The sequence below is a fragment of the Thalia democratica genome, chromosome 8, assembly GCF_965202585.1.
Source record: "Thalia democratica chromosome 8, ktThaDemo2.hap1.1, whole genome shotgun sequence".
NCBI classification, from domain to species: domain Eukaryota; kingdom Metazoa; phylum Chordata; class Thaliacea; order Salpida; family Salpidae; genus Thalia; species Thalia democratica.
In genome coordinates, this window is record NC_139172.1 from 14800844 (window position 1) to 14872932 (window position 72089).

At 24.7% G+C, this 72089-nt stretch overlaps 3 protein-coding genes across 4 annotated transcripts; 1 reads left to right on the forward strand and 2 right to left on the reverse strand.

Moving 5' to 3' along the window:
• Positions 1-7067: 7067 nt before the first annotated feature.
• Positions 7068-15078, reverse strand: LOC145841889 (GDP-fucose protein O-fucosyltransferase 2-like). The gene is made up of 7 exons (XM_082949185.1): positions 14898-15078; positions 13988-14189; positions 10426-10529; positions 9900-10113; positions 9300-9540; positions 8679-8844; positions 7068-8153 (listed from the first exon to the last, which is right to left on the reverse strand). The coding sequence occupies exons 1-7, from the start codon at positions 15076-15078 to the stop codon at positions 7972-7974; spliced, it is 1290 nt and encodes a 429-aa protein (XP_082805311.1). The 3' UTR covers positions 7068-7971.
• Positions 15079-28998: 13920 nt separating this feature from the next.
• LOC145842100 (NIPA-like protein 2) lies at positions 28999-38200 on the forward strand. Its single transcript, XM_082949482.1, has 11 exons — positions 28999-29127; positions 30105-30205; positions 30408-30460; positions 31048-31208; positions 31701-31909; positions 32388-32538; positions 33009-33079; positions 34270-34380; positions 34536-34620; positions 35584-35672; positions 37133-38200. The coding sequence occupies exons 1-11, from the start codon at positions 29076-29078 to the stop codon at positions 37202-37204; spliced, it is 1155 nt and encodes a 384-aa protein (XP_082805608.1). The 5' UTR covers positions 28999-29075; the 3' UTR covers positions 37205-38200.
• Positions 38201-48749: 10549 nt separating this feature from the next.
• On the reverse strand, positions 48750-59861 carry LOC145843397 (arginine and glutamate-rich protein 1-A-like). 2 transcript variants are annotated; one of them, XM_082950873.1, is made up of 6 exons: positions 59696-59861; positions 58162-58474; positions 57240-57360; positions 53083-53187; positions 51353-51436; positions 48750-49253 (listed from the first exon to the last, which is right to left on the reverse strand). In XM_082950873.1, exons 2-6 carry the CDS (start codon positions 58449-58451, stop codon positions 49095-49097), a joined length of 759 nt encoding a protein of 252 aa, XP_082806999.1. In that variant the 5' UTR covers positions 58452-58474; positions 59696-59861; the 3' UTR covers positions 48750-49094. The 2 variants fall into 2 exon arrangements, with proteins under 2 accessions (XP_082806999.1, XP_082806997.1); XM_082950871.1 differs by lacking the exon at positions 59696-59861 and having other exon boundaries at positions 58162-58528.
• Between the last annotated feature and the right edge of the window lie 12228 nt (positions 59862-72089).

Here is a 72089-nt window from a genome sequence, read left to right on the forward strand (position 1 = left end):
AATGTTATGGACCGGGGCTTCTCTTCCTGGCTGAAGTAGAGTAGTTACTTCCGCAAGGAGGTTTTGAGTATGTGCAGTTGGCATTTCTTTTGTCAATCCAACAAAAATTATACAAGCATGTTTTTTTAAGAAGTTAAAACAAACAAGTGCTTAAAAAGCATTTATGGTCAGATGCCATAGCATTTTGGAAACCTTGATCTGTAGTGTAGAGAAAGCAATTATCTATATCCTCCGTGGCTAAATTACTCCTATTTCGTCTTTTATCATTTGGTGAGAAGTTTCTTTCACCACCAGAAAATAGGGTCTACAATTACTTGCCATGAACTATTTTTTGATCAATGACATATCTTCAAAAATTCTGATTTGTCAAATTTGGATTGGTGCTCCGGTTTGTTAACCTGCTTCTACACTGCAACATATAAATTAGTCTGAATCTTTTCTTGTTAACTTTCTTTTCTCGAATTATAAACTAGCTGCAATTTTTGGTTTAAAAAGGTCGCTCTTTGGTTGACCATTATGTTTGCTACCAAAATGCAGTGTTTAAAGGAATTTTTTAGCAGTACTTCCACTAAAACTTTTCATTTCTGCCTGCTTTTCTTTTAAGCTTCTTTTACGCGTCTTCTTAAGTATGAGGCTGCAATACATAGAACACGTTCAAGACATCTTGTCCGGCGGATCCGGTCTTTTAAGGTATGAAATGACGTCTTTGCGCTTGTTTATATCCAAATGGTATTTTCCGTCCATAATGTTGCTGACCTGTTCCTTTCCTATACTTATCGTTTTCTGCTAATCTCTTTTTTTCGTAAGTTCTGCGCTATCTTGCAAAACTTTAAACGTAAACCTAACAGTTTATGGTTTTTTTTTTTGCAAGGTTAACACGTAAGACAAGATGAAAAACTTTTTGCTTTCTACTTCCTACAACATATCCAGTGTTGATGTGAACAAAGTTAGGACTAATGTTGGGAACGTAAATTTATTTCTCTAACAACCTGCAGTAATCCATTACTTCGAAGTTTAGAAGATACTGATCTTCTATAAACTATTCCGTATTGAACATTTGATCTTCTTATAGACTTTCATATTAGACATTAATTTTCCACGTTGATTTCCGTATCTTCCTCGTTGACCATAGAATCTTCCATATTTATCATAGAATTATTTTCTTATCAGCTATTACATCTTCAAAATTGCTTATAGATCTTATTCGTCGACCATTGGATCTTCCACGTTGATCGTTAGACCTTCCGTTTCGACCACTAAGTCTTCCACATAAATCATTGGATCTTTTATTACAGCCACTGATTTCATCATTTCAGCTACCCAGTTTTCTTGTCAACGATTGATATTCAGTTGCAAGCATAAGACCACCTAGCTTTTCTTATGCACATAGGAATAGCTGAACTCTTGAGTGCCAAATGCTTATATTTGACCTTTAAATGCCTCTCACTTTCCGATAAACGCTAGCTTTTTCTTTGACTTATCTTCTGGTCAACTTTTGGTCGAATTAGCGATGTAGCACCTTATAGATTGGAAGAAATGATTGATAATTATGCACATTTATATATTCACATGTTGTAAAAAAGAATAATTTGTTAAGTTTATTTAGTTTTAAATGACTACCGGTCTGTAAAAAAAAGAAATATATAATAAATCACTATTTAATGAGTTACATAGTTCTACAAAGAATTTATTTAGCTGTAATGCTATATAGTCTTTTACTGTCAAATAATATTTAAGCAAAAATATTATTTAGAAACTTAAAGACACAAAAATTTAAAGTTAAAATTTTTTTTTTTTATTAGTATGTTTTTTTTTATTGAGTTATATATTTTTTTTATGAAGTTGATTTACAATCACTATAAATTTCAAGTAGTTAAAAAATAACGGAGTCAGAGAATTTAATATTTTCAAAACTTGTTACGTTTAAAAATAAATGTCATAACGTTGATCATTTTTGATTATTATTAAAATGGTGCTGTGTATGTATAATGGATATCTTTAAAACTAAGAAACAAATTAAAACTAGTTATTAAGTAAATAAAACGTGCTAGTTTAAAAGTTAAAAAATAATTCATTTTAAATTAATCTATAAACTTTTTTTTATGAAATAACTACAAACTTATACTTGAAAAACTTGTAAACTAAATATGCTTAATTTTTAGCTAAGTATTACACAATTCATTAAGACTTTAAGATTTTATACAACACTATAAAAGTAAGGAGTGTTTAAAATCAAGAATTATAATCAAGAATCAGAGGAAATTTTACTCTTTATTTTATAAAACGTTTACCTGAATACTCTCAAAAACATTACTTTTCTTAAGATAATAATAACTTTTGTTTTTTCAAACTTTTCTAAGGAGAGTTGTACTGTTTTTGGATTAACACGATTTCTTTCAATTTTTTTACAACAACTTTTAAGATTTGGTAAAGTAACAAGTTTTTTATATAAAAATATTCGAAAAATCGTAGCTTAAATATAAATTATATTTAACTGAAACTGTTATAACTTTACTTTGATAAAATAAGTACAAATTTTACTTTTATATCTTTTTTTATTAACAATTTTTTTTTATAAAAACATGAATAAACAAAATGCATTTTTTTATAGAAAGTTTCTTAGTTCATCACTAGCAAAAAACCCAATTAAATTGTTTGGTTGAGTTTTTTTTTAAACAACTAAATTATTATTATTATAAAAAATTATATCAATTAAGTTGTGTTACAAAGTTCACTTTAAATGTTTTGATTCGTGAAAACATTAAAGATATGTATATTTTAGTAATAATACCCGTTAATTGATTGAAAGTGATCATGTAATCGTGTTTAATTGTTTATTTAAACAAAAGTATTACATAACTTTGAAAAATTTATTTCAATTGACACATTGTTTCACCTACACTATTTTCACCAATATATTTACACCTGTGTAACAGAAAATAAAAAGTCATGAATCGGTTTTTAGAGATCTTTTTTTATTTTACCTTATTTTACAACTTGCATTAAATGAGGCACTCCAGGCACACGTTGATCTGTCAGACAAAACTGTTGGTGTAATAAACCTATTCCTTTTTTACTATTGTCACTGCCTTATTGTTAAAGACAATTTTGGGTATTTTGACATTGACCCGTTCATTAAGATATCCAAAGTGATTAAAATCTGGGAATTCAAGTTTTTTAAATATAGCTTTCACTGCGTGTCACTCCTACAAATGATCAGTCTATAACGAAAAATTTTTGGAACCATGCCATCAAATGTGTGGGTGCCTCTATGTTGTTGGAACTACTATAAGTTCCTGGTGTTTTCTTACCAAGCAAGCAGCCAAAAGTCATAAAAAAGAAAACGAAAATGATAAAAAAACATAAAGGTGAAAAAAGCCGAAAATTTTAGCAACTTTGCTGCTGATAATATGTCTAGACTTCGACAGTGATGCCAATTTTTTTTTTTAATTTAACTTTAATAAAAGCTAGCACATATTTAAAAATAGTTCTAGTGGGGACAGGTCAAATATGCATAAAGCCTTTTTTTATGAAGGGTCATTTTTGCACAAAGAAATTTTTGCACGAGAATAAAAAATATACATATATATATAAACAAAATTACCGACCAAGGGTAAGGGTCAGGGGTTACAGTGATAGTAAAAAAGTTTAAAAAAAAAGTAATAAACTAACAACAGAATAGAATTACCGACCCTAGGTAAGGATTAGGGGTAACAGCGGTAGTAAAAAAGAAAAAAAAAACAAAAAAATATTAATAGGGAAAAAAAACAGACCAAGGGTAAGGGTTAGGGGAAACAGTTAAAGAAAAATAAACTAAAAAAAAACAGTTATAAGAAGAAGACGAAGAACAAAAAGTTACCGGCAAAGTGTCAGGGGTAACAGTGACATTAAAAAATAAAAACATAAAAAAATTATAACAATGAATTAAAAAAATAAGTTTCAACCCGCACAAAATTGACCTCTCGTGCAAAACTGTCTTCGTGCAAAAGCGACTCTTCGTGCAAAAATATCCCTAAAGGTGCATTTTGACACCTACTTTTATTGAATAGATAGTTTATGCAACAGATCAACCCGAAAAATTGTTTCGTGTAGGAAATAGAGAATTTTCGCTTGAAATTTTGAGAGTTTAACCTAGGTGAAATAACTGTTAGTATAATTTCATAGAAAGAAAAAAAATGTTTTTAAGTTAAAAAAATCCTGATAACTAAAGTTTATCTCTTTTTTACTGCTTAACGTAAATATTCCTAACTTTTACAGAACCCCTTTATCTTAAAAGTAATTTATAAATTTATCAATTTTGACATTTTTATTAGTTTAATACTTAAAGCTTCTAAATTTAGTGATTTTTTTTACTACAACTATATTCTACTAATTATTGTAGAAATTGCTTTAACTGAAGTTACTATGTTTTTTACTCACATGTCATTAAAATTGTTTTTATTTATAAAATGTAAAGCTTTTTATAAAGTAGGTTTTCCTCATAATTTAACTTGCTGTATTTATTTTCAAGTGCAAAGTAACTTATGCTTTATAAAACTATTTTTTATAAATTGTACATTTACATTTATATTTTATTTGTGTAGTTTTGTCTTTTTATCCTTCATGTGTATTCTGTTTAAGATGCCTTGGTCCAACGTTGCACAACAATAAATCACAATAGTAATACTCAACCCTTTAGAATTTTGATTTGCATATGTTGGACTCTCTTACACTTAAAATTGGTCTAATTTCCTTATAAATATTGAAGTTTTACGCAGTTTTTTAAAAACCTAATTGCTATTTTATTAGTTTAAAACTTTAAAGTCAGATTAGTTTAACAAATGATAATAGATTCAATTTAGGAATTTTAGTTAAGTTTCAAAACGTTTTTTATATATAATCGTCGAAAATAACGTTTTTAAAATATAGTTTTAAAACTTATATATACTTCAGAAAAAGGAATTCCACAGTCAACTAAGTATATCTTCTTTTTTGACCATGTTAATTGTACTTTAACTTAATTATTTCAAACTAAACAAGTTTTTGTTTATTGTGTTTTAGTCAATTTAGAAACACATAGCAAAAATGTACTTGGTTTTAGAAATACCGTTAAAACTTTTTACGTAAAAGTAAAACAAAAGGCTAGTTTATAAATTTATAAAGGTGTTATAAATTGAAGTGGTTGGTATTGTGAAAAAACAAAAAGTAGAATTTTGTGTAAACAATAATAAAACTTTTTGTTTCCAATATTTTATGTACAACGTTGATCAAAATAATTTGAGAAAATAGTCTTAACTTAATTTTTTTATAACTAGTTTAACTTATGAAAAATAAGAGTGAAAGCGCTAATTTAAAAAAAACACTTCTTCAACTATTTAGCTAAGGTAGTTAGTTTAGCTGCATAAGTTGTTTGTATAAACCAACGTTTTAAAATAACAAAATCATTCTTAATTATAACTTATTTAGATTACCAATGAAGTATATTAAACTTGAAACTTTTTTTATGTTTAGTTTTTTAATAAGAATCATGTATCCGACAAGCCATGCAGAAGAGCTTAAAAGTACTAAAAAAATAATTTATTTTTAACAAATAAAAGTAGAATACAGGAAGTTTTTATAATTTATATTCAAAAAAAAACTTTTTTTGAATGCTACCTATGTATATTTTTCAAAAAACTATTTGCTTAACTCTATTTTAAAGTTAAACTTTTAATACCTAGATTTTATCTGAATGATTTATTAGTCTTTAAAAGGTGCTAATAAAACAATACTTTACACTAGATTAATATTAATCTTCTCAATAAAAGCTTTTTTTTAAAGTTACCTTTCCAAAAATAATTCTAAGAGTTGTGCGCATAAGTTTAACCCTTCGTAGCATAAAGCTAATATCTTAAAACGCTTTCAGATTTGTAAAGTCAGTCAAAAATAACTTATAAAGTGTTATCACATTGTGGTGAATTTTTTTCTAATATGTGTTTTTTATCACGACAGGAAACAACGTTTTACAAATTACGTAGCAAATCGTTTATTTCTATTTGGATATTAGGTCTTACAGTTAGAAACTCTTCTAATATAATCAATTCTACTTGACTACTACTCAATAATAACTTGATAATCATTAAACTGCATCGTATGACCAACAACAACAATCCACATAATATTCTGCGACTAGGTTTCGTCTTTATTAGAATTCATCAATTTGTAAAAGACTTAGTTACGTCAGTTTTTTGATAATAATGGTTCACCGTGACCATGTCTGTTTGGTAAGTCCTAATAAAGACTAAACAAGGTTGTATATTGACGCATTGATGGTCGTATGGTGCAGTCTAGTACTTATTGAATGATGGCAAAAAAATCAGTTTTCATGAAGATAGCCGAATTATTGCTATTTGTTAATATTAGTTAAGTAATTGTTTTATTAACAATAAATCCTTTTTTTACATCAATAAAAAATAAGTTCTCTACCGAGAAAAAGTATTTTTAAGAAACTCTAACTTTAAAAACAAATTATTAAAACATTAGGTTTGATTTATATACAAATGACTGAATTAAATAATATTTAATTATTTTTTAATTAAGTTGACGCATTGATTTATTCACACGTTTTTGTAAGAAATTAAAAACACAGGTTGCTAACTATCAAAGTTAAGTAAAAACTACGAGCTATAGTTAAAAATAAATAAATTTCATTTGGTACATATTTGATGCTTACGATCTACCTGTGTTCAATATTTTAAAACAACTAACAGTAATGAGAGAAAGCTGTAGTAGTATGTTTTAACTAATTCAAAAATCGTAAATCAAACTTAACTGTTGTTGTGTTAGAAGAGATGTAAACAATTTTAGTTTTGTTTCAATTTACTTATTTTATTACAGTTTTTATAAATATATTTTATAACAATAGTTTAAGTTTGTTTAATCTTTTATAAACGTTTTTTTTTTTTGTTAAACTAAACAGAAACTGTTTTTTTAAAGTAATCATGTACCATATAAAAAATCTAGCCTAATAGTTATTTTATTATTTCAACGACTTATTTAATATACAAACGATATGATTTAAATAATATTTTTCAAAATAAGTGAACGTTAATAAATGAGCAAAGTATAGTTAGTAAAAGTAATACTGGATATGAAAACTGTGTGTATTATGTTTAATATTTTTTACTGCAAAACCATTACACAAAACTAATGCTTGAAAGATAATAAAAGTTTGATAAGTTTCAATTGTGGCAAAAAGTTTAGGTCTAACTCAAGTTTAAACTTTACATGTTATAGCTACATTTTTCTAAATATTAAAACAGGATATTAAACAAAATGTTAAATGAAATTTTCTATGGCTGCAATGTTCATCGAATAATCTAAAATAAAAATTCAAAATTGTGAATAAAAAAGATTTTTGTTGACTATTATAAACTCAGAAGAAGTTTTATAAGCTTAAATCGATGCTTCTTGTTCAGAATCACTATTGATTACTTGGCTTTTATTGAATAAAAAAGTTTTATGTAATCACTTTTCAAGCGGTCAATTTTTTTGTAGTATTACTTTAAAGAAGATGAACAATTTTTGTGCACAACATAAAAAGCACTGATTTAGTTAGTACAAAGTAGTGTAAAATTTTTATAATCTTTTATAAAAGTAGTATAAAATAACTCTTATTAAACTAATATCTCAGTTCAATTGGAAGGCTTTTACTTGATGTGGTGGCTGTTCACGTTAAAAAAAGTTATTTTAAAAACTCACAGATTAGTATAATACCTATGCAATTAATTTCACTAACAAGGCTAACAAAAACATAGAAAAATAATTATTTAAGAAAGTTTCTTTTTTTAGTAAAGTTATTACTTTTAGTGCAAGTTAGTAAGTTGTAGGATAAAAATAAAGATATTACTGCTAAAAGTAAACCATTAATACTTTACTAACAAAAATTTATACGCTTGATGCTAGCAAATCAACTTTGTAAAAATAACTCTGTATGCCCAGCCCAATATATTGTTACAACTCATCTTTTTCCCACATTTCTTGGTCATTTTTCCACACAATTTTCCACTTGGTCGGTTGATCACAATTTTTAGGTTCACCATCAGCACAAACTCTATTGAATGTGAGATGTTTCGGGAAGCACATGATCTCTCTTTCCTCTTGGATGCGGAAAGAAAACGTGGATTCTTTTGTACCTTTAAACATTCATTGAATATAAGTAATTATAAAACTAGCATACAAGACTTTAGAAAACAACTTTAGTACTTAAATGAACTTAACTAATTTAAAAAAATAAAATTAAATTTAATAAAAAACTATTATTTTTTTATACTTTTTACAACATTTACATTATAAATGTGCTATCAATTTAAAGGCTACTTTGTTTTTTTACAAAAACTATTCTTTTACTGTTTAATGTAAAAAGGGGCTGTTTTGAAAGATCGTGATAATTTCAATAGCTTTAAAATCAGTAAAATATCTTAACATTTTTTTGTAAAAGTTTTAATATCAAGCTTCTCATGATAAATTTTAAACCTAGCTATACTACTTAATAAATATATACAAACAAATAACTAATCAGTAAGGAAGAGTCATCTATTATATTTTATTTTCTGTGTTTTGAAATAAATAAGAAAGGCCTTGATAATATCAAAATTGACTTTTTAGTATAAACAAACTTCTGCTATATCTTTTTTTTAAGAAAAAACATGCACTTATACCTGTGAAATATCTAGCATGTGAACAGATTATTTGATCAATAATCGCCAGTCCTCCCATTTTGTATTTTTGTTTTTGCTGTTTGCTTGCTTTAAACATTTGCATTTCTGGAAGAAGCTTTTTCAGTTTTTTCATTTCTTCTTGAGTACCATCAGATGCAATGAATACCTATAAATAATATTTAAAATGAACTTTTTGTTTTAAAGTTGAACTATTTGTTGAACATATGTTGCAATTGCTACTCTAATTATTCTATTTTATAAGTTAATGAATTTCTGCAAAATGCACATCCTAGCAAATAAATACCATCAAATTTTTTTCTCTCATAAATATCAATTTATTTTAATACTATACAAGGTTTAAATAATTAAATTATTCATTTTTAATTCGATGCTTATAATAAAGAACTTAATCATATTTACAAAAATATTAGTTTGAGTATATTGAAACACTAGATAAAATTGTCAAAACCATATTATGACAACTTAATTAGTTTCAAATAAATTTCTATTAACTGGTAACTCCGTAAAAGTCAGAAAAATCTATAAGGCAGTCTAAAATAAAGTATGTTTTTCATATATACATGTAACTAAATTATCACATGCTAATTAACAATTACAAACTTTTTCAACACCATGCTCCTTCATTTTTGCTTTTAAATCTTTTGCAAGTTTTTCAAGTGATGGAATAAATTCTTTTCTAGCTCTTAAAAAATCCTTTCTTCTCACATGAGCTGCGATATATGGTCCACCTACAGCTTTCTTACCCTTGCAACTATGCTTTGTCCAGTCTTCAGCAACTTTTGTCTGGTCTTTGCCATCGAATGAGTCCAAGTTATCTTTGCGAAACTTAGCAGCTATTTGTCTGTTAAAATCGATAACTATATTAAGTTTGATAACAAAAACTTTAAATAGTACTTTTTTTTGTTAAACTAACACATGTTTCTGTACGGAGCTCAGTAAAAAATAAATATTGTAAGGAAAGAATGGAAACTAAAGTAATTCTTTACTTACAGTATTTATTTTTACAGAGCTTTGTTGAAGTGTTTTAACTTGTCAACGCACAGAAAAATGTGTTAGCTTTATAAAGAAAGAGTACTGCTTAAATTTACTATTACTATATATTAGCAAACGATTAACTTTAAAATTTGAATAGTTATATAAATTTTAGAACTTTTTCAAACAAATAATAAAACAGTTTGTGAAGAAATATAATCAACTAACCTAAGAGACTTTGAAAAAACCATGCTTCTTCTACTTTTCCAGTAGTTGACTCCTCCGAATACGTCATGTAGAACGTTTTCCGCTCTATCAAGAAATACTGATTTAGCGGTTGTGTTTTTTCCACAGAGTGGCTCAACCAAAATTTTTGACATTCCTTGAACAGAAACACATTTGAACTTATCAGCTCTTGTTTCTTCAAAGCCCCAAAACCAACCTTGTTTTAATAAAAAAAAATTATTTAACATTCTCTTAGTAGTAAATTCTTAGGCCATTAAATAAATGTGAGATGTTTTCCTATCATTGCAATTAGCACTAACTGAACCGAACTGTATTTTATATTAAGAAAAACTTATATCTAGCATCAACTTAAGTTTAGTATCAAATATATTTTTTATTAAAAGTTTACCATTATAAAAAATTAGTATAAAAACCAAAATACTCATTAATTATATTATTTAACTTATTCTGTTTTAGTCTAATTTATTTTGAAATAAAATATTTGTTTTTTTATAGAAAAATAGTCTACCTCTATACTTTTTATTATCATCCAAGAAGTATCTTTGTTGTTCTAAGCAATCTCTTTCATGGATTTTTTCTTCCCATTTTCCACTAGTCCAACCTTCTGAATACCTTGATAAAGCAAAGTTTTATTATTGTATTATTAATAAAACACCCTAAAGTTATCAAATTCAAGCATTTGAAATAATTTTAATTCAATCAAATTTTAATTATCAGTGATAAAAATACCATTAAACACCTAAAATTTAATAACCGCAAGATTTTTTTTTCTTCTTATAAAAGATTTAACAAAGTAATACTGTTTTTTTTTAATAAATATTTTTTTTACAAACTAGTTTTTTTATAATTGAATAAAGCCTACTAAAACAAAAAAGAAATTTTTTAAAGAAAAAATCAAATAAAAACACATCACCAAAAACTAAACTGAGACAGCATGATTTTATGACTATCTGCCAAAAACTAACCTTTAAACATTTTTTTATTGTTGTATTTAGGTTAATGAATAACAATTAAGGCTCAAAACAATAATAAATCTAATATTGTTAATTTTATATTAAAAATAAATTTCTATTGCAGTAAGGTAAGTAAATTCTATAAAAAGATACTATTCAGTTAAAAAATTTTGAAAAGTTTTTATAACATTATTGATTAAAAATTTTACACACATTTAAAATCTATTTATTATTATTATTATTATTATTATTATTAAAGTTTATTGTCAAACGAAGGACCTAGGCATTAAAACCCAAGCCACTTAAACTGAAAGACACTAACATAAAAAGAAAAAAAACAAATTACAATGATTAAATAAACATAAACATAAAACTTATACAAGGCACAAACTGAATAAACTAAAACTTTCACAACCAAAATATTCAACAATTCCAAAGTCACTAATCTCCAATTGTACATTCCAAAGCAACAAATACCTGAAACAAGCATATCCTACCAAAATTCTTCAGAACCTAGCTCGAAACTCTAGGAACCATCTTGAAGACCACTTTTCATCAAACACGAACTTTCAAAACAGCATTTATTTTCAACTTTGGACAGAATTCTTCATCTTGCAGAACATTGAAACAACTCTTCGTCATTCGTCATATTTTCAAAGTTTCACCACGGCAAATTCAGTCAAAAATCACTTCAAACATGTGGCTGCAACAATTCACAAATCTAGCTTAGGAATCAACGGAGTATCCAATAATTTCAAAATCTAAAGCCGCGAGCACATTGACAATAAACCGTCCAAAAAAATCAAAATTGAAAAGTACTTAAGATCTATAAGGGGAAGGTGTAGCTTACAGACTAAACTACCAATAAACTACATACCACACACCAAATTAATGGTTAAAGAGATGAACAAAACTAATTACTTACAAATTTTACAGGTAAATATTTTATTTCAATCAAATCTTTTTAAGTTTAATCGAAAATGTTCAAGATTTTTGCACGATACTAGTTCATTTGGAAGTTCGTTCCACATTTTTACCAAAAATAGAAAAAAGATTTTTGCCAACCAACATTGTTGAAATGATATTTGCATGTATATTTTATATTATTACCTCTGAGTGAGTAATTATTTTTATAAGGTTTAAAGAAAGTTTGAGAATCAATAGTAGTTTCATTGTTAATCAGTTTAAAAAAGTAATAAGATCAAATTCAAGTCTTCTGTACTCTAGAGTTTTTATATTAAGCTTTGTTAGTCTGTCTATGTAAGACATATATAAAAATGTTGCACCGGTTAAAGATTGATCTGGTAAATTTTCTTTGATTAGATTCTAATTGGTTGATGTCTTTTATAGAACATGGAGACCATAAAGGTGTGTTGTATTCCATCTTAGGACGGATGTAAACTAGGTACAATTTTTTAAGAATTACCAAATCTGTAGATATCACAGATGTTCTTGTGCTAAAACTTTATTTCAACTAACGGCGTTTCACTGCTCTCAAATAAATTTAAGAACAGATCTACGGAGTCTATAAAATGTTAACACACATTAGAAAAAAAGCAGAAAAAAGCATGTATAATTATGTATAGTATTTATCTAGGTAGTAACTATAAATGGACTTTATGGTTTAAAAACAAAGTTTGGGATAAAAGCATAAAATTATAAAATTGTCTACAAAAAAAACAAATTTAATAAAAGTAGGCACTAACCTCAAAAAGCTCTAAGAATAGGCCAGTTTTAAAAATGAAAATTAAATTGAGTTGTGCAGAAATGTTACGTCATAATAACTTTAACAAATTGTTCAATAATTTATACAGCTTAAAAACATGAAGTATTAAACTTGCAAGTATATGTGAGTTTTGTGAAATAAATTAGCTTTTTAGAATTTGAAAACATAAAATTGTTGCAGTACGGTAAATATAGTTAATGTGATGGTTCCATTTTTAATTATATGAAATAAAAATTCCAAGGTCTTTAAGTACTTCAGTTTTAGGTAAGATTACATTGTTTATTTTAAAGTCAAACATTGGAATAGTTGTACTTCTGTGAATATTCAAAACTTGACATTTGCTGGGATTTAGGTTTAATATCCTTTCTTTTAACCAATGGTAGATTTTATCTAAAGATTTTTGTAAAACTAAGTTAGATTTGCTAAATATTTTTGTGTCGTCTGCAAAAAGTTTAATGTTGCTATTAGAATCAACTTCTGTGGCTATATCATTTATATATATTATAAATAAAAGTTGGCCAATAACCCCTCCTTGCGGAACTCCACTAAAAATTGGTAAGGATTCTGTGAACGTGTTACCGATAACTACTCTTTGTGTTCTTTCCTGAAGAAATTCTTTAAACCATTCAACTAGATTTCTATTAATTTTGTATTGAGATAAGGATATAACTTATGTTTTCAAATTTTATCTTCAAGGGTACAAATTTTTTGATTGTAAGATTAATAATGTTAACAAATTTATCATAAAACTCCTGAAAATTATCTGATTTATTATAAATAAATTTCCAATCTATACTTGACAAATATTCGTTAATACACTTAAAATCCGCTCTGGAAAAATCTGGGTAAAGTGTCACAGTAGCTGATTTCATGCTCTTATATTAATGCCAAAACATATAAGGGAATGGTCATTAGTATTAGTTAAAAGTAAATCCACTGAATGAAATTTAATTCTATCCAACCCCATGCAATTACAAAGCACTAAATCAAGAATACCACCGTCTTTATGTGTAGGTAAATAAATAATTTAAGTTAAATTATTTTCTGAACAAAACTTAATAAAACTTTTATTACATTCATTGAAAGTTGAGCTTGGAATACTCTAATCAATATTAAGGTCACCAATAATATAGAAAGAAACATTTTTTGGTGTGAAATGTTTGATAAGGTCAATCATGTTTGATACAATTTTTATAGATTTAGAAAGATTTGGAGGGATATAAATGCATAGAAATCTTAACTTAATCCGTTGAGAATTAAATCAAAGCATATAAATTCAAAACCGTCAAAAGCAATTATACAAGACTGTTATACTATTTTTTAGAAAGTATATTGATCACATACTAACTGTAGTTTTACATACTAATACCTAATTATGACAAACAAACTACCTTTGCAAATACCAGACTTCATCAATTTTTGCCTCACCAATTTCTTTTATGTAGTCTTCATACTCCATTACAGGAATAAATTTGTTTAAACTAGACACCTCGAAAAATTTGGACCACTTGATCTTACTTTGTTCCATATTTTGCTCTTTCCAATGGTATCCAATTCTACCCCATGGAGGTAGAACTAAAACCCACTTGAAATCTATGAAAATAAGAAACTTAAGATGACAAATTAAAATGTTTATCTAGTTTATCTAATATTTAATAAAGCCTTATGTATGAATAATTTAAACAGTAATTTTGTTGGCAATAAAAGTTAGCTTTGTATTATGTTTATATTTCAAAAAATATTTTCTTTAACTCAGCTATTTTGATTTGATTTTTTAGTTCTATTTCAAAATAAATCAACAGATCATCTAGAGCTTAAAACCTTTTTATTTAAAGCTGATTACAGCACATCATTGTTTCAAAAAAAACTGTGCACAGTAGATTTAATTAAATACTTATATATATTATACAAAAACTACTGTCATTATGCTTTATTTGTTTTTATTGTTTTGCATGTGCTTAAATTTTTTTTGAACTATAATAGAACAAAACTTTTAAATTAAAAAACAAATCTGACTGTAATATATTTGTATAATTTAACAACTTTTAAATATATTTACTCTTAAACTTAGTAACATAGGCGCACTACACACTAATCAAGCTAGAAAACAATAGGACATTCTTTAATGTTGATTTGCATAAAAATCTAGTGTGCAATTTTTATTATTTATAGTTTTATTTATTTATACCAAAAATTTGAAAATTTATGGATTATTTTTTTACTTAAATTGCTTGTTTAAATAAAAGTTGTAAGGAACTGTTTATATTTTATGTATAGTATTTAAAAAAATAGCCTTTATACCTTTACAAACATCAGCCTCATTTAGTTGTCTAACTAAATTTGTTATCCTTATATATACATCTCTCCTCAAATTAAAGCCTTCGCCAGGGTTACAATCGTACAATAAGTATCTCTTTGGTTTTTCACTTAGTGTACAGTGTGATAAAATTACAATAGTATGTAGCAGTAGTATTAGTTTCATCTGTTACATTAGTTTTTTAGAAGTAACAAAAGCTTTAAAGAGACATATAAATATATAAAAATAAGTCAAACTTCTACATATAATTTAAAGTGAAGCAACTTTTTTTGTTTGATAATACAATGGACATAATAATTTGCTTGCTTATAAGAGAATATACAAAGAAGTTTCTGTTAACACTATATCAAATAAGAAATATTCATAAAATTATTTTCAAATAATTTTAGATTTATTGATAAAACACATTTATCTGTAAGTTATTATCATGTTAGCGAAAATTGGTCATAAAAAATATGGTGGTGTACAGTAAAAGGCTTTAAAGTTAGTACAACTTGAAAATAGTAAAAAAATTATATTTCTTTAAGAGTTTTTGTTTATTTTTTTATAATAAGAGTCTAATTATATTGGTCTCAATTTTTCTAATCTTTACTTTTTCATTCAGGGTTGCCACTCTTTGAGCCAAAAAATCTTCCCTGAGTGACCAAAAATTTCCCTAAGTAACCTTAAATTTCCCTGAGTTTCCCTGAGTATTTTTCAAATCTTAAAAAATATTTTTTCTCTTCTAACACAAATTATTAATACCTCATTCTCATTTTTCTTCTTTAATAATAAAAGGAAGGTTGTATGTATATGCTTCTGCATTAAATTTATGAAAAAAACTGCTTTCAAAAACTCAATCTTAAAAGGTTTAAACCAATTAAAAATTAAAAACTAAATTTTTGCACAACTTTGTGTAAACTTGTTAGTTAACTTTCTACATAAAAGAATAAAGTTTAATTTGTTTGACATTTTAATTGACAAAATTTAATTATACTATAATAATAATTTCACATGAAGAACTCACTTAAATGCATACATAATAACTTCATTATGATTTGTATATCTTTCCTAGCAACTGTTCTGAATGCAGTAAATAAAACTTAAAAGCTTAACATTATTGTAAAAAAACCTGCAAAAAGAAAGTTTAAAGAAATAGCTAAAGAAATATCTCATATTAAAGTACAACTTAATACCTAACAACTGATACAAATAATCTAAAATTATTTTTTTTTTATGTCTTTTAGATGTTCAGACACAATCTATTTTAAATAACTGAAAACATAATTTTGATTTTAAAACAATTTCACATTACCTAATAAAAAAATCTTAATACTGTTTTTTTAAGTATGCAATTTCTAAATCTATAGTTTTAATTTTATTTTCAAGTTTATTTGCGTTGTCCTTAGCAGCTATTCCTCTTGCTAATAATTCTTTCATTGCTTCTAAATCAGACTGTTTGTTGGCATCTGCAGTATATTTATCATAGTCTTCATTCAAACATTTGAGTTGCTTTGTAAGTTTACTTTTTTGTTCTCCTAACTTGCTGAAAGCATCACTTTTATTTGGAACATTTTTAGCAAAGCGCTGTTGCTCAAGATATGCCAAATATTGAGCCCTAGAAGATTTTACAAATTTTAACAATTCAGAACTTAGTTCAACTGTGCTTGGTTCTAGACTGTTTGCATATAGATGATCTTTGATCATTCTTCGGGACCTTATTGGTATATCTCCCATATTAGTTGATATTACTTCCTTATTTAAGCTAAAGCCCCGTTCAACACTTGCCTGGCCATTGTGAAGCACAAAAACAGCCTCAAGGACTCTTGTTAAATCTTTATACTTGCTTGGGATATTATTATAAAATTGGGATATTATATTAAAACATTCACACTAAAAAATTAATTACCATTACTGCTACTACTTTTGAAATTATTATTTATAAACAAAAGTTTAACCTCTATTTTTTTAACAAAAGTAATACAACACTATTCTGTATTCATTTTAATTTTTTTTACTGAAAACAAGTAGTTGTAAACAAATAACAAATAACTTTATTATTTAAAAAATAAGAACTAATAGTACAACATAGTTTTTTTTAAACTACATAAGTAACTAAAAATAAAAAATTCTTTAATACTTCAAACATTATCAGCTAATTCATATTTAATACAAAAACAAATAAATAAAACACTCTCTCAAGTTTTTCTGTGATAGTTTATACGTATTACACTACTTTTCGTCAGAACTTAACAGTAGAACAATTCTGAAACTATTTAAAAACTTATTCATAGTTTCAGAATTGTTCTACTGTTAAGTTCTGACGAAAAGTAGTGTAATACGTATAAACTATCACAGAAAAACTTGAGAGAGTGTTTTATTTATTTGTTTTTGCATTAAAAATAAAAAGTTTATTAGAACTTTTCAATGAATAGTTAACAACAACTTTCATTTCTCTAAACTGTTTCATTTTACTTAAGTAAATATAAATTTAAAACTTAAAAAAAACTACAATGTTAATACTAAGAATATTGAAGAACTAGCCGCAAGGCTAAAAAAATTCTAAATAACCACTTAAATAATAAAAATTACTACTTTTGAACAAAATATTGAAACTGGATTAACTAAACCTCATTCTAGATCTAGAAAAAAAATTTCCCTGAGATTTTCAAAAACTTCCCTGAAATTTAGAGAAAAAATCAAAACTTCCCTGAGTTTCCCTGAGTTAAAAGAAAAATGCCAAAATTCCCTGAGTTTCCCTGAGATTCCATGAGTTTCCCTGAGATTTTCTACAGTTTGAAAATTCCCTGAGATTCCCTGAATTCCCTGAGTGTGTGGCAACCCTGTTCATTTTCTACAATTAAACGCTGATATTAACTAACACCTTATTTTATTTCTAAAACTTGTATGCTTATACTATCTAAAAGTTTGATTAGAAAGTTTTTTTGTATATACAGGGTGACCAAACTTTTTAGAAATTTATTTCAGGATTTTGAAGATAGTTCTCATACCATTTTAGTATAATAGCAAAAAACTTTTATAAATAATATGAACTTGAAATAAAAATGTAGTACTACTTTAAATGTGCTTCATCAATAATAAAAATCATAATGTTTCAAAAAAAGTTATTGTATACAACAGATGATATGTATCTAACTTAAATTTAGTTTTTTTATATGTAAAAATTGTTCAAAATTCAAGTACTTTTAATAATTTTTGTTCAAAAATTGTTGTTTTTAAATATCAAATTTCATGTTTTTTTTTCCAAAATTTTTAAATTTAAGGCTTAATGGTGACCCAATTTATATGAAAACTAATAGTATCTAATACTACAATGATCAACTGCCACAGTTTTCAATTTCATCATTAGGACCCTTTGTGCTTAGTTTGTAATAATAAAACTAAGAAAGAGTTTGAAATTTATCATATAATTTTACAATTACTCTTTGGTCACAAAACCTTTATTCAAAAAAACACTTTTGTAATTGAAAAGTTTAGGATGAGACTATAAAGATATATATATATATATATATAATCCTATAGGTATTTTGTTCCAGGTTTTTATAATTGGTTGGTTTTAATCTTAATCTGTGCACATGGTTTTACATATATAATATTAATTTAAATTTGCTTATCAGTTTGATTATTCTTGGTTGACTAAATGTCTTTTCTCAACGGATATGTTTAATTAAAAAAATGAAGTATACTTTATAAGCCTATATATAATATATATTGTTGCAGAAGGAAAACTAAGCTACTAAAACTCTTTAACATAAAAAAAGTAATATAAAAGTTTTAAAGATTGATTTAGTAGTCTAATCATAGTCTTAAAATTTTAAAGTCTTCACTTTGTAGAATTTCATTTAATTATTTATTTTTATTATGTAAGATTTAAGCTTTTCATTATAAACAAATGATCAATCTTAAACTTTTACAAATGCTTAATTAAAAAAATAATATCATTCAATATTTTATTCACTAGATAACTAAAATATAGTTTGTTAATTACTCTTTAATAGTTTTATTTCTAGTAGCCTTAAACTTTTTTTACAATATTTTTTTCAGTTTTCATTAGTTTTATACTTATTGTATTTTGCCATGTGTTTAAATATAGTTTGTAAACTTAAGCCAAGCCTTAATGTTTCTATAAATTTTTACTTTCATTTAACATAACTGAGGATCTCATTAACCTTACTAATTAAATGAAAAATTGTTTATAAATAAATTTTATAATCAATAAATTTCTAAGTTCTGAACTTTAATTATGTTTATTGAATGGCTAATTTCTATTAGCTATACAACTTTTAATCTTAGATCAAAACCTATTCAAAATATTTAATTATAAAAAACTAATTAATTTTTTTTAGGACTTTATTTTTGAGTATTTGTTTTTTATGGTTTGTTTGCATATAACTATCACATTTTGAATAAGTTTATTATATATTCAGATCACCTAAATCATTAACTATTAAAAAATACAGTTGTAAATTTACTTAAGTTTTTTACACTGTTTACAAAACTTTGTAGCTATATTAGTAATTTTAGTTTTAAAATAAACTATAGATTATACATTTAGCTTTTAGATTTTTTCAATTTATTTTTGTTTAGACCAAATACCCAGTAACAATATCTTTGTTTTTAATAATTTTGTATCAAACCTTAGTTACAAACATTATTTTGTTTTTATTTGATATTGTTTTTTTTTATTCACTACTCCAAAAACCACATTTTGCTTCTTAAAAATGAACAAAGCAACTGCTTTGAGTCGGGTGTAGAAATATTTTAAACTTAAAATGCATGTTTTCAGTGAAACGTGGCTTTTTTTATTTTTTCCTGCCTAAGGCAATGCTAATATACATCAAATTGATGCACAAACATTAATAAACTTAGAGTTACATTAATAAAATAATTTATAACTTTGTTTTATTAACACCTATAACTAACATATACCTACAGCTTGTGTTTTTCTGAATGTTTGTTAATAATAAATAATAATAAAATTAGTGTTTAATTAAACAGTTAATTGTTTTTTATTTACAGAATAAGACTTAGAAGCTAAAGTCTTAAACTTCTAGTTAGGATATGAAAATTATGTGTCTCTTTTCTCACTTTAATACAGAGTTAAATTTACAACAATACGATTATAAATAATTAAGGTATAAAATATGTAGTTAATTATTTCATTTTGTCTTAAAAGTTTATACCTTGTATCAAATTAAAGTCAATGTTTAGTAATAATAACACATAATTGAAATAACAATAAATTTCAGTTTTAGGATTAATTAAATCAAAAAATACGTATAAAACTGTTACAAAAAATGCGCAACATAAATTTATTGATAAAGATAAAGAAATCGATTTAACATGATGGTCAAAGAAAGAGATATACTAAAAAAAAACATATTGGTTGCCAAGCTATAAATTTATTCTTATTTGGACTCAAATTAATGTTTATAATGTTATTTTTGTTTAAAGCTTAGTAGTTAAAAAAATTTATATAAACAAACATAGATTATTATTTACAAAAATGTTCTGTAAGCAATATTATTTGTTAAGTATTTAAAATTTATTTTTTAAGCAAGCTTAAATACTTTTTATTGAAAGCTTCTTAAACATAAAAACAAAAAGTTTTAAATTCCGAATATACTTAAAACAAGTGTGCACATAATAGACTAATGTTAAAAATATTATATAATCATATATAAACGTTCTTTTTTTCTTTTGAGCTACTAAATCATGAAATCGCAGACTACAATTCAGTTAGTCAATATTTTGTTATTTCACATAACCCATTAAATTAGAATTGTAAAATAGTATAATGAGTTTAAAATTTTATGTATTTAGTTAGTCTTTAATTATCTTAATGTTCACAAAGGGACACTTTTGCACGAAGGGTCATTTTTGCAGGAGAGTAAAATATAAAAAATAAATACTAAATAAAAATATTGATTTTAACTAATCACAGTCTTAAAATTTTTAACTTCTTCACTTTGTAGAATTTTATTTAATTGTTTATTAATTTTTATTATATAAGATTTAAGCTTTTCATTTCAATATACTTAAATGACCAATTTTAAATTTTCAAAAATGCTAATTAAAAAAATAATATCATTCAATATTTTATTCACTAGATAACTAAAATATAGTTTCTTACTTAATTTCTTTAATAGTTTTATTTCTACTAGCTTTAGACTTTTTATACAATATTTTTTTCAGTTTTTATTAGTTTTATACTTATTGTATTTTGCCATGTGTTAAATATAGTTTGTAAACTTAAGCCAAGCCTTAACCTTTCTTTAAATTTTTACTTTGATTTAACATAACTGAGGATCTCATTAACCTTACTAATCGAATGAAAAGTTATCTTATAAATAAATTTTATAATCAATAAATTTCTAAGTTCTGAACTTTAAGTATGTTTATTGAATGGCTAATTTCTATTAGCTATACAACTTTTAATCTTAATCAAAACCTATTCAAAATATTTAATTATAAAAAACTAATTAATTTTTTTAGGACTTTATTTTTGAGTATTTGTTTTTTATGGTTTGTTTGCATATAACTATCACATTTTGAATAAGTTTATTATATATTCTGATCACCTAAATCATTTACTAATAAAAAATACAGTTGTAAATTTACTAAAGTTGTTTACACAAATTACAAAACTTTGTAGCTATATTAGTAATTTTAGTTTTGAAATAAACTATAGAATATACATTTAGTTTTAAGATGTTTTCAATTTATTTTTGTTTAGACCAAATACCCAGTAACAATATCTTTGTTTTTAATAATTTTGTATCAAACCTTAGTTACAAACATTATTTTGTTTTTATTTGATATTGTTTTTTTTTATTCACTACTCCAAAAACCACATTTTGCTTCTTAAAAATGAACAAAGCAACTGCTTTGAGTCGGGTGTAGAAATATTTTAAACTTAAAATGCATGTTTTCAGTGAAACGTGGCTTTTTTTATTTTTTCCTGCCTAAGGCAATGCTAATATACATCGAATTGATGCACAAACATTAATAAACTTAGAGTTACATTAATAAAATAATTTATAACTATGTTTTATTAACACCTATAACTAACATATACATACAGCTTGTGTTTTTCTGAATGTTTCTTAATAATGAATAATCTTAGAATTAGTGTTTAATTAAACAGTTAATTGTTTTTATTTACAGATTAAGATTTAGAAGCTAAAGTCTTAGACTTCTAGTTAGGATATGAAAATTATGTGTCTCTTTTCTTACTTTAAAACAGAGTTAAATTCACAAAAATACGATTTTAAATAATTAAGGTATAAGATATATAGTTTATAATCTATAAGATTTTCGTTCTAAAGATACGTATTAAACGTTGAAACTAAGTAAACGATACGAAAACTAAATGTATTTTTGTATTATAAATAGTTTATAATCTATATAGTTAATTATTTCATGTTGTATTAAAAGTTTATACCTAACATCAAATTGAAGTCAATGCTTAATAATAAAAACAACAATTTAAATAACAATAAATTTCAGTTTTAAAATAAATTAAGTCTATTAAATACGTATAAAACTTTTACAAAAAAATGCGCAACATAAATTTATTAATAAAGATAAAGAAATCGATTTAACATGATGGTCAAAGAAAGAGATATATAAAAAAAATATTTTGGTCACCAAGCTATAAATTTATTCTTATTTGTACTCAAATTAATGTTTATAATATTATTTTTGTTTAAAGCTTTGTAAATTAGTAGTTAAAAGAATGTATATAAACAAACATAGATTAATATTTACAAAAAATGTCAAGTAAGCAATATTATTTGTTAAGTATTTCAAAATTTATTTTTTATGCAAGCTTAAATACTTTTTATTGAAAGTTTCTTAAACTTAAAAACAAGAAATTTCAATTCAAGAACATACTTAAAACAAGTGTACACATAGTTGATTAATGTTAAAAATATTATATAATTAATTATAAACGTTTTTTTCTTTTGAGGTACTAAATTATTAAATCGCAGACTACAATTCAGTTTTTCAATATTTTGTTATTTCACATAACCCATTAAATTAGAATTGTAAAATGGTATACTGAACTTAAAATTTTATGTGTTTTAGTTAGTCTATAATTATCTTAATGTTGAAAACGGGTCAAATATGCACGAAGGGACACTATTGCACGAAGGGTCATTGTTGCAGGCGAGTATAAAAGTAAAATTTTTGAAATGAATAAAAAATAAACTAATAAAAAGAAAGTAACCGACCAAGGGTAAGGGTAACAGTGAAAGAAAAAAAATATATACCTTATAAAAAGTTTTAATAAAAAAACAACAAATAATAGAAATAAATAAATAAATTCTAAAAAAACAAAAAAATCAATACTGACAGAGGTTAAGGGTTAGAGATAATTGTGATAATAAAAAAACAGTAAACTATAGTTAATAAAAATAATAAATAAACATTTTTCAACTCGTGCAAAAATGTCTTTGTGCAAAAGTGTTTCTTCGTACAAAAGCATATTCGTGCATATTTGACCCTTCGTGCAAAAGTGTCCATTCGTGCATATTAGACTCCATCCAACCTCTTAGTGTTAGTTAATTTTTTTTTCTCCAAGAGACTTAAGCGTTTATTTTTCCAATTGCATATTTGTGAACTTATAGATATAACTACTTCAAAAATTTAGTTTTTAATAACGCGTTTTACTATTTAAGATATTTCTTTAAAACATCAGACGTCTTTTTGTCCATAAAAATTAACAGTATTACTAAAATTGTAAACAATATAGCGTCTTTAAATGAGCTACGTGCAAAAGAAGTTATGATAATTTTTGTATGTGTGTTATATGTTTATGTATACAGATATAAAGCTAATTTGTAATGTCAATGAGTAGGTGCCAAATATACAAAAGGGAATTTTATGCACTAAAGGTCACTTTTGCACGAAGGGACATCTTTGCACAAAAACCTTTTTGCACGGCGTCAATTTTGCACGAGGGGTCACTTTTGCACAAAAAAAATTTTGCACGAACTTATTTTTTTTAATTAATAATGTTTATTATTTATTTTTAACCCTTAACCTCGGTCTGTAACTTATTATTTTCTTTTTATTTATTATTTTATAAAAATTTTATCTTTTGATTTATATTTTTTTTTAGTTTTCTTTTTCTAGTCGTTTTTTTATAACTTTTTTTTTTATTACTATCGTGCAAAAGTGTCTTCGTGCAAAAGTGTTGACATGTTCCAAATGTCAATATGTGGTATGTACATTATGTTTATAAGCATAATCTATTAACTGTAACTTATTACTTTAAGTATTTATTGGTAGTTTTCTATGATTAGATACAACTAACTGAGTTGGTTTGATTACATTATCGTAATATTTAAATACTTGTGTAGATTAATAACAAAATTGAACGAACTTTCTTAATCAAAACAAAATATAAATAAATAATAGAAAACTACCTAATTTATTAGTACAAATTTACTAAACATAAAAACAGAAATCATTGTTGATTAGTTAATAAAAGTTTCTTAAAAAAAAACATTTACTTTACTTTTATAAAATAACCTAATTTAAAATGATAACGTTTACAGATTTAATCAAAAATAAACTTTACACGATATTAAAGTTACTTTACACCAGGTAGCCAGAAAAAATATATAGAGTTGCTAAACTTAATTAAGGTTTATTTTTTAACTAGTGATTTTTAACTAGTGTTTTAACTAGTTTAAAGAACAAACAGGATACGGTAACATCCAGGTTCTGATAATAAAAACTTTTAAAATAGCTATTCCTAAATTATACTTTAAACGTATGTTTATTTGATTATTACACAAAGTAGGAGTATGCATTGCATACTATGCAACTAACTTGAGTATGGCGTAAACCTAGCAATTTACTGTAGTATTTTCTGTAGAAGCTTTTACAAGTACTGTTTAGAAAAATTTATAGCTATCTACTACATAACTAGGTAAATTTATCATGTTAAAAAATGTTTAAACTTTAAACAATTAAAAAATACTAGTAAAACAGTATGCAAATTATTAATAGGTAATCCCGGTTTTTAGTTTTAAGTAAAATAATCTAAATATAAACATAAGTCTTGCATTTATTAGCAATTTAAAAAATATTCCTTACACTGTGAAGCTAACATAAGTAACAAAACATTTTATACATAGGAAAATAATAACGAAGAACTAATCAAAATAAGTAATTAATTAATCTTAATAAAAAAAAAAAACATATTCAATGATATGTAAATGAATTATTTATTCAAACTGTTTCAGATAAACGAATTTAGCTAAAATTCAAATTAAAAGAAATATACATTTTAGAAAACAAACTGTTAGCAGACGTGAACAATTATTTTACAACGAAAAAAAATAAATTTCAATTCTACGGTTTTTCGGATGTTGTAAAAATGAAAACAGTACGTGATTTGGTCAAAAGGTTCTTTAGTTAAAAATGAAACCCTTCGAGTTGCAAAACCAATCAAAAACAGTTTTATAAAACACTTTTGACTTGCTGATTTTATATGAATAGTATCCTTTATCAAATTGTAAAACTTTTGTAGTTATAAAACATTTATATAGTGTTTGCAATTTTTTCTACAAAGTAACTTTAAAACTACATCATATGTGACTTAGTTCTTTTAAAAGCATTTAGATCAACTAGCGAGATTATTATTTCGCGGACCAAAACATATATTTTAATATTAACAAATGTTTACAAAGTATGTAATTTTTTTATTAAACTGATATACGTTTTTTTATTAAACTGAAAACACCATTTAACACATGCTTATTAAACGACATAAAAAGAGCTTAAAAAACTCGGTGAAATGACCTGGTGTACGGAAAAACATTTCGGTTGTCGAATCTTACACCACAAATTTAATTTACTGTCATGTTTAGGACAAAAAAAAATTCAATAAACTTTTTGAATACTCTGTAAAACTGTGTTATTAGTTCAACCCAATGAAACGTACGTCGTAGTTAGTTCAATACAGCAAGTATACTTTGTAATTTGTTAAGTTGTTTTATTCTAACGAGCTTATTTCATTGGGGTCTCTTTTTTTTATAAATATTTGTAAATTTGTCTTAGCGATCGGCAAAAATTTTAAAAATAAACATTTTTTTTGTTTAAAAACAAAACAGTCTAAATACTTTTTTTAGCACTCTATGTTCAGAAATTTAAATTGATAACTAACTTTAAAGTACAGTAACCTCTCGCATCTTTACGCACTTGTGACGTTACGCACTCTCGCTTAGTTACGCATTTTAGAATTCCTAAAAATTATAAAAAAATTTTTAATCTTTTTTAATATTGCACAAATTAGGTTCATTTTATATTTTTAATAAAAAATGTGTTTTTAAATGCTAACTCACTTCACTATATTTTTAGACTTTGTAAACTTATGTTCCTTGACTAATTGAAAAACATTTAGTTATATCCCAGTATATCAGAAATTTTGTTAACAATAAAAGTTTAAATTAAAATTCTGGAAGAAATATAACTGTGTTAAATAATAAAAGTATAATGAAAGTTTAAAACACAAACCAATAATACAGCACTCTTGCCCTATGAACAAACATCTTAAAAAGAAATCTTGTGAAACTTTCTAGCAAAAAGTAGCAGTGATACTTAATAAATATAGAGTTTAGATTTAACACTAATGCTTGATTATAAATTGAATTTGCTAAGTAGAATAGAATATAAATATTTAGTATCAAATAAATCACATATAAATAAAAATAAAATCTAATTATTATTAAAATTAGTTAAAATTTTCTAAAAGTATTATTACTTTATATAAATTTAAATCCTTTTTTTAATATATGTATAATTTTATCTTTTGTTTTCATATTTATAAATAAATTAAACAAATTTTTAAAAAGTGATAAAGTCCCCAGTCTGCTTTTAACTAGAAGCAATATCAAAAAACAGCTATTATAATAAATATATTTGGTACCTCTCGTATCTTTACGATCTCTCGTATCTTTACGCAATTTTTCTGTGGACACAATGTGCGTAAATAAGCGAGAGGTTATTGTACTTGATTAAAAAAAGATCAATTTTAGTTATTTTGCACATTTTGTTCTAGTTAAAAAACATCGTGCGCCGGGTCCGACATGCGTGATGTGCGTTGTCCATCCCTAACCTAATGAGTATTTTGTGTAATATTAGAATAAGTCAAATAAATAAAATCCTTACCCGATCCGCTTTGTACAAAATACTTTTATAATTGGTCAAAACACTAAAGATAGATCATTTAAAAATTAAAAAAAAAATTGCTTTAAAAGCAGAAAAATCATCAATGTTTTAATTAGTGCATTAGTTTAAACATAAGTAATAATTATTGTGTAACAAAAAAAAAAACATGTAATCAGCATGCTTTTAAAATCAAATTAAAAAAAATACGCCAATAAATTAAATACCAGCTGTTTTTCTTTTCGTTAAACATTTCTGTAACTTTCAAAGCAATAAGACTTTTTTTAACCTACTGTATACAAAATATCAATTATAGTTTGTAAAACTATTTAATGTTGAGGGTATGCTTATGCTTTATCATTTATTTTAGAGTTGAAATGAAATTGTTAAAATTTTGTGTAATTTTTTTATCAAATAAAAACGTTTTCTTAAAAAAATGACTATCGACCTTCAATTAGTTGCATTCGAGTCTAAAAATAACTTTATTATGACCCGACTATACTCAAATTTGAACCTGTTTTCGAAATTCAAATCCGGATGATTTTTGATATCAGAATCCGGTTGGGTCCGTTTGATCCCTTTACAAAACTAGAACTTCAATAAATTCTTTTTAAACTAGGTTTATTTTGGCTTGAATAGCTTTTTTTTTGCAATTCTTAAAAAATGTCCAAACTTTAGAAACAATTATTTTCCTTATCTTTAATACTAACTTAGACTTTTTTATTCTAGAGAACGCTCCTTTGCCGTTAATTAAAAAAAAATTAATTGATCGGGGTTTGAATTTAGTAGTAGGGCCCTTTAAAAATTTAACGTTTAAAATTTTTTTTTATTTATTTTAGCTTCTATCCAAAAATATAATAGTATTTATTTTTAACCTACATATTAAACTAAATTTTTTATGATGGAAATATTTTGTTTTTTCTTTAATTTTTTTTTAAAGATATCTCCAAACTATCCCAAATAAAGTTTTCCAAAATATTCAAATTTATCATGGCTTTACTGCAAAAGTGAAATATTTTTCAAATTAATTTTATTTTCAAGATTCTTATTTCACTAAGCTTTATATTAAGAAAGTATTAATTTTTCCAACTTTTTTTTGTTATATTACCTATGCTAGTTTTACATAAATATACACAATTCGAGGGATTTCTGGCTCAAGTGCTATGAATTTATATAAAACTTGCATGGGTCATATAATTTATAAAAAAAGTGGAAAATTTTATATTTTTTGACATAAAACTTAGTTAAATGAGAATATTGATAACATAAATTATTTGAAAAATAGTACATTTTTGCAGTAAGACCATAATAAATTTAAATATTTTGGAACATTTAATTTGGGGATATTTGAGGATATTTTAAAAAAGAAATTAAAGGGAAAAAATATTCAATCATAAAAAACTTAGTTCAATATGTAATTAAGAAACAAAAAAAATAATATTTTGTTTTTGGAGAAAAGCTAAAATAGTAAAAGAAATTAGAAAAAACGTTAAATTTTTGAAGGGGCCCCACTATTAAGTTCAAACCCCAATCAAATGGATTTTATTAATTAAATGAAAAGGAGCGTTCTCTAGAATAAAGTCTAAGTTAGCTTTAAAGATAAGGAAAATAATTGGATCTAAAGTTTGGAGTTTAAAAAAAAATCGCAAAAAAATTTAATCGAGTCAAAATAATCCTTGTTCTATTTAAAAGTTTCAATTCTTTTGAACGTCGAGTAAACAGAAAAGTAAAATCGAATTTAAAATTTATTAACGAAAATGAAAATCTAAATCATCAACTTAATTAACATTTTTTTTCATACGTAATTTTGCGAACGGAAACTGTTGTTTGAAGTAATTTAATTTAAGTTTTTAAATAGCAACTTGAGCTTTATAATAAGTCTTATGTTATGTAATCTTTTTTAGGCTTTTTTTAAACGATGAAGCATTTCAAGTACAATTTGATCTCATTTACATTGTATTTTATTTATTAAATTAATCATGAACAAAGTAGTATCTAACAATTTAACTAATGGTTCTTATACTAATCAAGGTAAGTTTCAAAGTTAAATTTTGTTCTTAGTATTTAAACTTAGATTGTTTATTAAACAACAATAAAAGCATTCAAAATATTTGGTCCAAAGAGTCTATATTATATTTTAAAACAATTTTATCTGATTTTAAAATATATAGAACAAGACTGTAATAATGTTTAAAAAATTTTATTTATATTTAAATGAAATTTTTATAAAATCTGTATTTCATTTATTTTGTTTATAGCCTGTATAAAGTTTTTCAGGATTTACACAAAAAGTATATTTATTTCTTATTTAATTTAAAATTAGTAAAGCTTTTATAATTGAAAATCTTCAAAGTTCTTAAATTTAAATTTATTAAGACTTTCAAAAAGTTGAAGAATAAAAAGTTTCCTACAATAAAATTTATTAGTTTAAGAGTGCATTTCAATTTTTGCTTCTAATAGTGTACTAAAATAAATGTTTACAACAGTTTGATTTTATTATAATTTGCAATAATTTTTTAGTTACTAATTAAGTTTACACTGTTAGGCTAACTATTAGTATTCATTTGAAGTCTTTTTTGTTTTGATTTAGATAATTATTATTTAATGTGGCCTTAAAATTATGGTGATTAATATTGTAGTATTGAAGATTAAACAATCCTGCTTCTATTAATTTATTAATTAGTTATAAACTTTTTCGTTATTAGTTGAACATATCAACTGTGGTTGATATGCAGACTAACCTATAACATATCAGACTTTTTAAATGGTTGACACCTTTTATAACAGCAAATTTTGTAAATAAATACTAAACTTCTATAAAAACTTATTTTTAAAGTCTCATGCTATAAGTTTACAAGTGATTGATGTACAGTTTTTATAACGTTTTTTTGGCTTACTTCTTTTACATGAAAAATAGTTTTTGGTCAGTTTTGTTGTTTTAAAACCTGACAAAACTAATTATTTTCCACATTTTTAATGAAAAATGTAATTATACAATATATTTAAAGAAAGTGTGAACTTAGATGTTAATTCGACCTTGCACTACAGGATTGGTGTAATTTTGTCTATATGTGGAAATATTATAATTGCTGTTGCTTTAAACTGTCAGGTGAGTCATTAAATAGTTAATTTTTATACCTTGCTTTTGTACAAAATGATGAAAAAATATTTTAGTTTATATATGTTTAACTTTGAAACTTTTCTTACATACAAACTTTATGTTTTTATAATTAGCTTAATGTAACTTGAGCTTCTGTATTAAACAATACATTATCTAATCTTGTTTTTTTAAGTGTGTTTATCTTTAACAGAAACTAGCTCATAGAAAGGTCTCACAATATGAAGAGGGCCTACAAAACACAGAGTAAGATTTTTTTTAATAATCATTTGAAAACAGAAGCGAATTTGAAATTTATAAAATATTTTAAATATTATGTTGTTTATATACATATTTTAAGATGTTAAATGTATAGGGGTAGTTATGAGATTCATAAAATTTTACTTTTGTGTTTAGAAATATATACATAGGTGACACATTTGTCTGTATCACAATTTTGTGCCAGATGTACTTTTGTATGGTAAATACTGACCCTTGGCTAGTTTACTCTATGCTATAATCATAACTTTTAACCTTTAAAATTCAACATATAACATTAGGGTTTTAAATCGCATGCTGTTAAAGCTTATTTGTAAATGTAAACTTTTTGTCTCTTGTTTTACATTTTAATATACTACAACTGTTTAATTTTGACCCTAGTCTTCTCATTAGCATAATCTGAAAAATACCTAGATTGAATTGATTAATGTGTTCACAATTTCACCTTTGCAATTCTGACATGCCTTTATAAGACAATAATTGTTAATAATACAAAATTTATAAAATATTACAAATTTAGCGCTTAAGCTTAGCCATTTCCAATGTTAATTTTAATTTAATTATATTCAATTAAGCACCAATGAAACCTCACCAAATGAAAGGAAGCCACTTGTTCAGCATAAAAATTACTTCAAGTTTACAGTTTGGTGGGTTGGAATTTTTTTAATGGCTGTAGGAGAGCTGGGTAATTTTGTTGCTTATGGGTTTGCTCCAGCTTCAGTGGTTGCTCCTTTAGGTATGTTTGTCTAAAGTTTTTTTTGTCCATGTTTATCGTAAACTTTTAACTTGATAAAAGTACACACAGTATTTAGAGTTGTATAATTACAGTTAACAATTAATTAGAGATATAAAATTAAACTGTATTTATACAAATCATATTTTTAATTATGAATAGTTCTAGGTCTTTACTAAGAAATTTTATGTTAAGTTAATAACTATATTGTATATAGATTGTTCAATACTAACTTTATAGTATAGTACTTTTCAAACTAATACAATATATTTCTCTTATGTTGCAATAGTTTATCTAATAAAGTTTACAACTAATTAAATGTTTAACATGTATTGATTTGTGAAGTTATAAATAACTAAAGAAATTATGGCTGACTATAAAATTGTTGATAGAAAAAGTTCCTAGAAAAATGTGAGATTCAAAGTATAGAAATTAAATTATTAAATATTAACAGTACAAGTACATTCATACATTCTTATTAGTTTTTTAAACTAGGAAGTTTTGCTGTAATAGCAAATGGGTTTGTTGCAATGATTATGAATGAAGAGTATCTGAGAATGCGTGATCTTATTGGTACCTCGTTTGCACTAGTTGGCTGCTTTTTTATCATTCAATTTTCTGATCAAAATGAAGAAATTCTTGATTCTGTTAAGTTTGTTGAACACCTTAAGGCTTGGCCTTTCATTCTATACATTCTTGTAGAGGTTTGTTATTAGCTTTTTTTCTAGTTTGAAGCATAAATTGTATTCAAAACATTATGCTTTTTTAATAAATTTTATAATTAAATAATAAATGATTACATTCTTTAAAATTAACACAATAGCATAAGAACTATTTTTCAACTTAATTATTAACTACAATAAACGTAAATAAATTCATTAAATTGTATTATTACAGAATATATTTTACAATAATCTTCAAAGTTTTAGTCACTGAAAACAAAAGCATCTAGTAGCTGTTTTAATCTTTAAAAAATAGACAACACTTTTTTTTTCATAAAATAGGTTTTAAAACTAATTATATTAATTTAGTTCTATCACGTAGTATATATAGTTTTTGTAAAAGTGTAAGCTAAAATATTAATTTTCAAAAATGCTAGTACATAAAAATAGTAGTAGTTTTACATTCAGGAAGTTGTTTCAATATAGTTTTTTTAATAAAAGTATACTGTATCCTATTTAGATTACAACACTGATTGCACTTTTAATCATGAAGCATAAACAATCAAATGAAAGCCATGTGGTATTACACTTATCTTTAGTGGCTATCATTGGCTCATTTACAGTAATTTCTGCTAAAGCTGTGTCAGGAATGCTAACTACAACTTTTATGGGTTAATTTAAATTTTAATTGTTATGACTAACTAAAACTTTTTTTTAATTAAATTGCCAGTTTTTATAAAATTGTTCATTTTTCTACTTAGTTAAGCTGTTTTCACTATTCAATTTTAGTAGTGAGCTGCATACTTTCAGTTTTCTATTGGAAAAAATCAGTATACTATAAAAAGAGTTAAATTTTCTAGAACAACTTGCTAAAATGTTATGCATATACTCTAAACCAGTGCTTCTGAACCTTTTTCTAGTGGCGGAACCCTTTTCCAAAGCTCAACTTTTCCGCGGAACCCCTAATTTTAATTTTACATAAAATGTTTAATTAAATAAATGTTCTTTTTTAAATTTTGAAAGGCTTCGCGGAACCCCTGAGAGGCGTCGCGGAACCCCATTTTAGAAGCACTGCTCTAAACTACATTTAAGTTTTTTATTTAATTATAAAATACTGCTTTAACATTGTCTTTTTAAAAAGGTAAAGACCAGCTAAATGAACCAATATTCTATGTTATGGCAGTAATACTTGCTGTGACTATTGTTTTTCAAGTAAGTGAAAGTTTAGAATGTAAAATAAATTTTTTTTTTATTAGAAGTATTTTATTTTTGATACAGGACCTGAACATAAAAACTATATAAACTGTTTTCACTTAAGAGTTTAAATTTATAATTAAAAAAACATAAAAGTGAAGCCTGATTTTAATTATTCAGTAGCAAAACTCAAATAGATCAAGGAAAATATTAAGTTTTAAAATATGTATAAATATACATAATTAAAAATTAAATATAAAATCTGTATAGATGTTAGAAGCTAGTTGTACAATTTTTTATTTGAATTTACTAATCATTCTGACAAATATAATATTTTAGATATTGAAAGTAATTAAATAACTCTTATACAATCTTTAAAGTAAATTTTTACAATAAAGGTTACAAATAAGGTTTTCAAGTTTTAGGCCCTGCTATGTATGTCTTACTTTACTTTTCACTAAAACAATGTTTGTAAAAATGTGTACTATAATTAAATTATAAGTAAAATTTAACTTTTCATGTAAAATCATTTTTTTAATAATAAATTGAGTAGTTTATTTTAATTATTTGAGTAATCCTATACTTCAGAAAATTTCTTGAAGTCTTACTTTTTATTTTAAAAGCAGTGAATTGATTTTTTTTTATTTTTTAATCTAAAAATTATTCAGTTATGTTGCATTAAAAACACCTGATTATTCGTTAAATTAAAGTTGTCAAACTAATAATTTTATGTTCATTCAGTACACTTCCAAAATTTTTATATAACTATTGGTCGAAGTTTCTTTTTATTTTGATATTAGTTTACAAGTATAATTTTTCCTATACAATAAACTTAAACTTCGACATTATATGCTATCAATATATCAGAAAATAATGTATTTAGTTGTTACAAAAATATCAACTCAAGATTGATATAAGTATTCTTATTAATTGTTTAAACATAGTTTTAATAAATAAGAAATAATTGCAAAGTTTATTAATTAAAAATAAACATGTTTTTGTTTACCAGTTTTCGAATTTCGCATTAATTTCTTAAATGTACTAATAAAAAAAGTTGCACTAAAAAATATAGTTTGCATTTCTGAAATTTTAAAGTTATTTATCAGAAATACCAACATTATCTGTTTACCGCCAATCTTAATACCTTGAAAGATATGCTTCTGAAAAACTGAAAACAAGTTTTGTTTGTAAGAAAATTTCAATTTTAGGTAAAGTATTTGAATGAAGCAATTGCAAGTTACGACATAGCAGTAGTTGTTCCTATTAACTTTGTGTTTTTCACTACTAGTGCTATCATAGCTGGAGCTGTTTTGTTTGATGTAAGTTTCCTCACGCTTTTCAACGTTTTTTTAAGTTTTTTTATTATAAACTAGATTAAAAACAAGTACATATTACTATTATGTACAAATTTGTTTAGAACTTTTAGTATTTGTTTGACCTACAAAACTTAACTATACTAACTAACCCAACACAGGAATTTTTTACTCAAAGTGGAATTTCAATTACAATGTTTGTGTTTGGTTGTTTGTTGAGTACCATTGGGGTAGTTTTTATTACAGGTTAGAATTTTATTTGTATTTTCTAACCTCATGTAGCTGTTTAAAGTTATAAATTTATACACTATTTATTAAATTAAAAAAATTAATAGCTATTTGTTTGTTAACACATATTCTAACAAAACAAGTTAGTTGGAATATGCAATGACAGCAATAATTTGTACAGTACTTTTCTTTATTTAACTGACATTAATTCTCTGAATTTAAACAAATAACTCTGTTTCTAGGAGTGCTGTAAATAATAAGTATTGCAAAAAAGAATATAAGATAAAGAAGATGAATATAAGTGTTAACTAAAATATAAGCCATAATTATTTTACAAACTAATAAGTAATAACTAATACTAGATACAATATATGTTAATAACATATGGTAAAATAGAGTAAAAAAAACATTTAAAAAATTGAGTTGTGTTTATTAAGTTGTATTAAGTAATAAACTTATAACAATTCATAGTAAGTTTAAGTTTATTAATTAATGGTTATTTATTTACTCCATTTTACGAATTATTTGTTACTAATGTAAAACAGTTATGGCTTATACTTGAGTAAATATCCATATTCATCTTTTTTTTCTTCTAAACTTTTTTGCAGTACCTATTATTTCTTTATAGAATTCCGTGGAACTGTGTTTAAAACTGAGAAACGTACGTCAGTTGAATAAATAAAAGTACTGTGCAAGTTGTTATTGATTTTATTATATTGTACATCTATAGAAATTAATTAAAAATTTAGTCCTAATAGGTGTCTTAACTAATTACTTCAAACAATTCTTACTCGTTAAGTAACATTTTTAACTTTTTACGCTGGTACGTTTAAAATGTTTTATGTTTAAGCTTTAGAGTTCATACAGGAGGTAAATTATGTCGGATTAGAAATTGTAAAAAAAACTTTAAGTTAATATTTTGTATATTGTCTTGTATTATTTTAATGTCTTTTAAAACTACCTTTAAACATGAACTAACAGGAGGAAAACATTCTAATGAAATAGATGAAGGTTCACTTCATGTAGAAATGCTTCCAAGGTTCATCACATGCTGTTTACCCAACAGACAAGTTGATTTTATTTTTTAATAGTTTAAAACGACGATACCAATACTTTGTAAATCATGAAATAACCTTAATAATCACTAAGTACAAAACTATGATGTTAATTTGACAAAAAAAAATTACTAAATTTTTTAAAACTAAAGATGTTATGTTTTTAAGTCTTAAAGTAGTTTGACAGAGTTTTTGTAAAAGTGTAACGTACATAATGACGTTAACAACTTTACAAAAAACCTTTTGAACTTTGTTAGAATTTAAAGTAGATAAATGTTTTTTGTTTTTATTAGTCAATTACTTTCTAAGTTGTTGCTTTTAATTTCGGTTGAACTTGTTTTGCTTGGATTTTTGTTAAATGACATATCAGTAACTGATGTTTTTTACATTGATATCAAATCGATAAATACAATTAGTCTTATTTACTGCATAATAAAGCAAGTACAAGTAAACGGTTTTAGTTTGTTATTAAGTTGTTGTTTCAACTTAGATTCTATTCTTATTGTTTCTTAGATTTAATATTAAGTTTTTACTTTTTGTTCTTAAAGAATTTTGTATTTGTATAAGTCGATTTAAAACTTTTGTTTATTTATTTCAAATTTTTATAATGTTTGTAATGTCTTTTGCATATTATTTTTTTGTTAATTTATAAAAGTACCAACGTTTTGAGCAACTAGGTTTAAGTTATAACCTATAATTTTTTAACTAAAAAATTTAGTTAAATTACTTTTTTTACTTCTAATATTTACGCTTACAATATCATAAGTTTTTTAAACCAACTGTTTTACTAATGTTTTCTAAACATAATGAAGCCTATTCTACAGCATTAAGTTTCAATAACTTTGACTATATATAGAGGCTTTAATACAGAATGTTGTTGTATAATAGTCTACATTCTATGTTTATATATGCTAAAGCTTGACGCATTTATGCTTTACTTTTATTGATCCATTTGTTACTGTCTTTGTGTAACAAGAAAATTAAATTCGATTACTGATATTTTCCATGTCTTGTGATTTGAATGATATTTTGCGAAAATAAAATAAATAAGCCAGGAATTTTTTTTTGTGTTTACAAAAAAATTATCTTTGTTTGTTATTGTTTGGTTTCTCAAGTTTTGGTTGGGTTTATACCGCGTAGATTTATTTTTATGTTTACATAAAAAAAAATATTAATGTTTTTAAACGTTTGTTAAATCGTTTTCTTTTTAAAATAATAAAAACGATTTGTAAAGCAGATTATATATTAAAGTAAAGTGTTCAATATTATTAAAATACTAAAAAAAAATTAAAAACTTGTTATTTTATTAATTCTATAGTATTTTTGCTCTAACATCAAACCTTACTTTTAAATAATTATTCTATTATATATATTTTTTGCTTTTAAAGTTAATAAGATATAAAACTCTTAAAGGGTATTTTGAAATATTTTTCAAATAGATTTTATTTAATTATGAAATATGTTTAATTTTATAGGAAAACGAAATAGAAAATTTTACCAACATACAAAACATCGGTCCTCATGAAGCAGAAACAAGCAACGAGTAGATTAGTTCAACCGATAATTCACTTTTATTTGCTTTTTAAAACTGTAGTTGTGCATTAAGTTTACTCTTTTTCTTATATTTTAAAAATCAAGTTACACTTTTTAAACTGAGACAAGTGTTATTAAGTTAAATTTTAGGTCTTAACACTTCCCACCTGAAAATTTCCTTTGATTTTAATTTTAAATAGCCTTATGTTTGTTTTTATATTATTGAGGAGTTTACTTTTTGTTGTTTACTAAATGCTTAATAATTCATAATCTTGAAAAGTGAAACTCTTTGTTGAAGTCAAAAAACAGCTTAGTTTGTCGAAAAACGTTTGAAAATTTTTGTTAAAAACGACTGTTTAATAGTAAAAGCTGTTGACTGAAGATATTTTTTATTCATACCACAAAAACATAATCAACTGAGTTATAAAATATAACTTCTTCTAAAAATTTAATTTTCTGCTCTATTTTTTTAATGCATCAAAGCTCACTTCAAGTTTTAAGAACTGTAAGCTATAGTTTCAAACTTGAAAAAAATAGCTTGTTTTAAGCATTTAAAATCAAAAATATTTTTTAGTTTGCTTTTAGTACATTTTAAAGTTTTCTACTGCTTTTACTAACTAGTAAGTTACTGACTATTGTTATGAATGCTGCTTTTGTAACTTTGCACAACTTTATCTGACGTTCCAAATGTTACTCAGTATAGTTTTCAAAATCTTCACTTTTTTATAAAACTGTTTTGCATTACAAAACAAATTTCGAGTTAATTATTTTTTAAAGTAGTGCAATAGTTTGGAACTAAGTATGTACTACATTTTTGAAAATATGTTTTTATACTGTTCATTGCAAAACTACTTAGGCGTTTAACTTAGTTTAAATTTTCGTCATTTTACTAAACGAGGAAGCTTTCTGTTTATAGGTCAAAATGTTTTGAATATTCTAGAAGCTTAAGAATGTGTACTGATTAAACTTTTCTGAAAGTGGTGGCACTGTTAAATTGTAGAGTTTTCTCGTGTTTGATTGTAAAATATTTCAAAAATCGTTATGTAGATTTTGAAGCAATATAATAAACAGTATTAGCACAACTGATGTTTATAAAGTAAGCAATAGTGTTATGTTTTCTTTCATGAATTCTTTCTTTCAGTATTAGTAGATACTAAGAAAAAAATTTAAAGTGTAAATTTTTATTTATAAACCTAAAACAAACATTTTATAAAGGCGAAAAATGACAGTTTACTATTTTATTTTAGTTGACAATGTCATAATTTTTTTACCACCGAAACCTGGTAGTGGATAAAATATTAAATTTTCAATAACATTATTATTTAAGTCAAAAAATATATTGTGTCAGTCTGTATTAGTTTCAACTTCAAAGAACAAAAATATTTCAAAATATACGATACCTATTGTAATAAAAAGTAATTTTTGTTAAACAGTTTTATACTGAGATTTAAGTAATTTAAAACTGTATTGTGGTTTTTAAAAGTTTTTTATTAAAATTTCTGCTTTAAATTGTTTTTAGAAACTCAATTGTGTTAGAAATATATATTTGCTTAACATAGATAAGAAAATATTTAACATTCATTAAACTTCTTTTTAAACTATACATGTAAGGTTTTTAGTATAACATAAATTGCTAAAAAAAAGCTTAACCATATGTTGTTTTTTTTAACGATTAAATGCAGTTAATAAAAACACGTATCTTAAATAAAGTTTGTTTAAAAAAAAAATAAGTTATCTAAAACTTATTAAAATGTTTTTGAAGTACTTGATATCAAAAAACTGATAAATTTTGTTACATACACTTTTATTTAAAAAATGTTTATAAACCAATGTATTATTTCGTTTACCTAAATAATCAATGTTTCCGTATGTTTTACTAGAGTGAAATAAAGTGGCCACGAATTTGTTAGTTAGCTAAAGTCTTAAAATCTTAATTATTTGTACTTAATTTCGAAAGCTAGCTCAAGAATGTATAATTAAATCATTATTATTTATGATAAAAGATGGTATATTTAAAAAAAAATTTTTATTTTAAAAATATATTGATTGTTAACTGAATTTAAATAGTTTTTGTTTTAGACTCTTTAACTAAAATGTATCTAAGAATATATTTTTTGAAATGTACAAACTTTATTGGTGGTAAATAAATCGCTAAAAGGTTTTCATTGAAATTTTTCCTATCCAATTCAGAACTTCTACAAACAATTTTTGCTTGTAACGACTAGTTTGAATGATAAATTGTATAATGAATTGCGAAAGTGTGTTACTGTTTATTGAACGACAAGAAATAACGATCAAAATATTTGGTCCAAAGAATTGGTGTACGAAGGAACCTTCGGTTATCGAGTCGTACACAACTTGTATACAGTTTAACGTCATTGACTAGAATTTAATAAGCATATAGTGTTGTGTAAATATAAAGTATTAAAAAATAATAGTTTATTACCAGTTTCTATCGAAATATGCGTTATATAAGAATTTAATCGCGTTGCAATTTTTAAAAGATTTATTATTGTGAGGATTATATTCCATAAAATTTTAAATTTTATTTCATTCAAGCGCTAAGCTAACTGTTAAGGTTTATTTTCATAGTTAAAGTTTAAAAATAAAACTAGTTTTTATTTTTTTAAAGTAGTAAAACAAAGCAAAATAAATCATAGCAGTTCGATTTTTCTTAACATAAAGCTTTTTTATTATTTAACTTTAACAGCCATTGAAATTTAAAAGGGGTTTGTGAAACTGTCTCACCGTCGTTATCTCTTGTAGCATAAATTAGACTTTACGGTGATAAACTTTTATTTTGTGTAATTAATTTGATATTTTTCTATTGACTACTTTAAGTGATCTAGCCGTAAAAAGTACGTTTTTTGCTTAAAATATTTTCACTTTCTCTGACTTATCATTTATTTCTAGTAGATTTATATAAAATTATTGTAAAAAGAGACTATTTACTTGTGCACAACTTGATACATTTTATTGAAAGAAAAAAAAAGCGCTTAAAAAGTTTTGTCCGATTTGTATGAAAAAACATTTCAGTTATCGAGTCATACATCAAAGATACAATTTAGTGTCTTGTCCAGAACATTAGAACAATAGTGCATTCGTTTTTTGTTAAAAGTAAGTTTAAGATATAATTTTCTCGTCTTCTCAAAAGTCCTTAATATGTATCAAATACTTCTAAAAAAATTGACAATCGATTCAAAAATAAATTAAGAACTAAACTTCAACACACTTTTTTAACAATTTGTTACGCCCAGTTAAAAAAAAGATGATAGTATGATTTAATTTACTAATTTCCAACCTCCAAAAGTTCTTAAAAATAACATTTTTTATTCAAGAAAAGTAATGAAACACTAGTTACTCTAAAGTAACATAGTTAAAGCAAATCGTTTAAAGTAAAAAAGAAGGAGATGAATTTATGAACTTGCCCTTGAAGTTAAAAATTAAAAGTATTAAAGTTTAATTAAGTTAAATTGTAAGCAGGTAGTGTCTTTTTTAGAAAATAGTTAGAAAGGTGGTGATAATTTATCCAAATATAGAACTTATTATATTTCTCTATAAGTAAATATTTTTAGCAAAATTGTAAGTGTGTTAATAAACGAAAGCTCTCTTGCTAACTGTTTTTTGTTCAAGAATTGTGACAGATTTTTTTTATGGTTTTTAACAGATTTTATTTCTCTAAAGTTTTATAGTCAAAATTATATAAAACTGAAGTTTGTGTCACTGAATTGTTAAGTAAATTGAAAAAATAAAGAAAATGTCTCAAAGTTATACATTGTCTCTTTTACTGTCATTATTATAAGCTTATTTTTAAGCATCGTTAGAAAGTTTTCAGATAGCGAAAAAGATTTTCTATTTCAAAAAAGAGTATTTTCCAGAGAGATTAAAATAAGAGTTTCTGGTTAAAATAATTTACACTAAGACTTTTAAATCGAAAAACTAACTCAAATACATTTTCTTTAATTCTTTAAATAGGTTCTCTTTGATTTTAAATTTATCGTATAAAATAAATACATACTTTCAAACTAGTTACAGCTAACTTCAAGAAGTTAACTTTTTGCTTAAACTAGTTCTTTTTGCCTTGTGTTTTTATTCTAAAAAACCAGTTTGTAACTTAAACGTTTAAAAACTTTTTAAAAAGAACAAGTAAGTCTTTAAACAATAATTAAAGGTTAATTTAAACTACTCTTCATTAGCGATAAGTACTTTATCTAAAACTCTTTTTTTAAACTTTACAAAAAATATTTGAGCGTGAAATTTTAAGTTAAAGAATAAAAATACTTGGTGAGTATTCAATGTTCAGTTGGTTTTACGACATTATCATTTTAGCAACTCTGCTTTATACTAACTGGTAAGTTTTTATTGAAAACTTAGTTTAAGAAACTCACATATAGTATTAAAGTTGAAGGCATCACTTTTAAGTTTACAAGATTTTTCATTTGTTTTAAGAGTTTTAAGCCCGCTAGGTTTAGTAAGATAAATATAGGAAGGATCTGATTTGATAAAAAAGTCATATTTATACAAACAGATTAATTAAAAAACACAATATATATTCAATCGCACTACCAATAAAACATCATGCAGCTGTACATGTAACTTTAAAAGCAAAGTAATAGCATATAACAATAAAGTTTTAAACAATAAAAACATTAAAAGCAGCACAAAAGCTAAACTTTTTAATTGTCGTTAAGAACCTTGCCCTTTGAACAACCATTTTCTAACTTCTAATATAATCGATAGAGCCGTAGTAACATCAAATAAATCCTCCAAACAGTACCAACGATCCAAAGAAAACATTTTAAAAGAAAAATATAGGATTCAAAAGCCTTCATTAGATAATATCAATAAAAAATACAACAGAACTGGTAAATTAAGTTATATTTGGGATTTAAAAGACAACAATACAGATTTTAAGATAAAATGCTAAGTATTATAAAGAAAAAATCAAAGCTCAACACTAAAATTTATTGCAGACTTTGTGACCAAGAAAAAATCTAAATAGATAAAGCACATTACAAAGAATTAGCTTATTTAAAAATATTAGGAAATAAATCACTAAAAATAATAAATGAATTTGAACAAATTTCGGCTGAATAAGATAAGTTGTTACTTTAATTTGTAATGTCAAAGTATTTTACTTTAAACTGATAGTTATTACAAAATGTGTTGAAAATTTTGAATACAAAACCTGTTTAAGTACATCGATTTTTTTAATAAAGAACCAAGGTAAGAAAATGCTTAATTATTATTAAGTTGGTTTAAAGTTCTTTTTAAACAGATGAAATGATGACTTACAGAAAAAGTCTCATCCAAGACTACAAAACTTTTATAAATAAATGAAAGAATCAACATGGAAGACTTAAAAGCGTTTCTGAACAAAGACAATACTTTCTGTTTCTTAGGACTTTCTAAATAATTTTTTTTGAAAATATTTAAAAATAATTTAGTGTCTCTTGTTAAAAACGACCTAGTAAATTTTCAAAAAATATTAGGTTTAAAAACGTTGATTACAGATCTTTAGTAGTTTTTGTATCTAGATCAACGATAAATGTAGGTTCTGAAGTTAAAGTTCTTGAAGCTATAGTTAATTGGATTGAACACGATAACAACTGTCGAAAACATTTGATGTGTGATCTATTAAAGAGGGTTAGGACAACATTGTTGTCTCGAGAATTTATAAAAAAAAACACGCTAAAAGCAACAAGTTTTGTCAGCCTTGTCAAAATTGCTGCGATCATGTTGAAGATGTCATAGTAATTAAGAAAAATCAAAGTAAATATGTTTCTAATCATTTACAACATCACTGTGGCATTGATAATTTTAATCACTTCACCTTTTCTTTACATGTGGCTAGTGTAAGCCCAGATACTTGGTTTACAAACTTAGACCAGGAACTTCGTGAGCTCGAAATTAAAAGTTTTGATTTTTGCAATACAAAATACCATAATTATGCTGTATTTTATTCAAGTAAACATCAAGCTGCGACGAAACTGCGCCGAATGTTCATCGTAAAAAAATCAGAATTTTTGCATCTTGCATTTATATGGATAAGCTGTACGTGACAGAAAGTTTGAATAGAAACGATGATGATTCAGGTTAGTGTTTTGCGTACGACTCTCAACATACTTGAGGACATAGTTAGATTAAATGCAAAGAGAAAGAAGATACAATTCTTGCGTTGTTTTCGCAGGAAAAACTGTCGTCACTTGAAGTTTTGATGTGTTTGTAGAAGGATAAGTTGAGGCGTATGATCATTTTGAAAATAAATGGTCGTTCATGCCTGATCTGTTAGAAGCTAGAGATTGTCATGGGTCGGTAGCTGTGGGCAAAAAGTAAACTTTATGTCATAGGCGGAATAAAATTTGAAATAGTGAATTATTTGATTTTTAATCAAACAAGTTTACACTCATTAAAGCACTGCCACTAAATTATGGATATAATGACTTTGATGAACTAAAAACTTTATTTTTCCGATTAAAAGACTATAATATCCAGAAGTATGTACAGAAGATAAAAATTAAAACAAAATTTACATTTACGATACAGAAAAAGATAATGGAGTTCAATGTTCATTGAATACTTCAAAATAAATGAAGGCTATTTAATGTATAATTAACTGTATCAATAAAAAAAGTAACTAAAATGGTATGTAATTTGCTTTAGATTGTTTGCTTATTGATAACTTTTTGTGCTTGAAAAATTTGTAACCTTATAATTTTTACAATTGTTTTTTAAAAAAATTTAAAAAGTTTATGGTAAAATCAAAAGAACACGATACTTTTTTCAGAACATTTCTCAGGACTATAACGTTTTATGCAATTAAATCTGTTAATTTCAGTTTTGAAAACTTTATCAATCAAAGCGTTAGGATATCCGTTTTTTAATAGTATTTATTAAAAAAAATTAAGTTTAATCTGAAAAACTTTTGGAGAACATATCTTATAAGCTCTGTGAAATCAGGTTTTAGTTAAACTTTATGGTCTTGATAAATATCCAGTTCTTTTGATTTTGCCTTGTTCAGCTGAAAAATCGGCCCAAGTTTAAAGAAAAATAAATAAACTAACGGAAAAACTATACCATGCTGCTAAACATATAGTTACTTTTTCATCTAGTTCTGTTTCGAGTCCTAAAGGTAAAGGACGTCATATTAAACAAACATAAAATTTGCTTAGTTGAAACGTTTGAATGCTGTTGCTAAAACAGTTATATTGGTAAAAATTCTAGACACCTTGAAACTAGAATTAAAGGGCACGTTCCAAAGTTTTAGTATAGCAACTACAATACCAGAACATTTAGATAAAAATCTAATATGTGGAAAAAGTTATAATGAAACGAGGTTTGAGATATTAAGAAGTTGTAATAACAACTTTGACCTGGTCAAAATTGAAGCTATCTGCATTTATTCAAATAAACCAAAGTTATATTATATATTTTGATTTTTCGAAATATAATAAAAAGATCACAACTTCTATAGGAGAAATTATATTTTTCTAACTCTTTCAAGATACTGATTTGACCGAAACTGAGTCTGCTTTAAAATATCTTGAAAGAATTTTATAGATAAACCAAGGTTATGTAAGCAGAAAAAAAATTATTTTCATTATCCTTGTTTAGTTAATTAGTTGCTATCATGTTGTATTTAGTTACGTTTGTTGAGAACTGTAATTACTTTTTGTTTTGTTTTAAGCTTGATTAACTTATTTCAGTATAAATATAAGACTAAATAGGTTTAGAAATTTCTTTAATTTGTTATAATTGTATTACAATGATGAATATTGTTTAAACTTATTGTGTTGAATAAAGGACTTTGTTTGTTTTCAGTATACAAATTACCATTAATGAGAACTTTAATTATACTAGATATAAAACATAGATGATACATAAGTAAACAAAATTATATACATGTATAAAACATTATCTTTATAAATAAACATAACAAGATTAAATTACACTTAAAACTTCGTTTACTTATTTATTTTAATTACCACCACTGAAGCTAGTTGCTTTAATAACATGAAAGTATAAAAAAGTCAAGTAGATTACTAGCAAAAAACTTTGCCTAATTACCATTATAATAAAAAACAAGTGTTTGTAAAATGTAAAGTTTAAAAAAAGAAAGCATTTAAGCTTATTAAATTAAAATATAGTATGCTACAAGGCTAATGAGAGGCTAATATAACCGTTTTCGAGTTTTTAAAGAAAGTACAAAAGTTTAACCATCAAAAATATCATTTAAAATTTAAAATAAGCAGAACTTTATTAAAAGACTTTATAAGGTTATTCACAAAAATGATATATACATAATTTTAGTAAAAAAGTATGAAACATTTTTTAAAATATCAAAAATACTACTTTTGCTGAGACTTTATATTGACCTACAGTTTAATTTATTATTTCATAGATCATTTTAATCAAGGTTTTATTTTTTACATTTTAAAGTTAGTCAGTGTTAATGTCGTAAACTTTGATGTACATTAATTAGTTATAGTTTATTGAACGACAAAAACAACGCTCAAAATATTTGGTCCTAGGACCTAGTGCACGAAGGACCTTTCAGTTATCGAGTCACACACAAAGGATACCTTTTAACGTCTTGTTCAGGACATAAAACATACTTTTTTATAATAAAATGCATATGCAAGTAGTGTTTTTTTTTTGAAGAAATTTTAGATTGAATAAGAATTAAAGTTAAATTTTTTGCTGATAGAACTTATAATAAGCTGTCAGAGCCAACTAAATGTGTTAAAATGATATTTTTCAAAATATTACAATTGTGGTATTTGTTTTTAAAAAAAGTAATTTTTTTAAATAATGTTTTTAATTGCGTTTACTGTGTAAATATTTTTTTAACCTTTTACTTATATTTGTTCCTAATTTTGGCCTTTCTCTTTCATGAATATTTTTATTTTAAACAAAAAATAAATAAAAAAGAATCACTCTCTTTCTTAAGTTTTATATGTTCCTTATAATTACTAAGTTATATTTTCAAATATAGAAGTAAACTATACAAAATTAATTCCTTAAAAAAATGTTAGTTTAAATTTTAAATGTTAAGTTGTAAGTTACGTTTGTTGTAACTTTTTGTAAGTAAATACTTTGATAAAATCTATCATTTGGTTTTAGAGAGCTCTGTTTAATATAGTATTAGTTTTATTTGTTTTTAAGTATAAAAGCGTAAATGTTGGTATATTTTTCTTCATATATCATATAATTATAAAAGTTATAAAACTTATTATTTAAATACACAAAAAAAAATAAATTAAAGAGTATTCAATTTTTTCAAACTGTGTTGTGGTCGATTAAAAAAGACAATTTAAATTTTTTTAAATTTTGTTCAAATAAAAATCCAAGTAAAATTTATTGTTTTAAATACTTGAGAACTAGCTGTTTCAAATAAATACTTAAGTTTGTTTTTGACTACTAAAAATATAAGATTATCATTAAAATGCTGTGATATCGTAATTAATTTAAGTATTTAATTTATCATTGCAATTAGCTTAATTTTTTTTTAAGCTTTAACAAGTTTAAGTTTGATTTTAATTTTCAAGGGTTGTTTTAGGCTAGATTTTCCCAAAAGGGACGATATCGCCCCTTTTTGAGCGATTTTAGTAAGTTGAATCGCGATACCTAGTAGATAAAGAAATATTGAGGTGTTACAAAATTAGTAGTCAAAATAACTTACACCTGATATTCTAGGCATAGAATAAGGTTAAACAACATACGTCCTGCTGGTAAAATTCGGCTTGCGACTATATTTTTAAAAGATAATAATTTGTGCAAAACAAATATATGAAAAACAGTACAAACTTCGTTTTTTCATGGTTGAAGTAAAAACCAATATTTGCAAAAAAAATACTAATCGTTGATAAGTTTACCAATATCTGGTTAAACCAATAAAAAAATTATCGAAATATCGTTAAACTTAATAACTTATGTCTGCCGAATTTAGAGCTATTAGCGGTTTTTCCAATATAAATCTCTAATTTTAATTTGAACAAATAGTTTAAATTCCAAGAATTATGTTTTCTACAAGTCTCGTAAACTTATTTTTGTTGTTAACAAAGATATTAAGCCAACTTACAGTTTTATAAAGGTTAAAGCATAGTAATTTATGCCTCCTTTCAGTAGACTCATTGAAAATATTGAAATTACTTGTTGTTTTACAGTGTTTGTAAGGTCTATAAAACTTTCTTTAATTTATAGTTTACTACCGTATTTTAATTTTGGCTTTGCAAAATTTTAAATGTTTTCAACATTATAAGTATACACGATAGTTTATTGTCAAACATAACATTCAAGTTTTTGTTTAGTATTTATCAAAATAACTTGCTAATGCTTTGAGTCTTAGCTAATGATAAATATTTTTATTAAACAGGGTTACCACTGATTATTAAGAAATTTCACCAGGTTTTTGAAAATACACGTTTTTTGGTCTATTTTTAGTTTAAAGTTAAGTTTAAAAACTGTGTTAAACCGCATAACAACATAAAAAATTAGTGTAAAGCTACTTCTATTTTTTTTTCTAAGTTGATTTCGTGTTAAATCACAATTTTACTACTTAACATTTAAACATTTCAGGTGTTTTCTCTTTAAAACCCTATTTTTTTTTTGTTTTCAAATTCCAAAAAAAATCAGATTTTTTTAGCCTAAATTGTCAAACTCCAGGTTTTGTGGCAACCCTGTTTTAAGTACTTTTATTCTTATGTTTTAATCGTAGGGTATACACATTTTAATTTCACTGTTCGTTAAATTTAAATATGTTTGTTTTAGTATTGAATTTGATATACAACTTGTAAGTTTATAACTTATTTTTTGGTTCCTTTAGTTTGAATTTATTTAAATTCAATATTTATTTTTACATATAATATTTTAGTATTATTTTTTTTTTCTTAATTTCAAAGTAAAAAATTGTTGCATTTTGTACACAGTGTTTTTCGGTTAAAAAGTGCGTACCATACCGGAAGTTTGTACCAAGATGGCAGTATACTGTATATATATAACTAAATATGTATCTTTTGGAATTGGGTACAAACAAACATGCTTATCTTTAGGGCAGATTACTGCAGTTCACTAAAAATTACATTGTAAAAACGTTGTTAGATTTGAGCATTTTTTAATCGTAAAAAAACATGTAAATTAAAAAAAGTATTTATTTTTATATGGATTAAGTTAAAACTTTCAAGTAATAAAAATGCAGGTCTTAACATCTTAACATCAAAAAAAAACTTTATAATTTCCATCTTCTGACATTTTAGCAACTTATCCTAATTTTGAAGTTTTTTTTCTTGTATAAGCAATAAAACTATTTTATACCACTTACTTTAATTACTTATTTCTTAAGTATCAAATATAAATTCTAAAACATTTCATTTAAAAAAACAAGTCTTGGAAGAAATTTTCCATGACAAATCAGGTAGACATAGCTCTATTTAAAATTAATTGACATTCAGCACAACTTCTGCATTTAAAGTTTCCGATAAAAGCTAAAGTGTGTAGATAAATCGATTATTGTTTGTTATACATAGAAACTACAAATTTAGACATGATTAATAAAAAAAAAAAATTAATAGTAGCTTTAATTGCGAGTTTCACAAAAAAAAACACAGACTCAATATATATTTTTAAATTTTAAGCTTCAACAAGTTTTTAAAAAAATATAAATTTTTAAACATAATGCTTCGTATATTTCTGTTATAAGAATAAATCCAAAATTTTGTCTATTTTAAGTTAGAGTATTTATAAAAGCAATAAAAATTGTTAATTTTTTTTTGTAATACCATGTTATTCAAGCTTGTTATTATAGGATTTAACACGTTTGACTACAAATTAATAGTTTTACTAAACTATCAGTAAAAACTTTAACAAAATAATATCAAAAAGAGAAAACTCTTTCCAATAAAAAAGTTAAAGTTTGAACCCGAAGGAAACTTTGGCGCGAGAGTTCTTTTTTCCAAGTATTTTCTCCTGCTCCTCTTTTTTCCTCCGCTTTTGTTCTTCCTCCATCTTCATGCGATCTTCGTGCAGCCTCCGCTGATCCTCCACTATCTTCAGACGATCTTCCGCCTGTTTGAATTGTTAAAAATTCTGATTATTCGTATTGAACGGTAATTTTTTGTATTTTGTAATTTTTTCAAGAATCAAAAATTGTAACTATTCTCTGTATGGACACAACTCTGTGTGACAGCAAAATATAAAAAAATAAGAACTATTTTAAATCAATCTTGTATAAGTTGCCAAACAATTCTAGATTTCAATAAGAAAACGCTTGAATAAACATTAAAAAAAGTACTACAAAAATTAAACATATTAGAATTTAAGTAACATAAATTTAATTTTTTTTTGCCATTTTTGTTAGAAATAGGTAATTTTCTAAGTTGTATTTATTAAAAATGGAGTAGATTTAAATTGAACATAAAATACTTCTTGCATTTTTAAATGCTTAGTATATACAAAATAATTTTCAATCCATTAAAATTATTGTTGAAAGTATTTTTATGGAAAACTTAAAAACAATATTGCACAAAAAACTATATGTTATTGTTATAATTTAATTAAATAAGCATAAGAGCTAAACAACCGGTGCTTGAGTTTTGATTGATTTAATTTTTATAAAAAAAAAACTCTGTATACTTTTTCTGTTTTGTAATTACTTCATACCTACTAAACATTTATATTTACTTAAAAAACAAAACTATTTTAAACTTTATTTAAGATTCCTTTTTTTTTTTTATTTAACAATTTCTAAAAATAATACTTTAAAAAACAATAGCATTTAGCAATAACATGTTGAATTGCTGTTACTTAGCTTTATTATTTAAAGTCTATTTTTTATTTCATACTTAATATTAAGTATTTATTTAATTACATCTAGGACTTTTTAATAATTCCAAAACATATTTTAACAGGGTTGCCAAATGTTTTTGGCAAATTTTCACCAGGTTTTCAAAATTTATTCCAGGTTTTTAAATTTACATATTTTAGGGTCTTTTTTAATTTAAAATTAAGTTGAAGATAAAAAAATGTGTTAATTAGTATAACAACATTGAAAAGATATGTTAAAACTACTTTAAATGTGTTTTATAATAAAAAAATCTTTTGATGAAAAAAAAACTTTATCTACACGGTAGATTTTTTTTCAAATCGAAATTTTACTACTTAACATGTAAAAGATGTTTAAAATTCCAGGTTTTTCAGTGATTTTCGTTCAAAATTCCAATTATTTTTCAAAATTTCTCAAATTCCAGGTTTTTTCAGGATCAGGCTTTTTGGAAAACCTGTAATAATTAGAAATTTATTCTTAGTACTTATTAAAACAAAAACAGGAATCTAATTTACGTTTATCAAAATTATGCATAATAGTTGTATGTTACTAACTAATATAATTTTTTATACAAAAAAAAACAAAAAGTTTTTATTCAAAAAAAAATTCATAGCTTTTAAACAACTTAAAAACTGCATAGTGTTTCTATAAAAAATGAAAAAAATTAACAGAAACTTATTTTAGCAATACTTTAAATAGAAACAGTTCAAAACTTAGTAAAATACTATTAAAGGTAAGTTGCAGTATAAATTATTAACAGTCATGAAAAATTAATAAAAAAGATAATTAAAACCAAAGTAGCATAAGATCAATATTAGACTTAAGCAACGAAGCACCAAAATTGTAATACTTCAAGGGTTTACTTTGGATGAAGATTATTCTATATTGTGTCAACACAAAAAATTGTTTAAAAATAAAATTTATAGAAACAATTTTTTGATTAACAAATGTAAATTAAAAAAAAATCAACTAAGTAACTTTAAACAGACTTACATCTAAAAAAGTTGACAAACAAAATCATGACTATGCTTTTTTAGTTTGTTAAACAATTATGTTCTTGTTTAAATCAATTAAAATACTTGAAAATATAATAGTTTAAAAAATTGGAAATAAATAATAACCACATCAATTTAAAAGTACTCATTTATTAAGTTTAACGGCGCCTCTCTGTGCTATTACTAGCTCAGTTCTAAGAGGTTTATATAAAGTAGATAGGATTACTATAAAAAACTTTGTAGTTATAGCACATAGATACGTTGTTGTTATACTCCAACTAACTTGAAACGTTCAGATTTTTATCAGAAAAAACTATTGAACACACAAACTTTATTAATAAACTAACCAGTTTAGCTTTAGCTTCGCGCATTTTTCTGTCATTTTCTTCAATAATAAATTCGAGCTCTTTCTTTTTCTGTTCCTCCTCAATCTGTCATTTATTTACTTTCTTAACAATTGCTTTTATTTTCATTTAATTAATATAATTAAAAAGTTTATGAAATAATTATTAAATATAATCTAAGAAACTTTGGATAACTTATATTGTGAAGTATATTACAAAATATTTATACCATGCTTGTTTAAGCTTATGAAATATTGTATACTTAAGTTAAAAATCGCTATCTACTATTTCAGGAATAATTCTACACTTTTTAAACATATACGGTTTTTTTAATTATAACTCCATACGATTTTATTTTAATAAAAAAGTTTTATAAATAGTTTAAAAAAATTATTTTAAGTGCTTTCACAAATAACTAAAATTAAAAATTATAATTATTAAAGTTTTTAGGTTATACAAAATTTCAAAAACTAACTTATGGTTAAAGTAAAATTTTAATACCATAATAGAACTAAGAAGTATGTTTGAACTATAAAATTTTATAACTTTCTTTATCTCAATTTGTTTTTAATGTTAAATAGTTTATACTGGGCTTGTTTACAATCATGATTCTTATATTTCTTTCTTAAGTGAAGTAGAGATATATGTTTATTGTTTTACAAAACATCAAAACATTTAATATTTTGATTTTTTATAAAATAAAATCTCTTGAAATCATAAAAAATTACAAATAATAATAGTTCTACTACTAAACATTTTACATATACATTTGATAACCTAATGATCTTAACCAAGAACTTAGTTTTATGATATTTTTTATTTAATAAAAAAAGCATAACACACAGGATTGCCAAGTTTTTTTGTGAAAATTCTTCCATGTCTTTAAAACTATACGTTTTTGGGTATATTTTTAGTAAAAAGCTAAGTTTAAGGTTAAAAACTGTGCTAAGTAGTATAACAACATTGAAAAGATACTGTAAAGCTACTTTAAATGTGCTCTTAAATAAAAAAAAATTAATGATGACAATTTTTTTTATTTATATGATTATCTATATGGTTTTTCATTTCGAAAATAAAATTTTACTGCTTTACATGTGAAATTGTTTTTCTAGATTTTTTAGTGATTTTTGTTCAAAAAATCAGGTTTTTTAATGATATTTGTTAAAATTTCCACGTTTTTTAAGGATTCCAGGTTTTTTGGCAATCCTGAATACAATTAGATAATGGAATTTTAGCAGGAAATTTCAAATAAAAGTAATATTATTTTTAATTAACTTTAAGTACAATATGACTAAATGTCCTGATAAAAAATAATCTATTCAACACTGAGAGCTTGAAAAGAATTTATTTCCCGACTTTATTTGCAAATTGAAGTCCCAGTCATATAAACTTTTACTTTTCTAATTTAATTTTTGACTTACCATAGGCCAAGAGAATTGAGTTGATTCTACTAATTAAACTTGTCCAAGAGATTCATTCTATAACTCATAGCAAAATGTTTCAAACAATATCAGAAAAATTTAAATAACCCATTGGTTACTTGAAAAATCGTATAAGTTTTAAAAATTAAAAAATAAATCTTAAGTCGTTTAATACCTTTTATTTACAATTCTAATTAATTACCTTGCATTGACTATAAATTGCATAATAAACACCAAATTTTCAGTTTTAAATATTTTTATTTCATTTAATACTTTAAATATACCCAATATAATATGTTTAATAAAAAAAACCTCTTTATTTTTTCTTTCCTCTATTTCAGCTTTTCTCTTTTCTTCTTCCATTTTTAACAAATTTGATTCCATTTGTTTTTTTAATTCTTCTACACGACGTTCAACCTAAAAGTAATTTTAAAATAAAAGTCTGTACAAAATTTAGCATAAACTTTTACTAAAAAAAACTAAGAAATTAAAATTCTATAAATTTTAGACAAGAAAAATAAATAAGATTAATGTTGAAATACTTAAAAATTAAAAGCATACATTTCCATAACAAAAAATTATTCATTATTGTAAAACATCTTCTAATAAGTCGTGAAGTGGGTTTATTAACTTAGACAATTTATACAGTATACGGATAAAAAACTGAAAAATCGCTTGTTATTTCAAAGAACAGAAAACCCTTAATCTGGCTTGACTTTTACCGGGTTGCCAAAGGTTTTTTGAACTTTTTTGTCAGGTTTTCTAAATTACTTCCAAATTGTTGAAAACACAAGTTAGTCCATTTTTAGTATAAAATTAAATTTTATGCAAAAAATGTCTTAAATGGTATAAAGATGTTTAGAAATACTGTAATAATACTTTAAATGTAACTTTAAACAAAAAATACAAAAAATATCTTTATTTAAACAAACTTTTGTATTTTATCAAAGTTTTACATGTGAAAATTGTTTTAAATTTCAGGTTTTTCAAAGTTTTTAAGTGACTTTTTTCAAGTTTTCAGTTTTTTCCTTTAACTTCTAAAATTACAGGTTTTTCAAGTTTTTTTCGTCTAAGTTTTTTAAATGTTTTTTCAGGAAACTCTGCTTTTATTGAAAATAATTTATACGTTACAAAAGTTTTTTAATAAACTTTATATACATAGTAAAATAGCTTTTTGTCTTGAAAAAATTCACATAAAAATTTAAAGAATCTAGAAACTTGTATTATGCCATAGATCGATCTAAAAAAAACATGGCCTTTCTTAATCGAATTCAAAACATATCATCAAAAAAACATAACAAAAATTCTAATTTATTCCAAAAACTCAATTAGACCGTGAAAAATAAATGAATTGTGAATGCAAAATTTCTTAGATAATAACATCATCAAAATTCAGTTCATAGTGAAGAAAAACTTTGTAATTGTGTTCATATCAAAACTCCTCACTTTTTTTTTTCAAACCCCATTTTTCCTGACTTTTTTTTTTTTTTTTCTTTTTTCCTGACTTTGTGGCAACACTGATTATGCATAAAAACACATAGGACTATAGGATTATACTTTTTAAGAATGCTGCTTGTAAGGCAGTGCTTAATTTTTTAAAGTATATTATACTACTTATATGAACTACGAGTGGTAATGAGAAAACTAAACACAAACAAATTAAGTTTATACAAAAAAAAAATATGTAAAATACTTTCAAATATATCAGAAAATTTGTTTGTCTTTTTCTAAAAATAATACTGTAGCTCAAATTAACAGTAAAAAAAATTATTACTAGTATTTAAAAAGATTTTATGCAATAATTCGAATACTTTTTGCAAAATAGCTTTCCAAAATTTTTCAACATTAATTTTAAATCTAAAAAGTTTTTTTTTTAATGCTTACAGCAACTAGAAAAGTATTTGTACACTTTAATCAGAAACTCCTATATTACAGACGGGAATGGGTCACTTTTGCACGAGAGAAAAAAAATGTGTATAAAATAAAAACTAAATTGTGAATTTTAATTAAAATATATATGTATATATATAAATTAATCAATAAAAAAAGTAAACGACCGAGGGTAAGGGTTAGTGGTAACAGTGATAGTAAAAGAAAAATAATTAAAAAATATTTAAAAAAAAATAAGTAAACTCGAAAAAATTAAATTAATTAACTAACAAAAAGGAAAAAAAGTTACCGATCGAGGGTAAGGGTTAGGAGTAACAGTGATAGAAAAAAATGTATATATTTACCTAAAAATTATTCAAAATATAAATTTAAGCGTTTTTTAACAAAAGATACAAGCGAAACAAGTTCACTGAAATATATAATAGTAATAGCAAATTATACAGTATCCTTCTTTTATTACACTGACATATGTTTCTGTGTCTTAAACGAGTCAACACACTTCAACGGAGCTATGAAAAATGTATTTCCTTTATTTTCATAGCTCCGTTGAAGTGTGTTGACTCGTTTAACACACAGAAACATATGTCAGTGTAATAAAAGAAGGATACTGTATAATTTGTTATTGTTATTTACCTAATACAAATTTCTAACTAAAAAAAACAGGAAAACGAAAAAAGTAAACTATAAAAAAAAAATAATAACAATAAATTTACCGATTTAGTGTAAGGATTAGGGGTAATAGTAATAGCAATAAAAAAATTAAAGTTAAAATAAAAATTTTTTTTTTTTAACCTGTGCAAAAGTGACACCCACCCATTACAGACTAACCCAGTAACAATTGTTTATACTGTTTTACACAATAGTATGGATAATAACAATTTATCAAATTAAATCAATTTTACTTATAAAATTTTGTTGGTAATTTATTCAACAATAAAGTATATAAAGTAGAATTGTTAATTTTTAATAAAACTGGACAATTACATACATTTGATAACTTTAAATTATATATAACTATTTAAAATTTTATCATTAGAATATTTTAAAAACTTTGAAATGACCACTCTGAAAATAAACTATTTTTAGTTAAAATAACTTCAAATTTTAATACTTAAAAAACAAGTACAACATTTTTTATATGTTGAAACCAAGTTTTCCTAAACTCATTTTATTATCACTGTTGGCAATAATTTTAACAATAACGTGCCTTAACTTTATTTTTGCTTGCATTTAAATTACTTATTGCATCTTGATAGCCAAAATCGCCCTAAACGGGTGATATCATCAACTTTTGAAAACCCTAGTTTAAACTAAAAACCAGACAATTTGCAAATGTAATATTAATAATTTCAAACGTGCTTTGTAAAGTAACAATATTTAACTAAAAATATAAAACAGACAAAAGTTTTAAGGTTAATTAGCAATAAACTATCAGTTATCTTCTTCTAGTTGTCTTACAGAGCATTTGTAAAATTTGACAACATTTTGTAATAAAAGAAATATGCATTATGTATTAATAAACAGGATTGCTAAAGGTTTTTAGTAAAATTATTCCAGTTTTCAAAAAATAAGTTTTTAGGTTCATTTTTAGTAAAAAATTTAACTTAAGTTTAAAAAAATGTCTTAAATAGTATAACAACTTTTAAAAGATACTATAAATATACTATACTTTAGATATATTTTAATAAAAAAAATGTTTTATGATACAAATGGACATTTGAATTTATTTTTTTGATAGAATTTTTGTATCTAAGGAAAATTTTGTTACTTTACATCTAAAAATAGCTTAAAATTCTAGGTTTTTTGATGATTTTTGTTAGAAGTTAAAAATATTTTTTGCCAAAATTGTCAAATTCAGAATTTGAGGTTTTTAGGCAACCCTGAATGGGTCGGCTGCAGTTGTAAGGTTTTAGAATTTTTTCATTCATAAATGAGGTAAAGTGATAATTCAGCAGAAAATTAAGAACATCTATACTCTTATTTCTAACCCACCTTATCCAAAAATTTTAATCTTCACCCATATCCTAACTCACCTTACACGAATTTATAAAAAATTGAACAAAAATAAGTTTTATTACTTAAATCTTAAATTAAAAATAAGTAAAATATTAGCCAATTAGAAGCAACCTTAGAACTGCAGCCGACGCACCCTGAATAGTTGATGAAAAAAATATTTATATATTTGTTACACAATTTGTAGAGTTTAGGTAAAACACATTTAACATAAAAGCAAAAAAAAAAACTTTACTATTATTAAATTTAATTTCTTTTATATTTTTCTATATATTATTTCAGTTTATCAATGCTTATATGCTTATCATTACTTCTGAAATTAATAATGACTGTTGTGTATTTCAAAGTAATTTTTATTTATATTTTTAGATATAACATACTACAGCATTAAAACCCAGAGATTCAAACAAGCTTATTGATTTGTTAACTTACTTGAATTTTTTTTTCAAACAAATACAGATTAATACTAAAAAGATCCTCAGTTATAATTCAAACAAGTTAAAACCATCAGAAAATCAAAACAACTGTTTTTGTATTTAAATAAGAAAAAAAGAATAAACTCTAACCTCTTTTTGAATTTCAGGTTCTCTCTTTTTTATTTCCTCAGCTATCCTCATTTCAACTATTTCAGCAACACGCTTGGAAACTTGTTCTTCAATTTCCCTGTCTTCAACTTCCTTTTTTTGACTGTAAAGAATAATTCTTTTAGTATTTGAATAAATCATAAATAGTCATATAGAAAAAAGCAGACATCTCAAATTAACTATTAAAACCAAAAACTTTCTGTAATTCGATGTTAATAAAATTAATCATTTTTATCTAGCTTTTAACTTACTTACTTACAGCATTTAATTAATTTAAAGATCTTTTTAATATTATACACTTAAAGATTTTTAATTTTTTAATTTATTATGAAATTTTATAATTTATTAAAATTATAAAGTAGAATACGATAAAGAGACTGCAGTTTTGTTTTTTAGTAAATACTACTGGTTGTTTAGCTTAATCAATTAAAATACATTTGTAATTGGGTTGTATTACTACATAGAGCCTGTAATTGAATTAAATATTATAACCTTTGAAAGTATATTCAACTGTACAAATTTATAAGTTTTTTTTTATAAACAAGTGTTTTAAATAAAGAAAAACAGTTTGTAGCTCACTAAGAGTGATAATTTGTTTGAGGATACGCCTATTCTTTACTTACAACTGTGTAAGATTTTTACAACTGATGTGTATCACCTGGAAATGAAGAATTTCAGATTAATTCCAAACTTGGTGTAAAACAGTTAGTTATTGAAATTATTTATTAACATTTTTAAAGTACATACGATTGACATTTTAAACTATTTCTAGAAAGTAATGTTCAAGTTAATATTTGTTTTAAGACAAAAAATTATTATTAGCACTTTTATATCTTATATAGATAAAACATGTATAAAATGTATTTAAGTTAATATAATATATTATTAGTTAATAAAATCTTACATTTTTCTTTGCCTTTCAATAGCTTCTCTTAGCTCATCATCCTCTTTTGAATTTATAGCAGAAGATTTTCTTCCAAGCAAATCATACTTGTCACTTTTTTTATGACTACCAGACCTAGATCTCTTATGCCTTCGATGTCTGCTCCCAGAACGAGATCTTTTTCTCTTTCTTTCTCTATCATGAGATCTCTTTCTTCTACGATCACGATCTCTAGACTTTGAACGATGTCTGGAATGTTTTGACGTCTTGCTGCTGCTTTGGTGCTTTTTTTTAGATTTACCATTTTCCATTGGACTTTGACTTTTTTCCAAGTCTTTAAAAACATCAAGAAGTAGATTATTACTCATTTTATAAACTTGTATATTTCTGAAAACAATTCAAATCATAGAACATTTTGATATATATTATAATATTATATAATCTTATACACATAATGCCTTAAATTAAACTTAATACTACTCAGGGTTTGAGCCAAAAAAACTGCCCTGGGTCACCCTGAGCTTTTTTATCCAATTCTTTGAAAAAATTATCCGCAAACTACTTATACATCTTGCTTATTTTATTTCTTAAAAATTAAAAGGAATGTTGTATGTATATGTTTCTGCATTACATGTTCACTTATGAGAAAGACAGTTTTTTAATATTCAACGCTAAAAGTTTACATCAATTAAGATTTTTAAATAATTTTGATGTATGTTGATATATATAACTTTATATATAATAGAAAATAGTTAAAAATGTTTTGACATTTTAATTGACTTAATCTTACCACATAAAGTACTCACTAGCATGAATAAACTCAAATCTTGTTAATTAAAATTAATTTCAAATTTAAAACAAAAACTATTTCTAATAGTAGTGAAGAAGTAGCAGCAATGCTACAAAAAATTTAACAAAGTATTTCTAAATCAATAAAAATCATGTTGTTGAACAAAATTGGTTATATTCCACAAAATATTGAAACTGGATCAACTAAATCTAGAAAAAAATCTGGCTGGATATTTTTATTAAATTAAAACTGTCCTGAGTTTAAAAAAAGTCAAAATATTCTGAGTTACCCTGAGTCATCTTGAGGTTTTCTAGAATTTCAAAATATCCTGAATACCCTGAAAGTGGGCAACCCTGGTATATGCTAAGACAATATATTTTTTGAGTTCTGCTACAATATTATCCAATGGAACTTTATTTTTAGTTTCTATTTATAATTAGCTCTTAAATTGTTTTAACAATTTTTAATTACAAGTGAAGAGGTCAAAATTTAAACCTGGCATGTTAGTGATGCATTTTTGAAACATAAGCAATCAAACATTGACTGTAATACAGGGTTCGTGCGCGAAATTCCTTTTCATTTAGCCTGACAGAGACCAATTTAGCCTGACATTTTTTCAAAGTAGAAAAAATCACCTTCAGAAGGCATTTTGGGTATCGGGGGGTCTCAATTAGCAAATTAACACAATAAAAGTATTCACAAAACTACTTTTAAAGAAAATAAAAATATAAATGAATTATTTTTCAACATCTATCAATCGCTTACCCAGCAACTTGAATATTTTTAACTGGTCATTGTAATTTCTGCTTCAATGAATTCATACCTTTATTAAATTTTAGGGCTTAGTTACATCCACCTATTATCACCCATATACATGGTTTGTGTCAATTAGTACTTGAATTCGTCAATTATAAGTTACATGACTGGACCAGAAGCTTTTATTAAAACAGAAATGTGTATAAGTCTGTAAAAAATAAACAAAATGTAATTAAACACATCTCTCAAAAACTTTATGTTATCATTAAAGCATCTTAATTTTTAAAATAACTAATTAAGCTAATCATGATATTACATAAGTTATTTCAAAGAATCTTTTTAAACGAATACATAAAGATAAGTATTAAACACATGATCTGGACTCTAAAACTTATCTTTTCATTAACAACATAATTTTGAAAACGATAAGTTTATCATATACCTGTTTTTAAAATACATGCTTTTATCACTTAATTTGAACTTTTTAAATAAAAAAACTAAACTTTAAAATAAGCTTTATTAGGCTAAGTAAAATTATCTAAGCGTTATAATAAACGAAAACATTTAAAAAGAGTAAAATAAAAGTTACTATCAACTCATTAACTTGCAAAATATGATTCTACTACTTATGAAACTTATATCTTTAAGCTAAGTTTTAGTCTTGTGAATATCTCTAATAACTTTGAATGAACAGAAAATAAAATATATGAACAAACTGCTAAGAGTATTAATCTAAAAAGTATTTGGTATAAAGCCTTTATATTAGAAATTAAAACTGTTTAACCAACTACGCTCTGAAAAACAAAGCTCATGTAAACAAATTCAGACACACAGCTAAGTTGTTGAACTAAACTGTAATGTTTAAACTGTACTTTTTTATGAATTTTTATAATTATGACGTATATAATCTACTAAAAACAAAATATAGAAGATTCTTAAAATTATTTTAGAGATTCAACAAAAGGTTTTAAGCACTTATTTTTACAAATACTGACTGATTTTGTCTTTAATAACTAAATCTTTATTTAGAAATAAATTCACATCTCAATTTATTCTTAATTAAAAAAAATTCATGCATTTGAACTGACAAAAACTGAGATTCTCAAATTTTTAAACATAAAAACTGATTTAGCCTGACGTTTTTCAACTTTTTTCAAAAAAACTGATTTAGCATGATTTAGCCTGACGCGCACGAATCCTGGTAATAGGCTTCTTAGGAAAGTTCAAACTAAAAATCTTAGGACTGTTTCAATAATATTTTCTATCTAATTACAACTTTTGAAAAAAAAAAATGAAAATTTATCATACTAATTTTTATTAAATTTAAAAATCAGTTTGTGGTTAAATTTTTGAATTATTTTTTTAAGTGACTTTTTCATCTCAAATTTAAATAATTTCAAGCTTGTTCCAACTGATTTTTTAAATACTATAAGCAAAATTTCATAAAATTTAAGACCTTTAGTTCAAAAAATAGATAGATTTTTAGTAAATTCTAAAATTTATGAAAAAAATTGACAATGATAAAATAAAGGTATATATATATAAAGGAAAGTGCAAACCAAAAACGCAAAAAAAAACTATTTCATTAAAAATCTACATTCTCCTTCATTTTTTAACCAATCTTCTTCAAACTTTGACAGAGAGTCCATTACTAAATTTTTAAACAGATTTAATGGAGGAATTTTTTTCAACAAAAGAAAAAAATATTTTAAAAAAACTACCATTTTTTTTGTTATTTTTTATGTGAATTTTATTTTTCAATATTTTTAAAACTGCAACTTTAAAAGTCTTTTAAACTATTAAAGTAAAATTTCCTGAAGTTTGAGGTCTCTAGCTCAAAAAATGAAGGAGAAGATACATTTTTAGTGACTTTTTAAATTTCTGATAAAATTGAACCTGAAAAATTTGCAGTCCATATGTTTGTATCAAAAAAATTTAACAAAAAATAAAATATCTCAAAAGTTAAATAACATTTAAAAAACTGGCTTGTAGTTTGTAATTAAAGCTTTCATATGAGAGCCAATGTTATTTTAGTAAAAAATAAAAGTTGGACCCATATGCCCTTAATCTTACACTCAAGAGCTCATGTTAGTTTTAAATTAAAACCTTATGGACTTTATTGCCTTGAACGTAATTTAAAATAGAACCAAATAGGATGTTATCACCTTTTTGATTGCAAATAATAATTTTTATTTGATTGCATCTTTCAATTGTTACAGCACAAGATAAATGTTTAATAAAAAACTACTGACATTAACAAAATTTAAAAATAGCGAATGTATAAAAATTTTTATTAGTAAATTTATATAATACACAGTTTAAAATACACTATGGAACTTAAGTTTTAATAGAGCAGATTCTCACACCACACATTATTTAGCTTAAAATTCTCAATATATATATTTTTTCAACTCCAGCAAGCTCAATAAAAACTATTAACATTTTATGACCATAACACTACTATAACTACACTTAAACACTTTTTTTTATTTCCATTTTTAATATTTATTTAAAATTAATTATTAATTTATTTTCCACATTTAATATCTTTAAAAATAAAATAACATTAACTTTTAGTCAAAATGAATAATAAAAGTTAATTTTAATAGAAACATTTTAATAACAGTTTTAATAAAAAATATTTTATTTTATTCATTTAAAATATAAATTGGTCAATGAATGTTAATACAGGGTTCTCATTCATAAAGACATAAATGCCAGCCTGAGTGACCAAAAAGTAGCCTAATCATATTAATCTAGCCTGAAATTATAAAAAAGATGAAAACAGGGTTTTCTACTCTTTGAGAATAATTAATTCAAATTACTGATAAGATACTGTTATGATACTTTATTTTAAATGTGTTATAAAATGAATAAAAGTCTAAATAATTTACATTATTTGTGTAGTTCTTATTTATTCTTGAAATTTATTACTATACAATATACAAATAAAATTGTTTAAAACTCAAGGTTTTTTTGAAAAAAGTGTCTAACTTCAAGTTATTTCAAGATTCCATCTTTAATAGCTACCAGGGTTCGTGCGCGAAATTATTTTCATTTAGCCTGACATAGACCAATTTAGCCTGACATTTTTTCAAAGTAAGAAAAATCCCCTTTAGAAGTCACTTTAGGTATTGGGGGGTGTTGATTTGTACTATTGTAGTCTCCGACTTCAATCAGCTTTATATCAAAAATATTTTGAGCTTTAAAAATCTGCAAAAAGCAACTCATAGCTTAGTTACAACTCAATAAAATGAAACTAAATTGTGAAAAAGGTGATTGACCCCCCCTCCCCCTATGGCTTAAATATAAAAAATTCAGTGGTAAGTTTTAAAATAAGTGTTATATCTTTGTAGTTATATCTTATTTTACTAGTGTAAAAATTTTATATATATTAATAAACACAATTGTTCAACAAATTAAGCACTAAGTAAAAACGTTATAACCAGAAGATTTATAATAAAACCAAGTGCATTGTCGTGTTTTATTAAAATTTAAAATGGAACGCTTACACGAGTATTAAAATAAGTAAAAAATGTTTGTTATAGTATTTTGACTAATACTTAAAATTGATACATAATTATAAATTCTAAACTCTTAATAAATACAGTGATTGTTAATGTCGTATCAGATTTGAAAACTTTACACTTAAATTAAAAAAAAACCTTTAATATTTTGTTCTTGTAAAGAAAAATGAATTGTACCTAAGATTCGTACTCCCACAAACTTAGTACTTCTATCTTAAAGCTAAGTTTTAGTGTTGTGAATATCTCTAAATTACTTTAAAAAAAAAACAGTAAAACATATGAATAGTTTTAATCTATAAGGTATTTGGTATAAAGCCTTTAAATTAGAAATTAAAACAGTTCAACCAACTAAGCTCTGAAAAACATAGCTGATGTAAAAAAATTCAAACAAACAGCTAAGTTGTAGAACCAACTTTTGTGTTTATTATTTTTATGAAATTTCATAATTATGACGTATATAATCTACTCAAAACAAAATAATGAAGTTCTTTAAAATTTTTTAGAGATTCAACAAAATGTTTTGAGCATTTTTTTTACAAATGCTGATGATTTCGTCTTTAATAACTAAATCTTTATTTAGAAATAAATTCACATCTCAATCTGATCTTAAAAAGATTTCTCAGTTTTTTTAATCAAAAATTTTCAAGCATTTGAACTGAGAAAAACTGAGATTCTCAAACTTTTAAATAAAAAAACTGATTTAGCCTGACGTTTTTCAACTTTTTTCAAAAAAACTGATTTAGCCTGACTTAGCCTGATTTAGCCTGACGCGCACGAACCATGAGCTACCCTGCTCTATGCAGGATTGCCAAGGTTTTTTGTCAATTTCTTCCAAGTGTTCTAAATAATTTTTTTTAACAAGTTTGTTGGTCCATTTTTATTATGAAAAAACTTAAGGTAAGAAAACTCTCTTAAATAATATAATAACATTGAAAAGAAACTGGAAAGCTACTTAAAATATGTTTTTGAAGAAAAAAACAATTAAAGATACTTTTTTTATAGTAGATCTAATCAAAGTATCTAACTGAAGTTTTGTTACTTTACATGAAAACTTTATTTAATATTCCAGGTTTTTTAAGTGAATTTTATTCAAAATTTCAGGTTATTTCCAAATTTTTCAAATTCCAGGTTTTTTGGCAACCCTGTCTATGGATTGAGCAGCAAACCCACAGAATTAAACTTACAGAAGGGAGCAAACTCAATCTTTTTAAGTACTCATACATCTGATCCTCTCGTCTTGCATTACTTACTTGTGGTTCAGAGATTTGACAGCTGTACCTTATTTCTTGTATATGTATTGACCATTTAGTTTTGATCTTAAAATATTCAACTGATTGAGTTTTTAAAGAAATTATTACACCACCTTACACCTTATTATTACACCCATACTTCATCAGGTCACATAAAGATATAAGACATAAAAAGAGCACAAAGTAGGTTTGTACTACAAAATAAACTAACTCAATCTCATTTAAGTTCTATGAAAATATAGCTGTATTTAAAAAAAAAATAATTCAACATGTGATTTTCATAAAACATAAAAGTTCAACCAAGTGTGTGGCAACCCTGTGTAAAAATGTTTGAAAAACTAGTATAAGTATGTTTTATATTCAATAGTAAATTTAGAATGTTTTACTTATGTCCAGCATTACATAGAATTTGTAGTATTAAAGGGGTGGCTTCAGATTTCCTTTACATTTTTTGAGTAGCTTTAACAACCAGCAATTCATTCAAGAACTACTTTATTAAATAACTGTCTCATCCTTGAGGCATTTTGTTTAAAATAGTTGTAGTTTAATAAACACTTCTAATGTTTTGATATGAAACAAAAATATAAAGGTTTTTTACAAGTTAGCCATTTTTGTACATCACGTGTTCATTGTTTATATATTTAATAATTAAGGACAATTACTTTTAATCTTTTTTTAATTTTACCACGCATTAAAAAATCTATATTAGACAGTGAATTTAAACTTTTTTAAACAAATTATTTATAAAATACCTTTAAAAAAACCTGAATTAAATAACAAAACTATAAACATCAAATATGTGCTGAACAATATATTAAAAGTATAAACAATAACCTGTTAAGTTCATCCACTAAAGAACATTAATAAACTAGTAGTAATAAATTATATGTATTTTTGGGGTAGGTGTCAAATATGAAATTTTATTCTTTAATGTTTTCTTTTCACTTGCATTTTGTGTATTTTTTCTTAAACTTTCGTGCAAAAATGCCCCTTCGTGCAATAGAGTCTTCGTCTAAAAGTACAAAAGTGACGTAGTTTTATAAGTTTGTTTCTAGAAAAAGTTGTATAAACTATGAAAAAAAACTATAAATAAAGTCACTTCTCGCGAATCTACGCACATTGTGTCCACAGCAAAACTACGTAATTAAACAAAAGAACGTAACTAAACGAGAGGTAGCAAATGTACCTACAATATTGGCTGTTTTCTTATAATGCATTTGATTTAATAGAGTTTTATGACTTTCTCGCTTTATTTGTTTACAAAACTAGTTTTTATTAAAGTTGTATATAAGTATAAAAATTTTTGATAAATACTGTTTATGTATATTTTTTTTTTACTATGTTCCAAGTCAACCTAGGAACAAACTTGTCTTGTATGGTATTAGAGATACATTTTTGGGAAACACCTTAACGTTTCAACAAGACTCGCATGCGAGAAAAGTTTAATTTTAGGTTGGAAAGGAACAAATTAGTTCAAAAAAGAAAGTCAATGAGTTGAAATGAAACATTATGCCATAAATATTGTTAGGAATTAAACATTGTACTTTGTTTGATTTAAAAGTATAAAAGGAGGCGAAGAGTCTAAAACTCTAAAATACCTAAAACACTAAAATCAAAGACAAAGAGTTCAAAAAGTTACTTATGAAGGCACAAATTAAAGATGCAAAATATTTTTTTTCAAAATACTTAATTTTATTTTTCTTGAAATCTTTCATTTATTGTTGTTGCCAAAAAACCTTGAATCATATAAAAACGTTAAAAGATTTTTAATTAAATAACAATATTTTTTGAGAACTCTGAAGTACGTAACTAAACGAGAGTGCAAACTAGTGCCTATATTTGCAAGAGGTGACTGTATAAAAGTTGCATATTTGAAAATTAAAACTTATCATTTAAAATTAACCGGTCAAAAGTGTTTTAACTCGAAGGGTTTTATTTCAACTTTAAGAAACTTTTGACCAAATCACAGATTTTTACAATATTTAAACCACAGTTTTACAATTTATTTTATTTCATAAGAATTTAAAATAGTTGTTTATCTCTGCAATCAGTTTTTTTTAGAAAAATATAACTAGTTTTTAACTAAAATTTGATTTTTAGCTAAACTGAAACTACTTACTAAGTAAATTATTTACATATCATTGAATATGTTTTTCTCATATTAAGACAAGCTAATTAATAATTTTGATTAGTACTTTGTCTTAAGTGTCTTATGTCCTGGACAAGACGTTAAGAGGTATCCGTAGTGTGCGACTCGATAACCGAAAGGTTTTTTTTGTGCACCAGGTCCTAGGACCAAGCATTTTAAGCGTATTTTTTGTCGTTCAATAAACTATGTATATAGTATTTAGTTCTTAATGTTAGCTTCACAGTATATAGCAAAGTTTCACATTGTCAACAAAATCAAGACTTAGGTTCATATTTAAATTAAAGTACTGGAATACTTGTTTAAATTTAGCGTTTTGTTTTACTGGTAAATCAAACTTGTTTAAAGTTTAGAAATGTTTTTGTACCTTAGAAGTTTTAGACAGTTTCTAATAGACAGTTATGTAATTTTCTAAAGTGTAAAACTATAGTATACTACACAAAATAACCTATTATTGAACAAAAAAAAGTAGTTTAACCCTACTGAAAAAAGACTACACACGCCTCTTGTCGTTAAAAATGATGCATTACTTCTAAAATATCTTTGATCTTTAAAGTTTCAATTTAATATGAAGCAATTTTAATATGATGCATTTTCAGTATGAAACCAGTTAAGTTTTCTTTTTACTATCAAGGCGACGAGTGATGTCGTAAAAAAGGCACATAAACAATATAAACTACCTCAAAGTTGTTGTTTTTTTTTTAAGTTAAAAAAGAAATTAAGTTAACTACACCAACAATTAAAATAAACACTGTAAGAGTATATGAGATAACTTTAGTTAAGATAGTTTAGTCTTACCACATCCCCATTATTCCATCACGCATATTTACTAGTCTACACTCTTACACCACTCTCATGTTAAAACAAAAAGACTTACCTACTTGAGCAGAAAATTTAAACTTAAAACAATGTTCTACTGAATCCGCTTTGTTGGAAAAACTTAGCCTTCCGCGATCAGCTTCTTTCAGTTTTATTATTAAATTGTTGTGTTTTTCTTTGAATTTTTTTTGTAGAACTATTTACTGCTTTTTATCGCCTTTTAAATTTTTAATAAATCAGTTAGTTTGTTGTTTTTGACACTTATACGCATTTATTTTAAAAAAGAATGCATATATAAACTTTAAATTGTACTTCAAAAATGTTTGTAAATAAAAAGGAATATATAGTATTAAGAATAATATTGAATTTAATAGCTGTAAAACTTTGTAAAAAAAAATTAATTACTGATATTGAATAAAGAAAGAAACATTTTTAACATTTTATTATATAACTTAAAAATTAGATTTGGCCTGAAAATAATATTTTTACAGCTGAAAGAATGGCAACTTGAAAGCTACATTATTGAACTGCTTGAACTTTGTACAGCAACAGTGTAATAGAAACAACGCATTGCTGTCAAGTCTATTTCCGCATGCATAAGTACTGATTATTTTTTTGATTTCAAAGCGAATAGTCAATCAGGTAAAAGTGGCTCTACAATCTAAACAACTAATATGTATATATATATATATATAATTAGAATTAAGTTATTTAACTTAATAAATTAAATTTTTTCACACTGAGCCCACCTTGAGGGCTTTATTAATAAAAAGGTTTATTTAAAGATGCAAAATTCAAAGGACTCGAGTTTCGTGCCTATGCACTCATCAACTTCAAAACAAATATATGTATACTAAAAATAAGAGCTCACTATTTGACTTCCATGACATAGCTTGTTGTTAGTCATAAAAGCTGTTGATTCACGGTATCGACTTTAACTTTTCCCTCCTAATATCAAAAAGAAGGTTAAAAGGCTGTTAAAATTAGTAGTAAAAAGCATAGTTGTCGTAAGACTGGACAACGTATTCACTTTCCTCTAGTACCGCTTAATAATTTTATAACTCAACAATCTACAAATAATGTTTTTAATGCGTTCTACTCCGCGTTTGCACACAAACAAGTACAGTCAATCACGAAAGCAAGCAACATCATTCAGTTGATCAAGAGGTTGCGACAGAAATTAAGGTTCTTTTTTACTTAGCAAAATTTACTTTAACAAATTAAAAAAGTTGAGTCTTATATTGGTGGAAGTCAAACATGACAAGATATCTACATCTTGTCTGGTTTGCAAGAAAGTATCTTCAGGCACCTTCATACTCTGTTTATTCAGAAAGGTTATTTCATATTTGGTAACTTGAAAATCAATTGCTTCCAAAGATCGGCGAAAACCAATCAATTAAGTTGAGTTGTATAAGTAGCTTAATATCATATCTTAAAGTTTAAACTGAGATTTCGTATCGATAAAATTTTTGTCTTTTTTCTACAAAGTGTTTTTTTGTTAGTGTTCAAAATAATATAGTTTGTAAGTAACATTATGTTTATTTTTTTACTAAGTATATGATAAAACATGTTTTACTTAACCAGTGGTTTTAAAATAATTAACTTTTTATAGTTTGTTCTCTGTAATTACATAAGAAATTTAAAAAAATTAGGATTCTAATTAGAAAATCTGGTAGATCACTAATGAAAAAAATTTTATTACGCTTCAGTGCCAATTAGCACAAAAAAATTAGCATTTTGACAACTCTAGCCACAATAACATATTTTATAAATTAACGTAGGAGTGTTACTATTACTTTTAAGGTTTATGATACAGCTAAGCAGGCTTGCCTATCAAGTTTACAAGTTTAAAAAAAAATTACACAAGTATTACATAACTATTTAAAACAAAAAAACATTTATTAAGAATTCAGTGTGTATATGGTATAGAAACATTTGCACTCTGGCAACTCTGCAGCCAGTGGCGTCGCGTGGTATTTTTCTTAGGTGGTGCAGAAAAAAAACCGAGGTGCCGGTGCTTTAATTGCCCCTACTCGAGTTGTCCCTGCTCGAGTTGTCCCTGCTCAATTTCCTTCTACTCGAGTTGCCTCTGCTAGAGTTACCTCTGCTCGAATTGCCTCTGCTCGAGTTGTCTCTACTCGAGTTGTCCCTGCTTGAGTTGTCTCTGCTATGATTTGTTTTTATTTTTGTTTACAATCGCTTGTGGAATGATACTTACTGTACTGTTTTAGGGAATTTTCAACTTAGCTTACTTACCGCAAGATATTAATTTTGCGGTAACTCTTCAAGAAATTTTGCTATTTTGAGTTCATTTGGCTAAGAGTTTGCGGCAGTGTAGTGAGCAAAATAGTCGTTGTCTAAATTAGATTTTTGTAAGAGATTTTGTTCTAAAAAATTACTAAACGTTATAGATACTTATTTTTTTCTTACAAAACTTTAAGGTGGTGCAATTACGTCAGTGCAACACCCCACGCGACGCCCCTGCCTACCTGCAGCTTATTTTACTTTTTTTGTAAATTTAGTGAATATACTTTTTAATTTGCTTTCTTTCACTTAGGGTGTCATGCATTTATTTTAACAAATTAAGAGCAAAAAAGAATTAGAGCCGCTAGATTCATAATAGTCTTTTTAAGGTCTCTCTACCATACTTGTTCTTAAATTATGTTTAAAAGTTATTATGAAACTACACTATTAATGGATACAAAACAGTTTTCAAAGTCAATATTTTAAAATCATTATTTGTATTTCCTAATAATATTTTATACCTTAATAAACACATAACAACGGTGAAACTTAGTACCTGCTTGAATTAGTAACAAACAATTTTTAGTAGAATCTCCATCTTTAATTGTTTCGTCTGTATAATTTGTTTTAACTATACATTTAAACACAAAACCACTGAAAATTAATAAAATAGGTTAACTAAAATTTTTAAGTTTTCTAAAGTTATGATAAATAAACAGATCAGTCTATTTAGCTAGTAGGCTTAAGACAGTTTTGGTATAAACTAGTTTATTAAAGTACCATATACATTATGCGTAGAATTCAATTATGTTTAACTTATATTTAATTTTTTTTAATTAAGTTAGATATAATTATCCTTTAGAAACTGCGTTTCTTAATTGCGTTATGTTTGACAAAAGTAGTGTTAAATAAATTATAATTTTTAATTAAGTTTATTAAGTATCGTGGAAATGAATTTTTGTATGGAAAAGTTTACTTAAAGTCAGATAGCAGTCATATTTGCACGAGCGTACAAAATTGCACGAAGATACTTTTGCACAAGGTGATAAAATTGCACGAAGATAAAAATGCACAAAGATACTTTTGCACAAAGGGTTACTTTTGCACGAGCAAACAATTTTGCACGGAGAAATTTTTTGCACGATTTGGATTTTTTTTCAATAATTTTTTTTTCAGATTTTTTTCTCTCACTATTACCCCTAACCCTTACCCTCGGTCGGTAAATTGTTTTGTTTTAGTTTTTATTATATTTTTCATATATATTTCTTTTATTTATTTAAATTTAATAATTTTGTTATACTATCTGTTACCCCTAACCCTTACCCTCGGTCAGTAGCTTTTCTTAGATAATATATTTTTAATATTTTTATTATTTAAAATAGTTTTACTAGCTGTTTTTTTAAAATTACTTTGTAATGTAATACGTAAAAATTTATTTTTAAGTGATTAACTCTATTTAGTTTTATAATTACTAGAACTGTTTGTTTGAAAATTTAATAAAAAGTTAATTTTTAAATTAATTTATCTTAGTAATTCAAAACCAAACAAAAGCTTTTTCAAAAATTAAAAATTAGTATGTATTTTATTTTTATAAGCATATTTAAAGTTTTTGTATGCAAAAAAATCAAAATATTTGATTTAACGATGAAATTAAAAGTAAAATTAGAGTATTTTTTACAAAATATTTTAGAGTAAATAATTAACTTTGGATGCAAAGTAAGTAAACAAAAGATAGCAGCTAATTTCAAAAGTCAAAATTAATATCAGCAAAGACAACTGCGCAAACAAACTAGAGATAAAAGTTATAACCAGTTTTTATCCAAGTTAACCAAAGAATAAATAATTCAACGTTTTATATTTTGGAAACTTCGTTACTATAAAATTTAACAAAGTTTAAAAGCGACAAACTTTAAGGCTTAGTCAGAATTTTTACTTCAAAAGATATCACTAACTTTATTACATTGTAGCTGGATGACTGAATCTTTTTTTTTAACATTAGGTCTATTGACCATGTTAACTATTGTAATTTTTTAAACTTTTGTAACTTATGTTATTTATAGCACAAACTAACAGGTAAATTTTTAAACAAGTTTTTTAAACCACTAGTGGTGAATTTACAAACAGAATATTATTTTAAGTGATATAAAGTTACTGTATAAACTGTTATTTTTTCATAAAACGATTACTATCTTTAAATACGTGTTTTACAAAAAAAACATGTAAAAAAACTTTTGTAGTACAAAAAAGTGTTTATCTATCTGTAGTTTATTACATTGATATTTTTTCTAAGAATCTAAATTAAAACATAGCATGTCTTTAGGGGTTTCTTTTAGTTTAGACTTCAGATACTTATTTATTAAATTTCAGTACATAGAATGCAACAAAATATATATTAAACAAAACCCAAGTTTGTCGCT

Excerpts from the sequence above, each read along its gene's own strand:
- LOC145843397 (XM_082950871.1), bottom strand. The coding sequence starts at position 58,508 with ATGAGTAATAATCTACTTCTTGATGTTTTTAAAGACTTGGAAAAAAGT. Across the intron at positions 53,188-57,239 it reads AACCTGAAATTCAAAAAGAG|GTTGAACGTCGTGTAGAAGA; the intron begins GTTAGAGTTTAT and ends AATTACTTTTAG. Across the intron at positions 49,254-51,352 it reads GCGAAGCTAAAGCTAAACTG|GCGGAAGATCGTCTGAAGAT; the intron begins GTTAGTTTATTA and ends CAATTCAAACAG.
- LOC145841889 (XM_082949185.1), bottom strand. The coding sequence starts at position 15,078 with ATGAAACTAATACTACTGCTACATACTATTGTAATTTTATCACACTGT. Across the intron at positions 9,541-9,899 it reads GTTTTTTCAAAGTCTCTTAG|ACAAATAGCTGCTAAGTTTC; the intron begins GTTAGTTGATTA and ends CGATTTTAACAG. Across the intron at positions 8,845-9,299 it reads AGGAGCATGGTGTTGAAAAA|GTATTCATTGCATCTGATGG; the intron begins GTTTGTAATTGT and ends TATTATTTATAG.
- LOC145842100 (XM_082949482.1), top strand. The coding sequence starts at position 29,076 with ATGAACAAAGTAGTATCTAACAATTTAACTAATGGTTCTTATACTAAT. Across the intron at positions 29,128-30,104 it reads TGGTTCTTATACTAATCAAG|AAAGTGTGAACTTAGATGTT; the intron begins GTAAGTTTCAAA and ends ATATATTTAAAG. Across the intron at positions 33,080-34,269 it reads CTGTGACTATTGTTTTTCAA|GTAAAGTATTTGAATGAAGC; the intron begins GTAAGTGAAAGT and ends TTTCAATTTTAG.